Source organism: Apium graveolens, chromosome 3 (genome assembly GCF_009905375.1).
Source record: "Apium graveolens cultivar Ventura chromosome 3, ASM990537v1, whole genome shotgun sequence".
Lineage (NCBI taxonomy): Eukaryota > Viridiplantae > Streptophyta > Magnoliopsida > Apiales > Apiaceae > Apium > Apium graveolens.
The window spans coordinates 228277590-228349678 of NC_133649.1; the positions used below are offsets into that span (position 1 = coordinate 228277590).

Consider the following 72089-nt stretch of genomic DNA (forward strand, 5'->3'; position numbering starts at 1 on the left):
GACCCCTCTCCTTGATGATAACGAAAAGGGGGAGAATAAAGGGAAAGGGGAAGGGGAGCCATCTACAAACATCCAAATATCTAAAGTGCTAGTTCCTTCCATCACTACTTCTCCAACACTTCAAATCAAAGGAAAGCTTGATGGAATTGATCTAATCCAGCTAGCAGCAGCTGAGATGAAGGTGAAGGAGCAGAGGAGAAAAATTGATGAAAGGATGCAACAGGTGTTTGGCTCTACAACTTCAAAATTATTATCTGTGAAACATAGTACAAAGGTTGAGCCAATCATTATGGAGCACAAGCCAGTAAGGAGGAATAAGGTTGGAGAGACTTCCTTAAGGAATTTGAAACCCATGGTACTCAAGCCATCCACTAGACTCAACAGGGACTCTACAAAGAACCCTCTAAACTTTAGTCAGTCAAAAGAAGTAGATTTTCCTCTTCCAAAACCTGATGAAGACAAAGTTTTGGGTGGCAGCATCATAAAGCACAAAGAGACCAATGATGTAGTGGAAAGAATGAATATGGCTATCATTTATAGAGAGGGAAAGAGTATCTGTGTGATGCAAGGACATCCAAAATTCTCTAAAGCCAAGAGGGAAGAAACCATGAGGTTAAAGGAAGAAGCTAAAAAGCTGAAGGTTGACAAAAGAGCACAAGTAAAGCTTGAAAAACAGCTAGAGTCAAGTCAGACTGAAGAAAGGGAGAAGATTGAAGACAAGAGTGAATAAAACAAGATTGAAAGCAAAAATGTGGATATGGGGAATGTGGTAGGTGAGAGTGTAGAGGAAAGAAAGGAATGACAGAAAGAGAACAGAAAGAAGGCCAATACAAAAAGGAAGAGTGGAGATGACACTGAAGAAACCCAATCTAAATCCAAACCACTACCTTCTATTCCTGAACCCATTGTGCCTGATCCCTATTTAAATATCCATGGTGAAACAATCATTCCTAAGGAGGAACCATTGATTGGGACACCATCAAGTTGCCCACCTTCTTAAATACTTCTCCACCACCAAAGAAACAGAAAAGAAAAACCAAATCAACACCTCCCCTAACCTCATGAAAATTCACTCAGAAACCTAAGCCTAAGCCACAAGCCTCAAAGGATGACTATGTTCACATTTATGACATAAAGGAACAGACAGACATTGAACTCTTCCTGGATGAGCTGGAGGACGTAAGGGGAATAGATGCCTATAGACAGCTACCAGAAAGATTAGCGTTCAAGTATAAAAGAAATGGGGAAAGAACTTGGCCCCTTTACAGAATTCTGAATGAAGGCTATTCTACCTTGTTAGAGTCTACTCAGCTATAAAAAGGGATTCTGGCTTTACCAGGACTGCCAAAACTGAGATTTTCAACAAGATTTCCAGTATAAGGAAAACTTGATGGGAGCCCAATTCCTTGCCTAGAACATTACTCATCCCTGAGCATGGAATTACAATTCATAAATCACCTCATTGGCTGATGGAGTTCAGAGACAATAAAGGAGTCAGAAGATTTTTTAGACTTGAAGACCAACTTAAAATTGCCAGTAATGAAACTCTCAAGGACATGCAATCTAAGTTGGACATCAGTGAAGAAGATGAAGCTGAATTCTACAGACAACTCCAACTCCAAGTAGAGGAAAATGACAGAAGGCTAGGGAAGAAGACAAGAGATCAAAGGAAAAGAAAATAATCTGCTCAGCCTAAAGGAGCATCCTTGGAAACAATGTAATCCTTCAATTCTATCTCAGTATATACACTTTTGCAGCACTTTTGAATTTCTACTTGATTTCAATTCATATATTTGTCAAGTGTTTTGTTATCATCAAGTTAAACCCAAATTTATGCCTACAATTCTAGTAGACATAAATAGGGGAGATTGTTAGGAATATATGTATTAGTTTGATGATAAGTTAAATAAAACACTTAAGTAGGAATCCAGTGTCTGTAGCCTCAACGGATAAGACTATTCTGGCTATCCATTGATGGAGTAGCTTTACTTAGAAATAAGTTTAGTATTGTAGCACATTCCAGTTTCTGTATTCAAGTTACAATTCTTAGATGTTGTGGGAAATTATAAGTCATGTTGACTACTAGTGGATATGCAAATAGGAGGGCTCATTGTAAATATTTCATGCCTTGTAATTTTGTATAAGTGAAGTTGTATCAACTGATAAGTTAAAGACCTTCAACGGATAAGAAATAAAGCTTCAACGGATGTCTCTAAAGCTTCAACGGATAACATCCATCAACGAATGAGTGCATCAACGGATAAAGCTTCAACTGTTAATGCATCAACGGATAAAGCCATCAACGGATAAAAGCTTCAACGGATGCTAAGTTCAATAGCAGTTGACAGTGACAATTCATAAGCTGACAGAGGCACATGGCTTGACAGAGAAAATTGGAATGTGGCAGCCTCTTAGAGGAATCAAGAAAATGCAGAATTTCCATTCTGGTGCAAACAAGGAAGTATTCAAAGATTCACAGATTATCCTAGATTGCATTGGATAGAGAAATGAAGAAGAAACATGTGAAAAATCTTTTCAATTGTATTTTATCTTTTTGTCTTCACTTGTAAACTTGGTGATATATAAACCACGTTGTAGCTAGTAATTAGAGTGTGAATTTTCCAGAGCTGTTTAGAAAAATATTGAGAGAAAATCATCTAGTTTGTACTAGGAAGCAGATGTGATCAATTTCTTGAATCAAAGATTTTTTGAAATAACACATCTCTGGTGGAACAACAAATCCACCAGAAAAGATTTTAAGCCTTTTGTGTTCTTTACATTTGTGTTTGAATATATATCTGTCTGCACCAGCTCAAAGCAATTCACACACACTTGTTCATCAAAACACATAGCCTTTGAAACTGCTCAAAACTTGAAAAAGTTTTGAGATTTACATTCAACCCCCCTTCTGTAAATCTCATTGTTAGTTCCTTGGGAATAACACTTTCCTTTGTCTTCCTATGTTTTGCAAAGATCGGAAGATTAAGATCAGGAAGAGGCAAGTTATCCCATTCTATAGGTTCCTCCTTAGGAACAACAGGTTCACCATGAAAGGTAATGTTATGATCAACCTTGAATTCAGCCTCCTTCATAGTAGGTATGGCTGATTGACTTGCAATTATAGATTGGGTTGACATGTAGTCTTCCTTATCTTCATTGAAATCTATCTTTCTCTTTGCATGGATTTTGTATCTAAGCTTCCTCTTTGTCTGCTTTGGTTCTTCTTTCTTTCCTTCATCCAGATTTTCAGTTGTCACAGCAGTGGTTGCAGGCTTCTTGGCTAGGTTCTTGGCTTCTAAAGCAGCTTGCTTTTGTTGTTGTTTAAGCCTCAGCTTTTCTTCTTTTTTAGCCTCTGCAAACTGTGGATGTCCAGTCACTACACAGATTAGTTTACCATTCGTGTAGATCTTAGCAATTTTGTTCTTTGATACTGTGTCTCTGGGTCTTTGGATAAGGTAGTAGACCTTGCAAGCAGCTTCTTTTCATCTGGACTAGGAGTTTCATAAGATAGGTCTAGTGGATTTTTTTTTGAATTCTTTGGATAATTCCTTTTTGGTTGAAAGATCACACTAACCTTTGGAGACTTGATTGATGAGGGTTGACCCCTTTCCATGTTCCCAAGGCTCATGTCATTAGCTGAAATTTTTCTCAATTTACAGAAGTGAGAAAAGACCTTGTCCTGCTTCTCAATTGGACCAAATTTCTTCTTGATATTTTCATCAAGCTTCTTCCATTTTGCATCTAGCTCTTTCTCAACTGATGCTACATCAAGTTGTTTAAATTTGTCATTTGACTCCAACTTAGCTGCTGCTAGATTGATTAGATCAATGTTGTCCAAGACTGGTGGCTTAGTGAAAGCAATTTCTGGAACAATCACCTTGCTAACTTGTATGTTTAGAACTTTCTCCCCCTCACTTATTGACTCCCCTTGACTAACTCGAACAATTGAGTCTTTCTCCCCCTTTTTGTTAGCATCAAGTTGGGTGGAAGAAGAAGTTTGTGCATCTACCAGTTTCTGAAGTAGCTGAGTTTGTTGGGCTTGATGTAGATGGATTTGAGTAATTAAGGTTTCCAGAGTTTTAAATATTTTGTCCAAGGAGTCCACTTTGGTGTCTAGATGAGAGTTTTTCCTAAGTTGTCTATTGATGTCTAGCATGGTTGTGTTAGGAAACTTGGCCTCCAATCTTTCAGCAACATCGTTTTTGACCTAACCAATTTTTGTTTTCAGTGTAGTTACATCTGGATTGAGTTGGAGAGATTGCATTTGGTGTAGTTAAAGAGAGTTGAGATGTGTTTGAAGAAGTCTCTTGGTGTTGGCATTTGTAGTGGCTTGAAGAATTGTCCAAGTTTTGTTGAATTCTGTGAAAGAGAGTGGATTTGAAATGGTGCTCATCACATTATTTGGAAAATACCTAAGATGGAATGTTTGATCTTGAGCTAGGGCCTGCTTCTCCCCCTATATCCATGAATCTCCTTCATCATCATCTTCATCCCCAAAAATATCCTCAAAACTACCAGTTCCATAATCAACATTATCCCTAGCTGTGGGTGGCATGGCTGTGATAGCATCCTTAGCCCTCTGCATAGAAGCAGTAGTGTGCACCAAGTTCAGTAGCTTCTCAGCCTCCTCATTGCCCTGTCCAGCCAGAATTTGATATGCTGGAACATGATGAGTAAATGTCTCAGCATCTAAAGAGATAGAATCTATCACAACTTGATATTCTTGCCGAAACAGTTTCTCTTTTTCTGCATCACTGACATTCATTGACTAACTAGCAATGATTTCCATCCTTATCTCTCCTATAGCTACTTTTCTCTCATGTTCTTTCCATTTTTGCATCAAAGGCTCCCTTTGGATTCCCACCCTCATACCATCACCTTCACCTACTAAGGTGGGACTCCACTCACTCACTTTTGCAATGCTGAAAAAATAGCTTACATAGTTTCACTCATTTCCTCTTCTTTTGCCTAAGAGCAACTCAACCTCTCACTCTGTTCACTCCCTTTCCTCAATCCTAAGAGTGACTGTACAACCACTAGATCATCTGCACTTGTAACTGAAGTTGAAATTTGGAGTGGTACAGTGATATTCAACGGATTAGAGACATCCGTCGAAATAGTAGTTGAGAGTTTCAACAGATGACTGCTGTTAAGCATATCCGTTGAGATACAGTCACTAGTAGACAGATGAAAAATATCCATCGAGATAGTAGAAATGACAGAGTTTGGAGTAGAGACTACTGTAGAATCTGGGGTGATTGATTTTAGAATTTGCACAGCATTCTCAGTAGAATCAGAAAGAAATGGCAAGTGATCCAACAAATCATCTAAAAGATGATGCTCACTTGCTGTAGATTTTGGCTTCTCCATGAGAGTAAGAGATGGGAAATCTGGAATTCATGTATGAATCATATCAACATCCAGAGAATTTGTGGCTGAGTTTGGTGTGTTAGGTGCTTCTATTATTAAAGATTTTGGCCGTGACTTCATATTTGTTGAAGCCACATCAATCTGACTTTAAGAAGGTGCATGTACTGAGTCTTTGACTATAGTAGGCATAGTGTGTGCACCCTGTGTATCCCTAATGGTTTTTGATTTCTTCTTTCTGACATAAGTTTGTGGTGAGCTTGTATTTCTAACCCTTTTGGCATGTGCTCTTGGTTGTGAGCTTTGTTGAATAATTACATCCTTTTGGGAGGATACAACTAGCAATGAGCTAATATCCTTATTAAGCACTAAAGTTTGGTGGGAAACTGTAGTGTGGCTAGGCTGGGATGCACTCACCTCTCCATCCTTATCCTTAGGGCTTTTTTGATATTCACCCTGTCCCTCACCATCCTCACTTCCCTTCACACTCCCCTCTTGGCTTTGTGTGGATTTTACAACTAGTTTCTTTTGAGAGAAACTAGAGGGGGCTTTCTTTGATTTGGATTTAGAGATTTTTGGTTTTGTGGCTTGGGTAGGCATCTGTTTGGTCATAGTCACAGATGCCATTGCCACAGTTGTTTGCAAAGAAGTGATAGGTTGAGAAGTAGTAGGACAAAAGTGTTTACCTCACTTACCTGAGGTTGTTCCATGACTGGCATGTACACAAGGGGAACATCCTTATGGTGATTTGACCTGTTAAGATCAGCAATAACACTTCTCTCTTGGACCCAACAAGCTAACTTGTTTGTTGGGTTCTTAATTGAGAGATTCTCAAAAACAAAATTAGCTATCATCATGAAGAACCTAGCATAATAAATATACTTAGACCTCTTCTTTATATCCCCTAGTTTGTTCCCTAACTCATACATAACAGAAGTGCTGAAATTAAAGTACTTATCACTAAGAAGCATGTAAAGCATGTGAACAAGTGAGTAAGATACATCATCAAAATTTCTGAATCAAGAGTTGCATTTTGTTTTCCCTTACTTGCTCAGTTCCATTACATATAACTTAAATTGTTTCCCAGACATCCTTAGCAGTTTTACAGTTTATGATGTTGTCAAACATGTCATCATCAACACCATTAAACAAAATGTTCATGGCCTTTTTATCCTTACGAACTTGTTCAATTTCTGGATCAGACCATTCTGCTCTAGGCTTTGGGATAAATGCTTCATTTCCTGTATCAGCTCTGATAGGGACATGTGGACCTTTCTCAATGCACTCCACATATGCTTCATCTTGAGATATGAGATACAGGTGCATCTTCACCTTCCAATGGTCATAGTTGTCTTTTTCCAGAAATGGAATCTTTACTCCAACATCCTTTTTTCTCATCTTGTTAGTTGTTGTGATCTTTAAACTCTTTGTTCTGAAAGATCTTGCTCTGATACCAATTGTTATTCCCAAACAATCTAAACAAGAATTACAAAAGGGGGGGGGTTGAATGGAATTCTGGCTTCTTTATGAATTTGAAGAACAGTTCTTCTACAAATAAATAACTGTATTTACTTTTGCAATAGTGCGGAATGAAAGTAAAGTAGAAATCAAAACACAAAGTATTTAAATACAAGTATTTAAAAATTTTCTGGTGGATTGAACTTTTCCACTAGAGATATATATTAAGTAGAGAACTCTGGTTTACAAAATGTACACAGCTGCTTACAAGTTGAACAACAAGAATAGAGAAATTCTTTTCAGATTTTGGCTTATCTATTTCTTTAGTAAAATGCTTACGTACTTGGATGCTATTCAACTTGCTATCCTTGGTTTATATAACACCAAGTTACATGATAAAAAGACACGATAATAGGACAAACTATTTCTAGTCTAATTTCATGCTGCTACACTTCTCTTTCTAGCATCTTTGAATATCTTCAGTTAAGTATGGAATGAAAATGCTTCTTTGTTCTCTAAAACCTGAATTGGGCTGCCACATTCCATTTGTATACAACCAACGCATGTGACTGTCAAGTCACTATCAACTGCTCTTTTGAATCTGATCATCCGTTGAGACTTAGATTGATCATCCGTTGAAACTTTGGTTGATCATCCGTTGAGAATTATGTTGATCATCCGTTGAAATTTTGTGAATCATCCGTTGAGACTGTCTTCTTGCCATTTGACTCCATTTCAGTTATACAAGATTACAAGGCATCTAATATTTATAATTAACCATCCTATCTTGCATATCAATCTAGTAGTCAATCATGACTTAAACATTCTACAACATCTAGTTCACTAAGTTACTTAAGTATGCAGAAATGTGCTACTAGTCTTATTGTTATATAAGCTACTCTTTCAACAGATGTTGAATTGATCATCCATTGAAAGCTACAATTTCACTTAAATAAAATCCACTAAGTTTTTTGTTCAAGTTATCATCAAGTACACAACATATTCCTAACAGGTATCTTAAGGGGACTCCAAATCTCGGAATTTGGCACCCTATATATAGGTTTTGACCTTGTAGGCTATACAGATTCGGAGTTTGCAAGTTGTAAAATTGATCAAAATAACACTTCGGGAAATTGTCAGTTTCTTGGAAAAATACCGGTATCCTGACATAGTAAGAAGCAACACTCAGTATCCACTTCAACTGTTGAAGCTGAATATATAACTATTGGAAACTGTTGTGCTCAGATCTTATGGTTGAGGAACCAACTACGAGACTATGGACTGTTGATGTCAAAATTTTTAATATTATGCGATAACACCAGTGCCATAATAATCTCCAACAACCCGGTGCAACACTAGAGAACCAAACACATTGATATCATGTACCATTTTATCAGAGAGCATGTCACAAATAATAATGTGAAATTATATTTTGTACCCACAGAGGAACAAATTGCAAACATCTTCACTAAACCACTTGATGGTCCACTTTCTCTAAGCCAGTTAGTGAACTTGAGATGTTAAATCTTTCTAATTAATTTAATTAGAAATCAAGAAGTTATTTAGAATAAATTCACTTATTGATTAATGCCAATATTCTTAGGACTCGTGAATTTATTTGCCAAAATTTAATTCTCGTATCTTTAATATTTGTGTGTTTGTATCTAATTAATAAATATTTAAGCACATGAATATTTTTAATTTATTTGAAAGTGATTTAATCTAAAATAATGATCCTTGGTTTAATTTTTGATAATTAAATTATGAGTACAATAAACGGAGCATACTTTAAGTCTTAAAATTATGATATTATCAATCGAATGATAACTATTATAATCTATTTTGAGATCAAAATTGTGATTTACTTATATTAGTGAATATTAAAAGTCTTAATAATCAAAATAATTCACTAGAATTAATATAAAGTAGCATAAATCAGTATTAAAATTATTAACATATATCAATTATTGATAAATATGTTAATAATTCAAGAAGATTTATTTATGAGATTTTAACACATATTTCTAAATTATTTTAATTTTTATCAAAATTTATTTTATTTAAAATTCTCAATGATTCGAATGGATGTTAAAATAGTGAAGAGAATAAAAAAATTCAAGTTCATTGGCAGATGTCGACATCATCCGGTGTTGACAACCGACCTAAAACTTAGATTTTTGTCTAAGTTAAAAGTCAGTGATCAACATTAGCTGAGAGCCCAAGTCTCTATCAAGTTATGGACTTGTCTCTTGTCGACGAGTGCTGAAGAGCCAGATTCGTGTCGACGTCTTAGCCAAGACTCGTGTCGACGTATGGCTCGAGCGGTCCTTATCGACGTTTGACCACTATTAGAAAAAAAGACCTTAAACATCGGTTAAAAACCGATGTCTATGTCAAAATGGATTGATGTCTTCGCGACAGATGTTAAAGGTAATTTTACATGGACATCGATTTTTACCCGATGTCTAAAGCAGTCACACAACGCTTTAGGAAGTTTTTCGATGTGAAAAATATAACAAACAAGCAATTAATAGACATCAACATCGATTTTGAACCAAAAAATATTGTCTATCTATGATATTGACATCGGTACAAACCTAAGGCAATTTTGAAAGGTACATAAGACATCAGTTTTAATTTTTGGAAGCGTTGTGAAAGGTATTTCTAAAACATTTATTATATCATTATTTACCAAATTCACATAAACCAAGCTATTGTGTCATTAATAAACAAATAATACCAAACCAAATATATTATCATTAATTACCAAATTTCATACAAACCAAAACAAATAATCCCAAAAAACTAAACTACCCAAAACATGTATTATATCTTTAATCACCGAATTCAATACAAATTAATAATATAAACTTAGGTACAATCTAAGTTGCTTAGTAACATTTTTATTACTAACGGTGGATACAACATTAATAGCGTGGACATTTTTAGCTGATGACTAAGAACACCTTCAGCAACTTAGTAAGCCAGCGACATAGAGTTCTGCCATTTGTCTTGTTCTGAGACTGGTAGATCATAAAGAATAATTCGAAAATAACTCATTCCTTAAGATATCATTGTGTAAGTGGATAAACTATTCACCTGCAAGGAAATGGAGAACAGAATTTCAAAAGTCCTAAATAAATATAATTATATAAACTTAGATAAAGTGCAAATAAAAAATTACAACTTAAATGTTAGAGTTGTAGTATGAAAGATTTACCACTAACCATTATATATTGCTATTATGTCCGTCCATTTTTTAGCAATTTGAAACTGTTTGTTAACATGAGAACTAACAAGGATAAAAGATTAAGGATAATTGAGAAACAGACAGGTGTTAGCATTCGTTACTATCCACATAAATCATAAATCCACATATTACCTAATAATCAAGCAAAGTCACCATATATGACTTGGACTATTTGACATAATACAACGCAACATAAGATACAAACCAATATCACAATATAAAGTCTCTAAAGAATTTTACAATCAAAGATAAAATGATATTTTGATATATACATTTCATACAAACTAGAAATCATTGATGAGCTTTGTAAGAAGGACAATCAAAGCATATACACGGACTTATTTTTCCTAAATTTCTGAATAACTATATGTAAAGGCATGTGTATTTTATCATCAATTCTTACTCATCTACTCTCATTGATTGGGATCCATGAAAACTGAACAATAATTAGTCGTGCAATTTTTTTAGTAAAAAAGAATTAGCCCTACAATTTTAACAAGTCAGGATTGAGATTTTTTTACTTGTTATCTTAAATTAATACCCAAATCAAGTAAACATGAGTAATTATAGAGGCCATAAAAGGTAGAAAAAGCTCATTTGTTCAATATCATAAATTGTTTTTAATTTACCTAAGAAATAATTCCTTCAGCACAATGTCAACCATTTTCTGAATGTTATCAAACGTCCCAAATAACGAGTTGAAAATCTCACTATTAATTGATCCGACACACAAGACAAGAATTATAATACTCACAATAGGAATTATAAATTGTAAATAAAAGACACCTCTAATTCTCTTTTTGTGGGTTCATGAATCCACAATCTTCCACTTCCACCTGAATAAACAATACACCAAATCAGAGTGTTATATGAGCTTAGATTCTCATTTAAATTTAATACATATTTGTATATAATTAAATACATAGCTTAGGTGTCTAAAAACCGATACCTATTGACATAATTTTAGTAGTGGACATTGGACTTGAACAATGTTTTTCTGTCCCCTATTTATATATAAGCTGCATAGTTTATTTCTTTCTTTTTTAATCTACAATATATATAAATGCATACATACACACATATATATATGAATACACACAACCATTTGTCGAGTTTTGACATAAAATTTTATTTAATCACTATAGTAAGAAAACTCTGCCCAAATTTAAACTTGTTCATTGAATATTGTTACCTATTACATTACTTATCTTTTTCCATAAACACCAATTAATTTGATATTGTTTTTGACAGTATCAATTGGTAGATCTAGGAATTTGAACTCTGAGTTTTGATCGGGTATTTGACAGTGAAAATTTGATTAAAATAACAATTGTGTGTCAAATCCCTCTCGGAATAACATACTTTAATTTCATTATGATCCGAAAAATTTATTTTTTCATGTTTTGTTCTTCTTCTAATTTTGGGTATCCATTAAATAATTATTGTTTCTTTTATTAAAAAATTACCAATCATATTTTATAAATGTGTGATAATTTTAGAATGAGAACAACTAATTACTTGAGTGTTCGTAATAATACACTAGTACAGAAAAGACCTAAGGCGTCGGTCAAAAAAGGCCTAAGGCGTCGATTTTTTGGCGTAGTAAATGCAGGGGACGTTGTAGGTACATGCCTACAGCGTCGGTTAAATGGTCAACGCAAAAAGCTGTTTAGCGTCGGTTAGATAACACACACAGAAGGCAAGAAAACCGATGCTATAGGTTTACAAACAGCTTCGGTCAATTAAACAGCCGACGCTATAGGTTTACAAACAGCGTCGGTCAATTAAACAACCGATGCTAAATCTTAGACATGTTGTGTCGGTCTTCTTAAAATGCCGACGCCTTAGGTCTATAATTGTATTTTTTTTCCTGATCAATTTTTTTTTCCTGATCATTTTTAACCTGTTTACTACACATATTAAAAACAGAGGTACACCCAAAAATTAAAAAAGGTTCACAAATTATATTAAAATAAATTTGGAATTGTTCATAATTTTAGTTTACAACCCAATAATTATAAAAATTCATCCAAAACTAATGTTTTCATGACAAATCTCTCACATTAACTCGATTCTTGATGATATCTAGACTCCTTTTATTTGTTCTGCACTCTCTTCTTGTATCTCCAAGTACCATGCCCTCAAAAAGAAGTTTATATTAGTATATAAAATCATATATGATGTAGAAGTACAAATTCAACATAAACAAAAACCCATCCTTACACCTTGAAAAACTACTCCTATATTTGTAGGAGAACATCCATTTCTTTATTGGTTAATGCAGTGGGTTCAAAAGTTTGGCCTACAACATCTGTAGGAAAATACTTATCAATGAACCTTGCAAAAAGTCTAAGATCAACCGAGTAAAAGTTTGTCTACAAAATGATTAACCAAATACTACAAACTATGTTCTCAATAGGCACGTTTACTTACATTTTAACATCCACAACTAGATGCAAAACGGACAAAAATATCAGTGCTAGAAGGAGTTCAGGAGAGCACCTACACTACCATGACAAAAATTGCTTTCCATCTGTAAGCTACTGTATACATAATCCCCTTTCACGAAGGTGAAAGCAAGACGACTCATCTGTGAAGCACGGGTGCGAGTGCGGGTGCGGGGGTGCGCGGTGCGGGGATACAGGAATTCGGCAAATTTCAAAAAATGGGGATACGGGTGCGGGGGATACGACAAATATTAAAATATTTTAAATATATATTATATATATATAACAATTAGTTAGAAAATGTAAATAAAACACATCAAATATTTAAAAATTAGAAGTTGCAAAATATTAATAACACTGTCAATTCAAGGCTTCAAGCATTTTATTCCGACAAACATATATATATAACAATATTTAACAAACAAAATCACAAAAATAAACATTAAACAATAAAACTAAAAATGGACAGTGACTGTGAGTGTGAGACTTGTACCTACTAGCCCACAAAATAAAAACCCAGCCCAATTAACATATACACACGTTACACATAGAGAGAAGACACACCGTCGACATCGACGTCGACCGGATTAGCAGAGAAGAAAAGGCTGGAAAGGGCAGAGAAGAAAGGGAAGACGGGAACGAACAGAGAAAAAGAAGAGAAGACCCGTTACAAGAAGAGAAGAAGTTGGCCGGAGAACGTCGGTGCCGGAGAACGACAAGAAGAGGAGCAGTGTTCGTCGCCTCCCTTTCCAACTAGTTGATGTGAAATTACAAATGCTACCCCTCCCGCACTCCCCTCCCGCACCCCCCGTATCGAGTCTTTGCAATTCTCCGACACGCCACATGGCGCACCGGGTACGCACCCCGGCGCACCGTGGCGCACCCCCGCACGCGTCGCGTACCGCCTACGCGATTCTTCACCTTACCCGAGTATCCCTGCTTTCCAGCGACTCATTAAGATTAGTAAAAGTGGATCAAACTGCATCATATAAATCACGAAGTCGTGTAGTGATGATGTAGACAATACTTTACAACTTTATAAAATGAAATTACAATTCCAACAGATGGACCAGCCCGACCAACACGAGGACCAACACCGGTGAAAAGCCCCCTCATTCCTCCATCCCTAATTCAATGACCGCATAATTTAGAAAAAGAGGAACATAGTATGCGATATAACGAGTTCGTTAATATAAAAACTGACAACATAAATAAACATACTGCCACTGGCCCAACTTATAAAACAAAACAAAATTATGGGCTGAAAGAAGGGATTGCCTTGTGTACCATTGTGTCATTTAAGCTTCTAAATCATAATTAAGATATACACATAGTTAAATACTTATATTACCACAGTACGATAGTTTCAGGGTCAAAACACAAACCTAAATGAGTTCGCGGAAAGAACTGAGGTAATAGATGGGGGAACAGAGGAACAGATGATTAAATTCTACTTTTTGCTTCTCTAACAGAAGTTAGAAGGCTTAACTTAAATGAGCTAATAGTGCCTTTAGTGAGGTAGTATTGCAGTATGCCGCAACCTGAGAAACGACCATACAGTTTTCCCTATAAACTACCTTCATAGCAGATTAATTTGCTTTATACAACTGTTGACTTTGATTATTATGACTAATTGACTATATATACGTACCTCCAAATCTCCACAAGAGTTTGCCTTGTCGTCATTCTCAATGCTCTGGTAGGGTCCTTCTGTAACAATACATATTTCTAAAGTTAAACTTGCAGGTAGCATAACAATGACACAGATAGAAAGTGCAAATTAATATATCTTTTATTGGCTTACTAAGACCTTATTTAAATAATGTATTTTATTACTATTTTCATTTATATAATGAAGGTAAATAAGAAATATTTTGGTTATTCCAGTACCATCACTAACAATGAGTGAACCTAATATGTCATGCATACATGCTTCCATCTTCCTCGTTAATAAATACAAGAATCACATTGTTAGCCGAGACAAGTACCTATATTTATATATAAAGGGCAGGGGAGGTCTCAATAGTCATAGAGCTCATTTAATTATTTTTTGATACATTTATTGGGTGTTCCAGGCTTAGTCCATTAGACTTTTAAGGTTAATCCCTATAGGTGTCATAACTGCCATGTACTGAAACTATACTTGATTATAGTTCACTGGAACTTCACTTGTTACATAGACAGCGAAAAGAATATTAGATACTTTGTCTTGTATGTTTATAAACTGGAGGTGGGGGGTTTCTGCGGTTACAGAAGTTCACTTTAGTGGTATCTTTCAATGCTTCTGTTAATTTGTATATAATAATAGTTAAGTGTAGATCTTTCCATGGATCAGATTAACATCTAGTAGTCTTGCCTGTTGCAGAGAAAGGAGTAACTCTACGCAATATGCCTAACCATAGTCGTGTTCATACTTCACATACTTGGGTAAAATAGTAATGGTTAGTTTGTTGAACACTGTAGGTGTGAGCAGATTGTTACTTTTACAAGTTTAATATATTAGATAGAAATATAGCATTATATACAATAATACACCTTAAGTATATGCTAGGGTTTTATATATAAATTACTTCTCGACGATTAACCGGACCATGTTCGACTGTGACATACCATCGTAACAACAACGATGAATAGACATTACATGCATATTAACTGTAGTACGATCTATAAGCTACTTATCCAAACTTAAAGTCATATATGGATGATAAACCTCTATTTGTCTTCTCATTTTTGCGACATCAAGTGGGCAGGTAGCAGCTGCAGCAAGACTTCCTGCAACAAACCCGGCAGAGAAGTTTGCTCCAAGGATACCGATTGCACTGGAATCCTCTCCAACCAAGCTTAAGAGTCTCCTTCTGGTCTGCACAGTTTTTTTTAGATAACTACGTTGAAACAAATTTATTATATGCACAATTTCTTTAATAGAAATGTTAAAAAGCACTTACTGGTTCTAGGGTACCCCAGCAAATGGCAGAGAAAGGTACGTCACGAGCAAGTTGAGCCCCAAGACCTGTCCAGAGTGCACAATAGTTCTGCACTGCTTAAAAGAAAATAGACCAGTCTTTACAAGCAATAACATAAAAATTGCACAAATCAAATTTTAACAAAACATGCAAGAAAAACGATATTTAATCAACTATCTGACTGACAAAGATGGAATTGAAACATCAAAATTATCTTGGGCAGTATTTCAATATAGAAATATAACAGTCAAACATCATATAGATAATTCTTACAGCTTTGAAATGTACCTGCATTCGAGTTTTAGCAAGTTCAATAGGATAGCAACTTATGCATGCTAATGAGCGAGCCAATGAACCGGCCAATAGAGGAGTATACGGTGTCATTATTGGAGCATTTTTTGCTGTAAATTCTTCTAAGTAGTTACGGAAAATGTCATAGCAAGGCAGGTAGATTCCAACCTGCATCAAATTCAATTAAAATCACAGATGGTGAGCAAGTGAAAGATCGAAAACCAATGATAAGAAAACAATGACCTAGACAATAACTTACTGTAGGTACAGCTAATGCTAGACCTGCATTTGTTCCTCTCCATAGTCTTAAAATTCCTTCCTGCAAAATACACTCGGTTAGATAAAATTTAAAAGATAAAACAGTGAGATACAAGCATTCATGTGAGAATACTATTGAACATAACCAAAAATACCCCAAGGATTATCATTTTGCATCAAGTTCCAAATGACATAACAAAATAAACCATCAAAGATGAGAAATATCAAATAAACTGGATAGAAGAAAAGTTTTAAATAACAAATTGAAAACATTAGAAAATAAAGCATAGAACGCCAAAGCAAATTAACTTATAACAGTATGTAACCAGAAAGTACTGTCTAACATAAATTACCTTGGCCAAGTCAAGCGGGTTAACAATAATCGCAGAAAGAAAAGCAGCTCCGGCAGCAGAAAAAGCTCTCTCAGTCAACCCTAAATTCCCACCATAACTGCTTTTATCATTAACAACCTTATTCTGAGGCACACAAACTTCTTCACTTCCCTGTGTGCCCAACACCGAACCCGATATAAGTGAAACACAACTTCCATCAAATTTAACTCCTGAAGATTTATTCGACTCGGACTCAATACATAAATTTTGCAACCCCTTTGATTCCACTTCTTCTTTTACCATTCTCTTTATAATAATATGGAATAAATTATTCGACAAAACATGAATTAATGGCAATATTTATTGCGAACATGAATTAATTTAGCTTGCAATTGTATTTTGTTTTACTTTTAAATTAATTTACTAGATACTACACAATTATAAATCATATACTTATAAAATTTGAGCACACGAATATTTCCAGGTATCAACAACGACCACTGACACAAGCTGCGTAACAGTTGAATCATACGAATTATACTATTATACTTTCAAAATAACCTTTCAAAATTCCTGTACCAAGTCTCGCTAAAGGGTCCAAAGAGAAACAACACAAAATTCCCGTGAGTAAGAAAAATCCTTTCAAAAGAGTTGAAAGAAGAAAATCCCAGCCAAAACCACAGAGTAAAAGAGACAAGAGAAAGGGGAAGATTCAAAATACCAAACGTTAATGGTTAACATATCTTTTATGCCTGTAAGTATTATACTATTTCTGAAATCCCCTGGCAGTAGCTTTCCTGTAAACAAACGTATAACATTATAATTTAATTGCTTCAACTTGATAATTTAAATTATGAGTCCTCTTTATTCTAATATCAGCTCCTATAATGTCTTCACTGCTATCTTCTGAAGGTAGTTTGTTTGACCTATATTTCTATTCTGAGAGTCGATTTTATTTTTAATATTTTCCACACCCACCAGGTTACGTACCAAACTGGATATATAGAACGAACAGTTTTGGAAACTGTAGTTTGAAAATTTTTAGAAGCTGCAAGAACGAATAATTTCTAGAAACTTACAAAAAACGCGTCCTCCTAATTTCTATCTTCACAAACTTCTGTCAGAGTGTACTCAGGGAGGTTTAAGACGACAATATTAGAACACAGAGCATTGTGATTATGCATAAATTGCATATGCGTAAATTGCATATTCTACTAATTCAAATACAAGTGCATAATTAATTGGCTTTATGGCTAGTACTCAGAATGCACCACAATTCAGACAAACTAATATAACAGCAACTCTGATGCTGAACAACAGCACAGACCGGCAATTGAGACTGGAAAGAATCAATGAATTATAATTTGAAAGTCATTTTAATTAACTTGTCTAACAGCAACTCTGATGCTAATTAACTCTAAAGAGATTCAACTACTTCTAAAGCAAGGGCTAATAATCCACTAGATGGCATTGTGGGAAAAAAAGGAAGAAGTCTCAAACCTCAATTAGAAACAGATAACAGATAACAATAACCCAATCATAACAGCACATAACCCCAATTAGAAGGAAAAAAAAGGAAGAAGTCTCAAACCTCACAATAACCCAATCGATTCCCCTCTTTGAAGCAGCACCCTCTTCGATTCCCCTCTTTGAAAAAGCACCCTTTTCGATTCCCCTCTTTGAAGCAACACCCTCTTCGATTGTTTAAGCAGCAGCAGCCAAAACCCCACAATCGAATAAACCCAATCGATTGCCCTTTCTCAGAGCCAACAATCGAACCCTAGAAATCGATGGCCCTCTTTCTCAAAGCCATCGCAGAGTCACAATAGATTCACGCAATAGATTCAATTCACGCAGTAGAGCCAGTAGAGATGAAATCGCAAATTGCAGTTGAGATTGAAATTGCAGTTGTAATGAGAGCGTAATTGAGTAGAATAGTAGCAGAGACGAGTGAAATGAAAATTTTAGTCACCCGCGTATGTGTGTTAACCCCCGTATGTTCTTTTTTTAAATATCTCTTCTTACGTCGGTTAAAAAGAAAACCGATACTGTATATTATCTTAATAGCGTCGGCTAAAAAAAACCGACACAATAGCAACACCAACAGCGTCGGTCGTTTGACCAACCGACACAGAAGACCAAACTAGCGACGACATTCAACTTGACCGACGCGATGCTATTCTAACTCTACAGCGTCGGTTAATTGAAACGACCGACGCCTTTAGTTTTGAAAATTAGAAAAATGCGTCGGTTCTCTATTTAACCGATGCATTAGGCAGTAAAGAGTGTCGGTTCTCTGTTTAACCAACACTATAGGTACGACTCCTAAAGTATCTTCTGTACTAATGATAACCCAGAGAAAACGGGTCAATTTTGTAAATGGATTCGTTTTTTTAATGAAGACTCTAATGTTCGTTTTGCTCTGACTTCTAATATGAGATTGAACAGAGATATGTTTGACTATGTTCACAGAAACTCTACAATGTCAAATATAGGAGAGCATACGGGATTTCAGTTTCTAATAGAGGATAAAATGATCAGTATATTTGAAAATGATCTGAATGAATTTCTGCAATTTTCGAGAGAGGACTTTATCGAACAACCAGATACTCAAGACTTACTCCAATTCTTTGGAAGTATCCATGCAACTCCTGTCAGTGACGAAATCCCAAGGAACTTCTTTAAACTTGAGTTAGGAAACTTGAGTTAGGAAACACTTTCATGAAGTAAAGAAATACTTGAGTTATATAAAATCTAACAGTTTCTGAGAATATTGTTATTGTTTCGGGATGTTAGACAACATATCTCTCAAACACTTCCGTCATCTGTAAAGCATTATATATCACTTGGCGACCGTTGTCTGATACCAACATCATACGGCACCTCAATATACAATGGAAAAAATAGGTATCAGATCGATAACGGTAAAAAACAATTGTGTCAAAGCTGTTTTCTTGTAGTGTATGTTTTATATCTCTATACATCACCTAACCGAATCCTATACATATGGCTGAATCTGTATTTGTAACGAACTTCTCCTGTCAACATGCTTTCAACTTGTACACTGTTGACTTCATAAACATCTTATAATAAACTTGCTGTTTACACTAGTCTGCTCTCTCTATAGTCTCTAACAGCATGCCGTTTGTGCACCTTCCACATTAATCTAACACTTGAAAATTAGTAAAATCCAGTACCCGTCCAATATTATCAGAGCACAAAAATTGTTTTATTAAATGAATATGTGAATAAACATTGAAGATCAGCGTACGAAGATTGTTTTCATTGTCCTTGACCGTGTGGTAGGGTATTTTAACATGGCGTGCTTTTAGTTTCGTGAGATGGGTGTCTACTTTATTTTTGGTTTACTATACTAAAAGATTAGTCTAGTCGTCATTCCCAAAAAAAAATATTCTTATGATTTTACATGGTTGACGTTCAATGGAGTATATCTTGTTCATTCTCAAGATCGATCACCTTCAGATGCCTACTATTGTTTCAATATATTTCTTCTCCAGATTAACGATACTTCTTATATATCCAAACAAATTAAGTTGATATAATTAAGGTCTTAATTATTTCACTAGGATTTTGTGATATATAAATCAGCTGATGTGATCAAATTTTACCCCCAAAAAAATGAAATTTGTTACCTAGTGAAATCTTAGTCTGATCCAGATAAACGGATAATGTCACAGGCTTCCATTGTCCAATAACAAGGCTACCCCTATGCATTTCTGACAAGTGGGTTATGTTATTAACTCAGTTTTATCTTGTTCCCAAGTACTATCATTTCTGTTTTGGTTTATTCGTCTTCTCGTATCGCCTGTGGGACAAACTGCATTATTGCAAACACACAGCAACTGGCTCGTGAAGTTCATCCGAACCTTGTAGTACTACAGATGTAAGTAAAAGAAAACGGAAACTAAAAAGAGGAAAATAGACAGTGTTTTTTTGGAGCACATGGTTAAAGGGACATAGTCCAATTTGATCAGAGTACTGCATATATTGCTGATTGCATATCGGCAAATTAAGCTCTTCTTATCAAATGTATTTAGGGTTGTTCCTGAAATTTATGAACCCTAGTTTAAATCAATTTTGGGGATAGGTCGCATATTTTACATTGGGACCTTAAGCGCCAATGTTGTTTACATATAATTTGGGTCATTTCGGAATGTGTGATATTTAAAGATTTTTCTAAATAAGTACTTTCAGCTTTGTTTGTTGCATACTTATACATGCCTTCTGCGAACCAGTAACTTTCCCAAAGCACCTTGTCAATGAATTTAACTTGCAAGGTCTCGTGGACACCTTGTTTGTTGTTCAAATTCCTCTCATAACATTTTGATTCGTTGAAACACAACCACTGAATCAAGTGGCCAACACAAAATTAACTATTCCTTTGTTTCTCTCAATTTATTAATGTAATTGTCAATTACATAATGTTAATAATCATAGACAATGGATGAGTGAGTGTCTACTAGGCTAAAGTCTAGCACATAGTAAGTTGCAGGAATGCACCCGATAAGATTAACCAAAAAATGGAGTTGGTATATAAATGATATATCAGCAGGTACATTTTCCTAAGGATTGATTAAGCATGTCACAAGAAAGGAAGATTGTGAATTAGCTAGTTAGTTAAGTACTTAAGCTAGCTAACATCCCTTGTCTTTTCAGTTCCTACAAAGACATAACGTTATTGCTGACTCCGAGGGCATCGTTCTCATCACTCGCATCCACTGATGCATCAAGTGGTGCAAATTTTCAAGACAATCTCAAACAACCACAAGATTTCCTCATTAGATGAAACCATGAAAATTTGAATCTCACATAGACAGAGAGGGGAGAAAATGAAAGAGAATGATGGAAAGCAACAGTCTGGGACCAAACAATAGTGACTTGCTGAACTTTAAGCAGAAATTATTGGCTTCCTAGCGCAAAACACCAAGTGTGAATTCCTTAAGGTTCGACTATGACAGTGATGATTGTCCCATGATGGCCCCATTGATCCGTGCCCACAATTTCTTGGACCTACACAGAAATCCATTGTTTAGACTCTTAGCCAATAAGATTGCATTTTTATGGATTGAGTTCAGAAGATTAACCAATGAGCATTTAGATAAGACCTCACAATGGGTCCCATTGATTACAAAAGAGCTAATTCACTGTAGAAATTTACCAAAAACTGCAGACCTGATCAAGTCTTCTATATAAATTCTCCAGCAGTAGTATAGTAAGCTGGTGAAAGAGTAAAAGGGTTTATTTGCGGACCCCCACACATTTCTAGGAGTAAATTCAAGTGTTTGCCTCTTCGGTGCATAAATACACAACTCATCCACTATTCGATTTGGTACCGAGTTTTCTTCGATTTTCATTGTTCGATGAGTACTGCTAACTGTACTAATATTACTTCAATGGATGCTGATAGAAAGATTGCAAACGCCGTTGGAGGCAAGACGGCTAGAGCTTGTGACAGCTGTGTGCGTAAAAGGGCACGATGGTACTGTGCTGCAGATGATGCTTTTCTTTGTCAAGGTTGTGATTCGATGGTGCACTCTGCCAACCAGTTGGCTGGTAGGCATGAAAGGGTTAAACTCGGAACAGCTTCATCTAAGCTGTTTTCTGAGACAAAAACCCTAGAAGCTGATCCAGCTCCAGCATGGCAGTGTGGCTTCACTCGTAAGGCACGCACACCAAGACACCCTAAGCGATTGCAGAAGGACAAGCAGAGAAGCAGAAGTGCTTCTCCTCTAGTCCCCGAGATGGGGAATGACGATTATATGTTTGAGGAGACTGAGGCACAGCTTCTTTATCGTGTTCCGGTTTTTGATCCTTTCGCTGCTGAGTTCTGTAATGTATCGAATGAATCTGAGAATAAGATGACAGATTACGGAGATGATAATTTCTTTCCTGAAAAGGGAAGTCAAGAAGTATGTGACCTGAATAATCTTCCTGTTCTTCCATCTGACATGGAGCTTGCTGACTTTACTGTTGATGTTGAAACATTACTTGGCACAGGATTCAGTGAAGAATCGTGTGGAATAGAAGGGCTGGGGTTCATAGATTGTAAAGAAGAGAGTGAATTTGGCGATTGCTATCAACAAAATAGTGTAAAACTTGAAGATGAAGAAGTACGAGCTGCTATCATAGCTTGTCATTTTGATCCAGAGTTGGATATGTCAAAAGAAACATTGGATTGGAATTTTAGTTACGAGTCTCCAGTGACAGGAGAGGATGAATTAGAGGAGATGAAGGCGGTGGCTGTGCCTGATGTGGTGCAGATGACAAATGATAAGGAAAATTATCAGAAGAAGAACTTACTTTTAAGGCTCAACTATGATGGAGTCATTGTTGCTTGGGATAATCATGGCTGTCCATGGACTTCTGGAATTCGACCCGAGATCAACCCTAATGACTGCTGGATTGATTTCATGGTATTTATCTACATATATCAACTATACAATATTCGCAATAAACATAAGAAATATCTAACTAATTATCATATGTGTGCGCGCTGAACATCTTATATATTAATACTTTTATGAAAAATATTTCAGAGGACGTCTTCACTAGAAGCTCAACATGCCTATGGAGGTGCTGCAGAGGGGGTTACCGGAGGGAGCGATGGAGGAAGAGAAGCAAGAGTATCAAGATACAGAGAGAAGAGAAGAACAAGATTGTTCTCAAAGAAGATAAGATATGAAGTCAGAAAACTTAATGCGGAAAAAAGGCCAAGAATAAAAGGCCGTTTTGTTAAAAGGATTTCGTTCGCAGGAGAATCTACATACCATTCCTAACCACCGCATGTGCAGCTGTTATATATAAATATGGATGTAGTGTATTGTTAGTATTACTAGCTAGCTAGCTAGTGGTCATTTGACTATATATCAGCCAACCAGTTTACTCATATTTTCTTGCCGAAACTGGGAAGAGGCTACTTTAGGGTTTGTATTGCCTGGCCATTTAGAGAACTAGATGGTCTGAGGTCATGCATTATATAGTGCATATATAATAACTAGATGGTTTGTATAGTGCATATAGGCCTATTTGGGCAGTTAGGGTGACTATTAAGTCTTTGTAAGATATGGCAGTCACAGCTGTTGTAAATATTATCCAAGAAATAAAATAACTTTGAGGTCTGTTAGATTTGTTTATCGATCTCTACTTCACATACCTATGTGCTTAAGAAATGTATTGTATATATAATTGTCGGGCATTTAATTGAGGAATAAAATTGGAGTAGTGTGGAATTTGGTGTGTTTTTTTTTGGTGAATGGAGGGGGCACCCACTTAAAGAAACTCCTCGGATCAGGAAACACAGACTAAAACCGAACAGCTACATGCTTGCTACAAAGGTTATTAGCAATCTAATTACTGAATCCAATGAGATGTAAAACTGACTGCCAAGTTTGGGTTGCTTTTACATTTATAAGTGTTTCCTTACATCTAAGGCAACGGAAGCAGATAGATGTTTGAGCTTCTAAGATATCCATGGATGCTACCCCAACACTTCGATATTTTATGTACAACACTTGTATCCATTTCGTTTAACTCAACTGATATCCTTGGTACTTCTTTTCTCCATTCAATTGACTATATTTCTGGTCCCTTCATCTCTAAAATTTTCAGTATTACGTCCAGGTATTCAAGATTCTAAAATTTATGCTCCTTTATGGATTAAAATCTGCTGTAGGCTGACTAATACTTTTAGTTCTTTGCTCTGTATTTTCAGTGATTTCTATTGATGCATGGTAGAACTTGGTACTTATAGATAGTTCTTCCTTGTTTGAAATTGCAAGCTTGACATAATCTGAAACCTGTGAAATCATGCATGATAAGGAGCTCTCTTGTAGTAATGCACAACACAAATTGCTTCCAAAACACATAGATACTATACGGAAATATAGATTGGAACAAGCTCAAAATAACTCCGCAAACTTAGAATCACTGCACACCCAACAATTTATTGAACAGTCCTGGACACAAAGAACCCAAAGAGGCGAAGCGCCTTTTGTACAGAGAAGAATAGATAGGAGTATTTATGAAATGAATTTGACAGTTTAAACTATTCCCTGAAAAACAACCTATGGTTCTAACTAATCCCTAATCCACGATATATACAAGATAGAGCTTTTCACAACCCTTAGCTTTAATTGAATGTTTTAACAAGCTTTTCAAAATTCCTGAGGATATATTTACATACATTTCCTGGATTGACTAGGCTGAAATTCTGACATATATTCATGAATAAAGTAAGTACCCATTCTTGCTCTTAGTTTTTACACTGTTTTGACTTATCTTAACGGGTTTTCAAATTTGTTAAATGCATTACACTGCAGAAGAGATGCTGCAGTTACTGCGAATGTTAAACCCTTCGATTCTAACTGCAGCTGGCTTTTGCTTGCGACGTGCTAGAGAACGTTTACTATTCTTGTGTTTTGACGATGTAGAATATTCAACAGTTGGTGATAACAAGTTCAACTTTTGGTTTCCGAATTGAACATCTTGGGTCACTGGATTTGAAGCTCGACATGGGGGAGATCCCATAAGGAATGGTGGTGAACAAGGCACCTGGTAACTGTTCTCAGGATTATTATTTTCCTGTACAAGACAGAGTACAATTTAAGCATGATACTATATCCAATTATATTTATAAGATTTATATTGCATCTGTCAAAAAAAAATTATGTCCAAAATTCGGAACTTAATTAAATTTCAAGTCGAAGGAATTTAAATAGTAGTACTTGAGCAACAAGGAACAACAGATACCTTGATAAAAATCATGTCTAGAATCCCAAGTCTAAAATCATTCAGCTCTGATTGACATCTGGAAAAAAAACAAAAGGCAAAAGCACTATATATCAGACACAAGAATGAAAATCAAGCACATCAAGCAAATCATTACAATTCCCTCAAGAAGTATGGTTTGGATGATATATGCTACATACTTTGAATCTGAACCGAAACATGGAACGCGACGAGGCCTCGGACAGAGGACGGAGCCATCAGAAATCGGATAAAAAGACGGCATTATCCCCAAATCTATAGAAAATGCTATAAATTTGAAGGATATTTGGTGTAGTTTGTTAAGGCATGTGTATGAACTATATAAATGTTAAAAAAATGCGAAGTTTTCTGTGACTAACGTTTGTTGAGCTCAAATAAAGAAGCCGGGCTTATAATCAAAGGAAGGAAGAGTATAAAATAGTTGTGTATGATTCTAGTAGTATATATATAGTAGCAAGAGCCAAGATTCAAAAGATATCATCGTCCATCCATTTTGTCATTCCAAAAAGACACTAGAAAATATTATTCGAATTTCGTATGCTTCTTCCAACTGATCACAATGTCTTCTTCACTGTAATAATTTAGTGTTAATACATAGAACTGATCAAATTAGTCACTAATAAAGTCAAAAAATTCTTAAAATTTTGTCAATACATATACGTTTCTGGATGACATGACCGATTAATATGTCTAGTAGTCTAGTTTTTGTATTGTCTGAGATTACAAAGTAGCAATACTGAACACGAATTTGGACGGGCCATAAACCAGCATTTGGTTACTTGTGAAGTGTGCTAAGCATGTTGGTGACATTTAAATTAGATAATTGTTTGTGTCCCTCATCGTAGTCTGGGTCAGCTAGTTTTTTACCCCATACGACGGACGTCCCTAAGTTTTAAATCTCATCCGGCCCGTGCCTTCTTCCAGAGTTTGGCATTAAAGATTGCATTAATAGAGGTCCGGTTCGGAGAGATCTGAAAAAAAACACCCGCAATCAATTATAGGGGCTGATTTATTAGCATAGTATAGTCAATCCAGCTCAAAGGTTTAGGGGGTTCGTGCAAAATATTTTGAAATCGGCCATTAATTAATTGATAGGAGTATTAATTTATGGGCTCAATTAATTCTTGAATCTCTCAAATTTTTATGTTCAATTAATCTGTTTCGAACATCTGTATCCCTTATCAATAAACAAGCAATATCCAGCTCCTCAAAGATCAAATGATTTAATGTTAAACTATACACCCAACACAAATATTTCATGTCTAAAAACTTCAATTCTGGCATCATGTACAATATTAATATTTTGAAAATTTTGTCCAAGATTTAAATTAAAAAGACTCTTTTTTATCATAAAAGTAATGCATCACTTATCATTTCTGTCCCAAATTATTATATTTGTGCCCATGTTTGAAATTTATTACTACAAAAATAGATTTTAAGAGGGTCGTTTCAAAGGAAAGGTATATACATCCGGTGAATAAATACAAAACTCAAGAAATAAAATTGAAGGTGAGTTGCCTCACCACTGTTGCACCTATCAGGATCTGCATCTGAGTATAGTATATAAACATATCAAAAGTAAAGTCCCGGCGTTCTTGTGATGGATAGCTCTATTTTTTTCTTCATAAATTTACTTCTGTCCAGCATCATCTGATTTTTATGTTTGCATATTATTTTTTCTCACAATACAGTACATGTTTATTTTGTATTCATTTTATTTCCGTTTTTTTTAAGTAGATTTTAGCATTCATTTGGCAGAGATCAGCTTTGCGATTCATAGTAATAAGAACAATGACATTTCATAAAATTTCGACAATTTCCCTTTTTTTTTCTTCGAGCTCTATACTATTTATTTTGATAATAAATTTGAGAGATATCAGCTTTGGGATTACAGTAAAATATGAATACTACATACAATTGTGCTATAGGGCTGTGGTATCAGCTTTGGGATTACAGTAAAATGTGAATAATATTACCTCGGTATCAGTTTATACTATGCAGTTTCTGTTTTAAATAGAAGGAACTGAAGAGATACAGAGTTATGCAGAAGACAAAAGGAGGGACAAAGTATAAAGAATCTAAAAAGTATAAAGAAGATAAACTACAATGCATTAATTAAGTTTATTCATCTGATTAATATTACACCTCCGTTTCAAAATAACTATCCTTGATTGATCCTCTAATCATAAATATTGATGGACCCCCTGCATTTACAACAACTCCACCAATAAAAATGCACCAAACTCATAAAATTTAGTGATATTGTGTGCCCTTACAATTTGGTGCGTTTGAAGAAAAAATTTGTTTCAAAATAGTTGTCCACTTACATTTTCAATGTCACTATTCAAATTAAAATTTAATTTATATTTTCAAGATAATTCTACACCACACACAATTATTATATTTCTAATTTCTATTTTCAAGACCAACTATCTACCATACACAATGGTGTAGTTAATGTAGTTAATGCAATAAATATGATAATTATTATAACTTTTTTAATAATATTAGATTTTTTTAATATACGTAATTTATATTAAAATAGAGGGAGTAGTATAATAGAAGATTCAATTGCTATATATCTATCCCTTAATTACTTAACCTCTAAAAACAAGTAGGTCCATGTATATCTACCAAATTCTATCCTTAGTGTGTCACATGAGTTAACTTTTTATTCCACCATGCATAAATCTTGCAGCTTTGCTTTGTAAAGTTTGGTTATTGAAATCTTTATTAAGAGCCCTCATTTGTGTAGATAAACCTAATCAATAAATTAAAGGGGAAAAAGAGAAATAAAGCTACCACTGTCCCCTCCTCCTTCATGTTCTTTGCTTTTGTCTATGCTCTTTCACTTTCCACCTTGAAGAAAAATGAGAGATAAAATCCTTAGATCTCAAATCTTCAAAATCTATGTCATCCCACATGTTTCACTTTGATTTCTTGGAACACACCTTATTCACTAACTCTTCATCCTCTTTTTCAACTTAAGGAATTAAGTGGCCAGGTCTAGCTAGGATATTCACACTTCATGCATGCACATTCATAATCTAGTCACCAAAGCAACAATTATATGAATGCGTGTATATATTCATGTGGGACATGGATCAATTTTAGTGTGCAGGAAAGAAAAGTGGAGAGGAATCTCTTTGAAGTTTCCCATCACCAACTCTCACTTTGGTCATCTTGTCTTCACACCAATGTAACTGTTCTTCACTCAAATCATTCATCCGCAAAACCCTAGAAACAACTTTTAGGTCAATCAGAGCCATCACAATCTCCATCTCTTCCACTTCCTTTAACTTTCTTTTCCTAATGCATTTGTGAGACCGCCTTAGATCTTTCACTTTTGATGTTTTCTGCACAAACAAAAAACTCATTTTAGCATATAAAACATAACGTGTCATATAGATCACGAGATTTCATAATGAAACCTAAATTTCAAACGCAAAATGTATTTTTATCTCATTATCATGTTTAAATTTTATTGTGTAAATTAATTAAATAGATCACATTGTGCTGTAATAATTGAACCATAAATAGTTAAACTAATGTTATGGATGACTCAAACACAAACACATGCACAAGAGACCTATACGTACCTTTTTATTTACTTTCTTTTGTAAAAGGATAAGGGTGGGATCAACAGGGCCTCTTCTTCGATTTCTCTTGAAGAATGCTGACATTATAATTTGACATGGACTTGCTTTGTCTGCCTTGAGAAAATCCATAAATGTTGTGATTGCCTCCTCCATTATTTGTAGAAATGCACTTGACGAGATTCTTGAGCCTAGGTAATCTTCTCTTTTATCCTCGTCCGAGTCTGCAGATGAATTGGACATATATAAATGAACACATAAGTTATTATGTTATTATAAGTCTTAATCAATTACTATTGAGCAATTATATATGAATGTACCTCTGTATTCTGGTACTTGAAGTAACTTTGGTGCCAAGCTCCTCATCCTAGCATAAATCTCGGGTCTTCGTCCATGCTCATACGGTTCATTTTCCACATACCTTTGCAAAAGAACTTGAAATTGTTGAAATTGCTGAGCAATATAGGCAGGACATCCAGTGTCAGATTCCCGACGTGAAGCTCTTAATCTTTGAAAATACACATAGTTCCAGTTCAGAGCTTCCCATGTTAAACAAATCTGAGCAACATAAGCTCCCTCAAGTTCTTGATACGGATTCTGTCGGTTTTCAGATGGTCTTCTGTTGTTCTTTGTAGACAACTTATGAATAATCCTTTCAGAAATGGATCTTGGACATACCTGAATTGACCTTAGCGATTCTGTCGAATCAATGGAAGTTAATTATTAATCATGGTCTATACACATTGTAGCACAATTTTTTTTTTAGAAATAAAGAAAATAAAAGTAAAAGCACATGCATGACTTCAGTATATGGGTTTCTTGAGAAAGATTATTATACATGTATTTCTTTAATTAATTTGTACAATTTAATAAAATAAAGAGGGGGGGGGGGGATCATTCTTTTTTCCCTTTTGAGATTCCTGTTTCATATATAGTTTTCCCAAAAACTTGATGGCAGAGTAATTTACGTGACATATTTCCCTTGTATGTTTATGTTCATCAACTTTAAGGAATAAAAATAGAAAATAAGGTACCTGTTTCTTGGAGTTTTTGAGCACTAACTCTATCTAAAAACAGCATTTCCTCATCATACTTTTGGAACACGGTGTAAGACTCCCACTTAGGGCAGCTTCTTCTTGAAGACGACGAAAATGGATCCTCAGTTCCACAGTTAATGGAGCTTCTCCACTCCGAGGAGTTCTTTGAAGTTGATCCCACAGTACAAGTATCCCCATAAGTTTCTTCATTAACAATATCCTTTCCTTGAACTTCAATCTTCTTGGTATCAAGCTTTGATGGTTCAAATACAAAATAATTCTCTTCATTGAAACTATTTTCTGACTTCCTATTTCGAGCTTCTCTAGTCTCCAGCTTTTCTGAAATAACACATTCAAAATATCTGAAAAACTGATGATAAAACATAAAATACGTAATGTACATGCATGAGTGTATTCATAACTTAGCGACTCTATTAAATATTCAACTCACCATTTTGATTTTCAGTAGGGTAAACGATGGTATGATCATTTGCGCGAAAATTAAAATCAGAATCTGTATCTGTTTCGCCAAGATCTTCCACAATAACCTGATCATAATCAAAACTGCTTCCCAAATCAGAAGCCGGTGAGCTATAAACTAATAGACGATCATTCGTGTCAAAAGCCACATCTTGTTGGTCTTCGAGTATGTGATCATCGTCTTGATACTCTATTGTTTCTTCAACAATAGTTTGGTCCTTTCGGGGCCTCCTTGTGTGTAAAAACGAATGTGCCTTGTCTTCATGGACTACTTGCTCTACTAAGTGATCCTTCTCCCTGTATTCATTGTTGTAATAGGAGAAATCTTCAACTTCTTCTTCTTCTTCTTCATCGGAGTATATATAATCGTATTCCTCCTCATTTCTGCAAAGAACAAAAGAACAGTTAATTATAAGTAACATAAACATAAACATGAAGATTAATTAACATATATAAAGACGAAGAAAGATATCTGTTATATTTTGATATACCTTCGGTAAAATGGATTACCAAAAACGAAAGCTAGGAACTTGGCTAAGGAGATTGAAGAGAGGTAGAAGAAGAGGAATAGAAGTTGGAAAGAGATAGAGAAATTGTAGAACAATCTAACTAATGTTTCTTTGGAACATTGCATTTTTTTTCTTGTGATTGTTTAAGTTGTAACATAGAGTCTAATGACTCTATTTTCTCTTTCTCCCTTTTATTACATAAAGTAAAGTAGCTCAAAATAAAGAGTGATGATTGGTTGCTTTCATTGTTTCCCATCCTTGCTTGATCGTATTGTCCTCTTTTAAGATCCATGTACAATCCATATACTCTCTTCCTCCCAATTTATCTGTGTTATTTAATTTTTATGGTCAAATTTACTCAACTTTGACCGTAAAAAAAAATTCATTCTTTCATTATTTTGAAAAATTAAAATATAAATATAAAAGTAGATTAAACATATTTCTAATTGTATAAATTTGTTAAGTATTTTCGACATTATATGATATTGAATTTTCGGTTAAAATTGGGTCAATTTGACCGTAAAAAGTTAAACAAGACAGATAAATTGAGATGGAGGGAGTATTAAATTTAGGATTTTTAATAATAATTAAACTAAAGCAAAACATGAGGAATCATCTTTGATCCAACTTTGCATCAAAAGTACATAAATCTTGTATTGTAGTGTCGGTATATATTGTATATAAAAAAAATCAAATTCCCCGCATACAGGATTTAAGATGTGTGCACGATCAATATCGAAAATGCTTCGTATATATGACTGGGGTATAAATTCTTTTAATTTTTATATAAAAAATATGTTTTGTGTGAATCTAATTCGAGATATTTCACTCACCTGTATAAGCTCATACCACTACAGCATAATGTCAAATGTGTTTTTTATCAAACACATAATACATAAGTGTGTTAAATAAATATTTTATTTAATTTTAAAGATAGTACTTGAATTCCACAAAAAAAAATAGTTACTTTAATATTTGTACATTTAATTTTAAAGAATTAATACAAAATTAGACATATTACATGAATGAATTATTATCTTATCAATTAATCTTTTTTTAATTTTAAAATGTATCTCATATATTTTTAACATATTTTATTATTATAAAAATTAATTAAAATGTACATATATAATTTTCAAAGAAAATATTGAAAATAGATTCGCTTATATATAAATAATCTATAATGGTATTACATATTTAAATGAGCTCTCATTATAATGAGTCAAGGCATTTTATTTTATTCCAAATTGAAATTAGAAATTGACTCATTTTTCAAAAAATACTCGAAATTTGACTACATGACCCGATCGAAAAACATCGTCACATTCTATATTTAATAAATTTAAATTACTAGTTCGGCGAGAATATCTTACCAATAATGTGAATTTTTTTAATATCTTATGTTGATATAAATTAATGTGTTTGAGGTGTTTATAAAAACAAGTCAACTGATTATTTATATTAAAATTACTAACTTCACTGTTAGCGCATTATTATTTTTGGGACTTGTCCCGATTTTTAAAATATTCGAAATTTGATATGAGATCTTCCGAGATTTTTTAAAACTACGATGATATATTAAATCGATTTATTTTTATTTTTCACTTTAAAAAATCAGCTTTTAAAAAAAATCTTCTAGATAAATAATATTCATTATTCAAGATAATATTTACAAATATTTTGAATTATTCAAATAAAATTTATATCTATATTATATTGTAATATTTGATTCAATGTATTTTATACTATTTAAAGAAAAAATATATATTATTCAATAATCTGAATGAATTAACCAGTTCAACTGATATTTGTAAAACTTGATCAAATTAAAAAATATTTAATTTTAGGAGAATAATATACAATATTATCAAATTATTATATGAAGAAATATTAGAGTAATAATGAAAGGAACTTAAAAATGGTTTAAATAACGATATAATTATAATTTTTTCATTAAAATTCTTGAAAAAAATCATGAATATCAATCATAAGTCTTTATAATATATAATTTATTTTTATATTACAACAATGATTAATATTCAGTTGCGTAAAAACTAGATATAGATTGTTTATCAGTGATAATATGAATACCATATATAAATTATTATAATTTATTTATTACATAATATTAATTTTTTAATAATTATAAATGCATGTTATTTAAGTAATCATTTGTCTCACTAAATGTTAATAGTGATTAAAAATGTACATAAATCCAATATTTAGCATATAAATAATTGAAATCATCGTACTTTACTGAAATGTAACATACGATAATTTACATGATGACACACAGATATATAACTTAATGTTACTTTGCTAACCGTAGTGTAAATAAAAAACTAACATTTTTTCATATATACATACGTTAAATTTTAAAAACTATCATTTTTCCTTAAAATCAACTTTTATATTAACAATAGTGTAAATTTTATATTATTGTATATTATGATTGCAAGTCATCCTGACTTCAATTATACATTTTTTATCTTTTTAAATTGAGTAAGTTAATTGTAAATTAGTAGTGAACTCAGTAATAATATACTAACGACATTCTACAAATTAAGTATAATCGTTTCGTTTTAAACGTATACTGACTACCTATTTATATTCATTCATTAAATACAAATTATACAACACAAGCAAGAATATTTATTTATTTATTTATTTATTTATTTATTTTGCTTAATGAGTTATATTTAAAACGTTGTGTAATTTGATATTGTCTTTTATGAAAATAATACACATTGATAAACAATCAACTTGCATTTGATATACGTTAGATATTGTACAACATTTACAAATAAGAAATAAGAAAACAATTAAGAACATTATAATTGCATGATGTATAAAAAAAAATTAAAAATCATTTGTGCTTCGCACGGGATATTATGCTAGTTCACATAATACATCTACTTTACTACCCACTATCACTTTTATGTGGCTAGGATTAAAGTCAAATCTGAATTTCTTTTAAAATATCTCACCTAATTAATTATATCATTTTACATAAAATTTTGTATCCAAAATATTGAGCACTCCCTATATTTTTTTTATTTCTCACTTTGATTTTTGTACGTATTTCAATGAAATTTGAACTGCTGATTAGAAATATGATTATAATTTTTTTTGTGAATTAAAATATAAGTTGTCTACTTTTATTTACAAAAAAAAAATTTTACAAATGATAATTTTAACTAAACGATCAAATCATATTGATATGTGTACAAAAATGAGAGCGTTAAATAAAAAAAAATAGAGGGGTATATAACAATACTCCACTAATGTATACCACAAACAAAAACCTAAAACAGAAAACACCAAAACCTAGCAACACGCCTACATACATAAAATACTCGCATATAGTCAGATTAAATACCCATATATATGTATTGCATCTTTAAAAAATAATCAATAAACTAATAGTTCATGAGCTATAGATAAAACTATAAAAGGAACTTAATTGAGAAATGTTGTAAACTCATGGTATTGCGCGGTAGGTATACTTGAGAATAATGTTTGCCTCGTACCGGAAGAAAGGGACTTCACGTAAGGCGAGGGGATATATTTGATCATTAAACAAGAAAGATTTTTGCGGCTTCATTCTGCCTTTCGTAACTTGGCCATTAAGGTTTCTGAAGATATCTGAGGCCACTTTCTTAATCCATGTTTAGTGGACAATTGCTCTACTTCACTATAATTGTATCACATTAGTTTGTGTGTTACCCAAGTCAAACTAAAGAATCGTATTGTGTCTTCTTTTAAATTCAAATCTAAAACGAATTATAAATTTAGGACAATTTTTACTATAAAGTTGCTTTTAGATTGTTTTTACGAGTTCAGTGCAAGTGTTCTCAAAATCAGTTAACTCGGACTAGTACTCGAGTGAGTATTCAAAAATCTTAAATAAATTAATTTGGATTTAAGTGAGTACTCGATTGATTACTCAAATGTTAAAAATGAGTATTCGTTAAATTAGCCGATTACTTAAATTTTCGGAGTCGTAATTGAATAGATGTGATTTTCGAGTTTTATAACCCTATTTACATGTTTATTGTTCGTATACTTTCTACGTCCCATATTATATGTGTCCATATTAAAAAAAATTACGCATATATATTGGGACACTCCTAATACACTTCTAATATATAACCTCAATATTATTACAGAAAAGTGAACCTAAGGATAACTTTAGAAAAATTCACATGACAATTAAAAGAATAACTGCTACACTGTATTTTATTAACTAACAACTAAAGCCCTATTTTTTCTGTTTATATTAAAACACGTATATATCTCATTGTACTAGGGTTTTGTATACATAAAACATGTTCTTCTTCAATTTGTGAACCATGGCTACCACTTCAGAGGAGGATAATACTCGATTTGAATTCCAATCTATACAAGACATTGATTTGAATGATAATTTAGAAGGTCTTGAGAAAATTCAGGAAGAACTGAATTATGAAGATCAGTCCTATAATTCTACAAATCAAGTACAATGTTAAAGTTTTGATCCAACAATCGTGCCACATATAGGTATGGAATTCCTAATGAAGAGGTTGCATATTGTTGGGAAATCACAGATATATATATATGCGTTTTGTTAACAAAATGTAATGTAGCTGAGAAGACAAAACAGTATTTGTCCAACTGACGTATTTTATTTATGAAGCAACACTTACATATATAGAATTCATAAGCAAAGAAAAAACTAACTGAAAAATAGAGAACTAAACTGACTCCTACAAACTCTCCATGACTAGAACGTTATTCCACCATTTGTCCTACTAACTAGCAACTACTTGACACCTGATCCTTTCAGCTGAAGACTCGGTCTAACCAGAGTGAATAAAACAAATAAATATAAATAAAACATAATTCAAACGTTTAGATTAAAAACCAACAAATTTCCCCCGTAATCTAAACTTATTCCAGCAGCTCCTTGATGCCCAGAAGTTTACGCATCCTCTCGAATTTCACCACTGCAAGAGCCTTAGTTAGAGAATCTGCTCGCTGCATGTCCGTATTCACATGCTTGACAATGATTTCTCCCTTTTCAACGCATTCCCGGATGAAATGATATCGTATATCTATGTGCTTGCTGCGTCCGTGAAACATAGGATTCTTAGCTAAATCGATAGCGGACTTGTTGTCCAAGTAGATTACTACAGGACTGATAAACTCACCTGTAATCTGAGCCAACAATTTTCGTAGCCAAATGGCTTGGCAGGCTGCTGCAGTAGCAGCCATAAACTCCGTTTCGCAAGATGACAGAGCCACACACTTCTGTTTTTGTGAAACCCAGGTTATCAAGCTTTCATCCAAATAAAACACCATCCCAGTGGTACTCTTCCTATCTTCGACTTGTCCTGCCAAATCACTGTCACTATAGCCTGTCAACACATTGTTGCCACTGTTTCTTGTGTACACGAGACCATAATTCAAGGTACCCTTGATATAACGCAGGACCCTTTTTGCAGCATTAAGATGCATTACCGTAGGTGTTTCCATGTACCTGCTGATTATACCGACAGAAAACGCGATATCTGGTCGTGTATGGACCAAGTATCGTAAACCTCCAACCAAGCTTTTAAACTGTGTTGTATCGACCAATTTCCCACCTTCATCTTTGCCAATGTTTTCTTTTGGATCCATTGGGAATTTGGTTGCGTTGCATTCACTCATGCCAGCTTTCTCCAAAATCTTTTTGGCATAATTAGTTTGCCTTAACTCAATACATCCCTTGCTTTGTCTGACTTATATACCCAAATAATAAGAAAGCTTTCCCAGATTGCTCATCTCAAACCTCTCATTCATTCTTTTCTTGAACTCGTTTATCATTCCAACACTAGAACCGGTCACAAGTAAATCATCTACATATACTCCGACGATTAGAGTTTCCCCATTGCTTTTATTCGTGTAAACTGCATGCTCGTATGGACATCTCTCGAAACCCAGCTCTTCCAGGCAGCTATTTAGCTTTGCGTACCATGCTCGAGGCGCCTGCCTCAAACCATATAGGGCCTTCACAAGTCTGTACACTAAGTTCTCCTTTCCTGCCTTGACAAAACCTTCGGGTTGTGAAACGTAGACCTCTTCTCGAAGCTCTCCATTCAAAAATGCAGTTTTTACATCGAGGTGATGAACCTCCCATCTGTTCTTCGCAGCAAGAGCAAGTAGTAGTCTCACAGTTTCTAGCCGAGTCACCGGGGCGAAGATTTCTTCAAAATCAACTCCCTGCTTCTGAACGTACCCTTTAGCCACGATCCTCGCCTTATATTTTTGAATTTTCCCGTCTGCATTTCTTTTAACCTTGTACACCCACTTCAAACCAATGACCTTGTGCCCAGATGGCAATGTGGTAAGTTTCCAGGTTCCATTGCGATTGACAGCCTCTATTTCCCTTGCCATTGCCTCTCTCCAGTTCTGCTCCTTTTCAGCTTCTTTGTAATTTACAGGTTCGTCCACCCCCATGAGAAACAGCTCTTCGTCTTCAAGAACAACTTCTTCCGTATTAGCATAAATGTCATCAAGTGATCTGAGATTCCTTGGTTCGCTGCTCGTGTCAGAGTCTGTCATTGATGCTATGGAGCTTGAGTGTTGAGTCGATTCTCGAGAGTCCATTGAGTCTGCATTTGTGGATTCTGAATGAGATTCATTTTCACTCTCAGACTCGAACACCATATCTGAACCAGCTCCAGAAGTGTTTTCCTCCACTGTAGGTGCACTTCCTCCAAATACCGTGAATGTTCTAGTCTCAACTGTTTCTGGATATGCATCGGACTCCCATGACCAACGTTTCTTTTCATCGAATGTTACATTTCTACTAACATGTACCACTTTGTTTACAGGGTCGTACAACCTGTAAGCTTTGGTACCAGATTCCTTTCCAAGATAAATTACTGGCTTGCTGCGATCTCCTAGTTTCTTCACCTGAACACTTGGTAACTTCATGTAACCCAGGCAGCCAAAAACACGCAAATGCTCAATATTGGGCTTCACTTTTGACCAAGCTTCGTACGGAGTTACATCAGACACTGCTCTCGTAGGCAATCGATTCAAAATGTAAATTGAATGCCGAATGGCTTCACCCCAAAAGTGATTTGGCAGTTGTGCTTCCTTCAATAAGCTACGGGCCATCTCCACCATTGTTCTGTTTCTTCTTTCCACGATGCCATTTTGTTGCGGCGAGTATGGGGCGGTGTATTGTCTCTCGATGCCTTCCTCTTCACAATAATTCACAAATTCTTTTGAACAGAACTCACCTCCTCTATCTGTTCTAAATGCTCTGATCTTTCTCTCCGGACAATTTTCAACTTTTGCTCTGAATTTCTTGAAGACTGAAAAGGCTTCATCTTTTGATTTCAGAAAGTAAGCCCACATGACTCTGCTAAAATCATCAACCAACAAAAATATATATTTGTTACCTGCAGTCGTAGTTGGCGAGATGGGACCACATAAATCTCCATAAATCAACTCCAGCTCCTTCTTTGTGTTGTAATTTGACTGTGACGGAAAGCTTTTCCTGGCCTGTTTTGACATAAGACACCCTGCACACACATCCTTGAGGAAACATAGCTTTGGCAACCCATGCACCATCTTCATGTTCTCCATCAGCTTTAAGGCCTTGAAGTTTACATGTCCCAATCGAGAATGCCACAGCCAGGTGTCTTCTTCCGCTTTTGACAACATACAATGTGATTCATCGTCTTCTAGAATGATTTTGTACAACCTGTTTTGAGTTCTTTTCACTTTCATAAGTAGAGTTCTACATGCGTCACGTACCCACAAGTAATCCCCACTAATTGTCACCTTGTTCCCTTCCTCTGCTAACTGCCCAATGCTGATTATGTTACTGCAGAGGGATGGGATGTAGTACACGTGATGTAGGGTTCGTTCCTCTCCAGTTTTTCCTCTGACCACCACTGATCCTCTTCCCTTGATGTGGACAACCGATCCGTCTCCGAACTTGACTTGTCCAGTTACCTTCTCGTCCAGTACCCTGAATTTCGAACGTTGACCCGTCATGTGATTACTAGCTCCGTTGTCCAGGTACCATAGGTTGGACTTCATCTTATTTCTTTCGGCTTCTTGACTCAATTTTGGAGACACTCTTTCCTCGGTTATGAGAACCACCTTCTCATTTTCATCCTCAAGTTTATTCAATAACAGTGCAGGTTCATCATCGGGAAGTTGTGCTATGTTAACCTCTTCCTTGTTGTCCCTGTCTCGTTTTGGTCTCCTGCAATCTGCTGCAAAATGCCCGAGTAGGTTGCAGTTAAAACATCTTGCACGACTCCTGTCCCTTATACCTCGATTATTATCTCTTGCTCGCACCTTTTGATCGAGTCCACCCCGATTCGAGCGTTTGTTCCATTCATCACGAGTGAGCAACAATTTGCTCTCCTCCTTTTCTTTCTTCATCCATTCCTCTTCCGTAAGAAGCAACTGACTTCCATTTCCTTCACTTGGTCCTCGCATCCTCTCCTCATGAGCCTTCAAAGAACCAACAGTTTCTTCGAAAGTCATTATTTCCAGATTTCCGAACTGCTCAATTGTGGAAGCAATCTGCAAGAATTTCGGAGGTACAGCTCTTAATAATTTCTTTACCACGTATGACTCAGCAACAACTTCTCCCAATGCACGAATGTTTGTCACCAAGGCTGTGATTTTCAAACAAAAATCGTCTAAAGAATCTGTATCTTTCATGTTAATTGATTCGAATTCCGCCTTGAGGGTCTGAACTTTTGCACTTTTGACACGTTCAGCACCTTGGCTCATTACTTTAATTGCTTCCCACGCTGCTTTGGCAGTTTCCTTATCTGCAAGCGATAAAAGAATGTCTTCTGGAATGCTTTGATAGATAGCAGCCAAGGCGAGCTTGTCTATCTTTTCTTCTACCACCCCATTGGGATCCTTGGGTTCCACTGCATCCCAGACGCCATGGGCCTACATGTACACCTTCATCTTCATCGCCCATGCTGTATAATTCGTTCTCGTCAACATGGGATAATTCAAACTCACTGTACCGTCTTTGTTTCTTCCTGGCTCCATTGTTGTTGTTGTCTTTGGCATATATTTGGGCATCAGCCACTCAATCAATTTACTAATGCTCTGATACCAGATTGTTGGGAAATCACAGATATATATATATATATATATGCGTTTTGTTAACAAAATGTAATGTAGCTGAGAAGACAAAACAGTATTTGTCCAACTGACGTATTTTATTTATGAAGCAACACTTACATATATAGAATTCATAAGCAAAGAAAAAACTAACTGAAAAATAGAGAACTAAACTGACTCCTACAAACTCTCCATGACTAGAACGTTATTCCACCATTTGTCCTACTAACTAGCAACTACTTGACACCTGATCCTTTCAGCTGAAGACTCGGTCTAACCAGAGTGAATAAAACAAATAAATATAAATAAAACATAATTCAAACGTTTAGATTAAAAACCAACACATATGTTTTTTTAGGAATTTCACATACGAAAAGGATTTGCTACCTGTAATCTTATAAGTCTAGGAGCCGTGGTGATTTAAGCAAAACAAATATTTGTCTGCAATAAAGAAGGTTTTAGAACACCTGATTAGTGAGATGATGGTAAAGAAGTTAAACATCGTCGTAATATAAGAGAAGAGTGTAAGGCACACATGATGGTTCATCGAACTCTAAAATGACACTGGTATATTTCTCATTTTTCAGACACACACTCATGCAATGATATGTTCTCCAAAGAAAAAGTCACGCTTGCGATCTAACAAAAGACCAATAAAGAGAAATACACTAAAACTGCTATATATGAATATCATAGTTGTAGTATTTGACCATCAAAAATTGCACGTTTGGTAAATGTTAGTAGTCTTAGTTCTTTTATAATTACTCCGCAACAAATTTCTGATAATTTGAAGATAAGTAGAAGGAGTTACATGGGTAAAGAGTGCATGTGTTAGAAAAACTTATGTAAAGGCAAGTTCGGGATCCTCAGTTCTATTATGCAACTGAATTCATAAAAATCAGGTTTGTAGAAGAATCTTTTGGGCAGAAGGAATAGCTAGAAATTGATATATGTTATGTAACCATATTGTAGTAGTTCTGTTTGATGTTACATATAGGAAGATTGTGATTTTAAATAAAAAAAAACTTAAATTTGATAGATAATCTATATTTCATAATCGAGTAGTAAAATTAAAAAAAAAACTTTTCCTTTAAAATAAAATTTAAATATTTTAAGAATTTGAAAAAAATGTTATTTGATGTGATACTAGTTTACAATTTGAGGCATCACTGTTTAGTGCCGAGGGAGGGAGCTATGTTTGTAGTTGACAGTGTCATGTGCATTATAAATGTAACACGTAAGCTGCCATGTGGGAGTCAAAGAGTTAGTCAATATGTCTCCTTAATCTTAACGGTGCTGTCATTATTTACTATTTATGTATAAATCGAGTCCCTGATAATTAAAGTAATTTTTTGATATATGTCTATCACTCTAATGATCATTTTGAGATAAATTCAAAAGATATGATCATAGTTTTGAAAAATCATCCTAAAATTTAAGAGATGGATAAAAAAATATGAGACAATTTCTTTTTCTAGAAGGGATATGTATATTGGGATCAAGGTAGTATTAATTTATTTGAACATAGTTTTCAGCCTAAAAAAGTTGAAGAGCCAGCTGTACTCGTTAATAATGTATGCTTCGACGCAAATTAAATCATTTTTAACCAGAAATTGTTTTTTACATAATTCATTTTTCTTAATATTTATGTTTTATAAATATAATATATGACTAGTGCTCTGAATACTTATTATGATTATTACTACTACTTTTTTAAATACTCATTTTCCCAAAATAAAACGAGTTGAATTGATTGTCGATTTCTTAAACTCTAAATTTTATTATTTTTCCTAACACATCAAAAATTGGCATTCCATAAAATAGTGTTCCAACTTCATTTGTGATCCCAATGTTGTATAAAAAATTGTTTATTTAATAAACTTCTATTATGCATTTTTTATTGAATTAATGCAGTTGGCATTTTAGGGTATTAAACATTGGAGTATTTTTTAAAAGAAGGATACTAAAAATAATATGGAAGAGAGAGAATATAAAATATAATATTTTTGATTATGTGACAAAGTTGGCACCCCTTAAAGGGTGCTAACCATTGGAGATGCTCTTAAAATCCGATTGTTTTGAACTTCTTTGCTTGTTTTGAACTTCTCTGCTTGTAAAATCCGATTGTACAAATTGTCTACTTTTGGTCTATACAGTTTTATATACTGAATAGAGAGAGGGGGAGAGAGAGAAATTGATAAAAATGATATATTGAAAACTTAACCTGTAAGATACAACTGTCTATCTTCTATACTACAAAGTCTACCTCTAATATTATGACATGTTTACATGTTGACTCAGTTGACTGTAACTACCTCAATTAACTAAAAGCCAAAAATAGCTTACTTTGTATAGATGATGTATTTTGATAAAATATGTCTTTAGCCTCCCCTTGAACATACATTTTGCTGCAAAAATTGGTTGTGCTTTATTATCCTCCCCATAAATTGAATACTCATCTGGGAAAGACAGACCCAATTTGTGAGCAAACTTCTAGTGTAGAACCTTGCCTAATCCTTTGGTCAAGATTTCAGCCAAATTGTCTTTAGTAAGGATTTGAGTAACACTAATCCGGCCTGAAGCAACCTTCTCTCTGATAGAATAAACATCAAGTTCAATATGTTTGGTTTTTGCATGATAAACAGGATTAGCAGTTAGATCAATAGCTGCCTTACTGTCAAAAAATATATCAATAGGAATAGAAATGGGAACTTGCAATTCTTTTAGAAGATTGATAATTCACAAAACCTCACAGGATACATCTGTAAGAGCCCTGTATTCTGCTTTAACAAAACTTCAGGATATCACATGTTGCTTCTTAGATCTCCAAGAAACTGCAGCTGGTCCTAAATTAAGGCAATAAGCACCAATAGATCTTATGTCATTAGGTTTACCAGCCCAATTACTATAAGTATAAACCTTTATATGCAAGTCATTGTTTGATGGAAAAAACAATCTGTGACCCATTGTATATTTTAAGTATCTGTAACGCCCCAAATTTCGGGATCAGGGATTTGGGTCGTCACGCATTCTTTCAATCATGTATAACATGTATTAACTTAATAATCCAATAATTCCATATCATAGACCCCCAATATCATACATACACAAGTTATAGCCTTAGAAACGATGTACAACAAGTATCATCGATTATTTACAACTCAAATGTACTTTGCAGGATCTCAAACAATTATTCGTAACCTCTACATGAAGTTACAATAATTACTACTAATATTTTATACCTATTTGAATGATATAGCCCACCTTAAACTCAACTTCCAGTAGTTACGGAAAATTTTTACGTCTTCCATGCTTCCTCACCAACATACTGATTATCTGTTGTATTGTGACATTTAAAAGAAAGTAAGAGTGAGCAATGATGCTCAGCAATGATATAAAACCATTTGAAAAATGACTATTAAAGTAAAATAATGCTTCCATACTTTATTGTATAATAGGAAGATTGAAATCTCGGTGGTATACACCTTTTTCTCTTTGAATCAAATCAGATATTTATGTATATCAAAATATCTTGACAATGCTCTCGATATTATTATATGCTCAGGAGAACAGCTTTCGTGGTGATCTACACCTTCTCATTTTAATTCACATCGAAATTTATTTATTTCAAAATATCATGCTAATAGTCTCGGTAACTCAGCACCTTGACTTTAGCTATAGTATTGCATAACAATTCCAAAGTGGAAGAATAGGACATTCACCAGAGCCCCTATTATACGATGACCAGTCGTATAGCAGAATGTTATTATACGGTTCTCTACATGTAGAATGTCGATTCCCTTTGTTATCGGTTATCACCCTGACTGCATTCGGGCTTTTTCTATGCCCATCCCTCTCAGGTACACACTTTGTGTCCATCCCTCTCAGGACAAGATTTTGCGTCCATCCCACTCAGGTACGTATACTCTATATGTCCATCGGCATTTATGGTACCTTCTCATGCGGTGGTAAATATTAGTCTCCTCAGTCCACAAAGTACTAAGTCCACCCCTCCCTTGTCCTTGAAGAATCCTATTATATATCTGAAACTTGAACTATATTGAAGTTCCCCAAGCGTTTTACTTATTGATAAGCAAACCTCATCTCATATATGTATATATGTACTTCCGAGAATTTTTTGAGGAAGTACTAAGATAATGTGAGTTAACCGTTGTAAACAGATAAATAATTAAGGGGGAGTTTCTTTTGACACTATAGTCAAAATATTTAAATAATATCGAAATAATATTTTTTGAATTTCGGATAATATTAACATAACTTTCTGAGATGCGGAAAATATTTAAAATAAGAATTATGATTTTTAAATCATCTAAAATCATTAAATAAATATGTAATAATTAAATAATAATTATTAAATAATTAAACCTCAAATAATCTATTTTTAAATGAATATTTAAAATAGTAATCCTCAACTGATTTATCTTTAAGTAATTAAATTAAATCTTAGATAATTATTAAATATTTGAAATTAATAATTAAGTAATCGCCAAAGTATACTTCTTCTTTTAAATGAATATTTGAAATAATATTCATTGCTTAATTAAATAATATAAGTTAAGGGAATAAGATCATTGAAAATCATTTTAATAAAAATTTGAGCTATTTAATAATTCGTAAGATGACATCGAGTCTCTTGGAATAAAATAGATACAGACTTTATTCATCCCAAACATCTCCAGAATACTTTCAGGTTTTTAAATGATACATACCAACTGACTCTTGTTCTACAATATTGTAAGGATATGTTGTAGACTTGATGATAACTTACCAAAACACTATATGTAAATAAGTTAAATGATTTTGTAGCTTTGAACGGATGACCACATTATTTATCCGTTGAAAGAGTAGCTTATATGAATAAGTTTGTAGCACATTCTGTATACTAGAATAGTTGTGGGAATTTGGAGTTTTAGTTATTTCTAAGTCATGTTAACTGCTAGTAAGATATACAAAATAGGAGGGTTAATTATAAATATAAAATTCTTTGTAATTTTTTATAAATGAAAGAGTATCAACTCCTATGGAAACAACTTCAACTGCTAATCTACAAAGCTTTAACGGATGAGATAGTCAAGTTTCAACGGATGAGCCAGTCAATTTTCAACGGATAACAGATGAAGCTTCAACGGATAACTCTTATGAAGCCTCAATGGCTTATGAACCAAAATAGTAGTTGAAAGGGACTTGACAGTGACTTAATAGTCACATGGGTTGATTGTATACAAAAGAAATGTGGCAGCCTGAAGTCAGGATTTAGAAGAAAATGAAGCATTTCCATTTTCATGTAAATGAGGGATGTTCAAAGATGTTGTATCTAACTGGATTGTATTGGATAGAGAAATGAAGAAACATGTTATTGGACCTAGTTGTTAGGTTGTAAGTTTTTTCTTATTTTACATGTATTTTGATTTAGAACAAAAAAGCAAGCAAGTTGTATTTATAGACTCTTAAGTTCCATGTTCTTAAACACTTGTGAGCAGTTGTATGTATTCTTGTAAGCAGCTGTGTGTAATCTTGCAGTTATGGTATAGAATGAAAGTATTAATGAAATCAAAACACAAAGTAATCAAATACAAGTATTTAAAAATTTTCTGCTAGATGGAACTTTTCCACCAGAGATATATATTAAGTAGAGAACTCTGTGTTATAATGTTGTACACAGCTGCTTACAAGTTGAACTATAAGAACAGAGAAATTCTTTACAGATTTTGCTTTTTCTATTCTCTGGTAATTGCTTACTGACTTGGGATTAAATTCTACTTTCTACTCTTAGTTTATATATCACCAAGTTACATGATAAAAAGACAAATAAATAAGATAAAATATTTCTAGTCTAATTTCATGCTGCTTCATTTCTCAATCCATCAACTTTGAATATCTTCAATTTAGCATGGAAATGGCAATGCTTCTTTGTTTTCTAAAACCTGATAATAGGCTGCCACATTCCTTTTGCTTACAATCAACGCATGTGACTGTCAAGTCACTATCAACTGCTCTTTTGAATTTGTTCATCCGTTGAGACTTCATTGGATCATCCGTTGTAACTATGGTTGATCATCCGTTGAAACTTTGGCTGATCATCCGTTGAAACTTTGTGAAGCATCCGTTGAAGCTTTAGCTGATCATCCGTTGAAGCCTAGTGAAATATCCATTGAGACTGTTTTCATGGCAGTTAACTCCATTTCATTTATACAGGATTACAAAACATATAATCCTTTTACAATTAACCAACCTATCTTGCATATCAATCTAGTAGTCAACATGACTTAAACATTCTACATCATCTAGTTCACTAAGGCATTACAATATGCAGAAATGTGCTACTTAACTTAGTATTACATAAGTTACTCTTTTAACGGATGTTGAAGTGATCATCCTTTGAAAGCTACAAAAATATTAAATAATATCTACTAAGTGTTTTTTTAACTTATCATCAAGTTCACAACATATTCTTAACAATCTATGTTAGATATATTTGTGATGTCATGTCTAATCTGAGTTGTTTAGTTTTAGAACTTACTATCAGAACTTAACTGGAAATAAGAACTTACCGAAGACAGAAAGTTATCAGAATTTAAGCCATCAGGACTTACATCAGAACTTAAGTGCGGATACACTTCAGGGATGAAAAGCGGCTGATTTAGAGGAGAGGATCTGGATTAAACAAAAGAAGTTATGCTTGGAGAGTTGTACAGCTAAAGGACTACAGTAGATAATCTCTGATTGATGTATTTTAGGAAACAAAACATATCATATCAATTAGGAGATATCTTGTAAACACAGATTAGGGTTTACACTTTAGGTGTTATCATTCACGAGAATATTATTCATTTTAACCCTAGCAGCTCTTAGTGATATCATACATCACTAAGAGAGTAGATTAAACCTACTGTAACAGAGTTTGATATATTGAATAAACTTTTTTTCTGTTATATACTTGTGTTTATAATCGAATTGATTGTAGATACTATATTCAACCCCCTTCTATACTATCATTGAGGCCTAAGAATCTCCCCCAATTTATGTATACTGGAATTGTAGCCATAAATTAAGAGAAACTTGATGATAACAAACACTCTTTGAATACAACCTTAATTATAGTAGATGAAATTTATAAATACTGCAATTTATTGACACACATATAAAGGAAGGTTTGTAGAGAATCTCACAAGCTATTTTCAAGGTGCTCCTCTAGACTGAGCAAATTTGGATTACTTCCTTGACTGTCTGAACTTCTTTCTTAGCTTCACATTATTTTCCTCAATTTAATTTTGGAGTTGCCTGCAGAACTCATATTCATCTTCATTTGTCTGATCCAGCTTTTCTTGCATCTCCTTGAGAGTTTTATTTCTTGAAATCTTTAGCTGATTTTCCAATCTAAAGAATCTTCTGATGCATTTTTTTATCTTTGAACTCCATTATCCAGTATGGCCTCAAATGCACCCTATCTCCAGTAAATGGAATTGTTAAAACTCTTGGGAGTGCATTTGGTCCTCTCCAGCTATTCCTTATCTCCTCAATCTTGTTAAGTACCATTTTCTTGGCAACTATGTTGAATCCAAAGTTTTTCTTGATTAAGGAGAAGATAATCACCAAAGTAGAGTAATCTTCATTGAGAATTCTGTGAAGGGGCCAAGTCATCTCTCTTCCACCCTTGTACCCGAAGACTAATCTTTCTGGAAGATGTCTGTAAGCATCAATGGCTCTAACTTCATCTATCTCTTCCAAATAAAGATTTATGTCTGAGAATTATTTAATGTGATAAATGAAGAGTTGATCTCCCTTGTTGACGGTTGGTTTGGGTGTGGTCAGTGATTTGGATTGAAGTTTGACAGGATTGGTCTTCTTGATAGCTCTTTTCTTTGTCTTTCTTGGCTTGACTTGGATTGGAATGTTAAGATCAGGAAGACCCGGGTTGTCCCAATCTATAGGTTCATCCTTAGGAATTACAAGTTCACCATGGAAAGTTATGTTAGGATCAACCTTAAATTCATCCTCCTTCAATGTAGGTATGGCTGACTGACTTAAAGTAGTAGATGGGATTGACATATATTCTTCCTTATCATCATTGAAATCCAGCTTCCTCTTGGATGGGAGCTTGTATCTAAATTTCCTCATATTTTGCTTTGGTTTTTCTTGTTTTTCTTCAATCAGATTCTCAGTTGTCACAGTAGGCAAAATAACTTCTGTGGTTGCAGGCTTCTTAGCTAGGTTCTTGGCATCTAAAGCAGCTTTCTTTTATTGTTGTTTTAGCCTCACCTTTTCTTCTTTCTTAGCATCTGCAAACTATGGATGTCCAACCACCACATAGATCATTTTTCCATTCCTTTAGATTTTGGCTATTCTTTTCTTTCAGACTAAGTCTCTAGGATCTTTGAAGAAAGCAATAGATCTTCCCAGCATCTTATTCTCATCTGGCTTAGGGGTTTCATACATTAGGTCCAATGGATTTTTATCTGAATTCTTTGGATAATTTCTCCCGGGTTTAAAAATCACATTGGCCTTTGGAGATTTAATTGATGAGGGCTGACCTCTTTTCATGTTCCCTAAGCTCATTTCATTTGCTGAAATTGGTCTCAATTGAGAAAAATAAAGGAAGACTTTGTCTTGCTTCTCAATTGGACCAAACTTCTTCTTGATATTTTCATCAATCTGCTTCCAATTTTCATTTAATTTTAATGCAGCTACTGCTACATCAAGCTTCTTCAATTTGTTATTTGACTCCAGCTTAGCTGCTGCTATCTTGATCAGATCAATACTGTCAAGAGCTGGTGGCTTAGAGAAAGCAATTGCTGGAACAATCACCTTTCTAACTTGTATGTCGAGCACTTTATTCCCCTCACTGGTTGACTATCCTTGACTGACTTGAATGATAGAGTGTTTCTTTTTGTTAGCATCAAGTTGAGTGGAGGTTGAGGTATTTGTAACCACCAACTGTTGTAGCAGACTTGTCTGAGTTTCCTTATTTTCAAGTATCTTGGCCATTGATGTCTCCATACAATCTTGTGTTCATGGTCTCAACTTTTCTGTTCAAATCAACTTCCTTCCTCAGCTTTTGAATTATCTCTGTCATTGTTGTGCCTGGAAGCCTAGCATCCAACCTTGCAACAAAGTCCTTTTTAATTTCACCAATTTCATGCTTTATTGTATCCACATCCTGACTTTGTTGGAGAGCTTGAATTTTATGCCGTTGGAGATATTCCAGGTGAGCTTTAAGTAAATGTTTGGTGCTGGCACTAATAGATGCTTGAATTGCTGTTTGAGTGTCATGGATAAGCTTGAATAATGTGGATTGAAGATGTGGGTAACAGCATTCCTTGTGCATCATCCATGATGGAGTTTCTACATCTCCCCATATGCTCATGCCTTCTATTTTATCATCCTCACCATCATCCCCAAATGATTCTTCAGCATATTCAAAATCATCACCAGCTGTGGAGGGAATGGCAGTGATTGCATCATTGGCCCTTTGTATGGAGGCAGTTGTCTGCACCAAATTGAGAATTCTCTCATAAGCCACATTGTCATATTCAGCTAAAACTTGATAACCTAGAATATGGTGAGTAAATGCATCAGCTTCATAAGAAACAAAATCTAAGACAACTTGATAATCTTGCTGAATTAGCTGTTTCTTTTCAGCCTTATTGACATCCCTTAACTCACTAACAAAGGGATCTTCCCATTCTTCTGTACCTAGTTTTCTTTCATTTGCTCTCTATTTTTGCATCAAGGGCTCCCCTTGGCTTCCCACCCTCACATCCCCACCTTCACCTACTAAGGTGGGACTCCATTCACTCACTTTTGCCAAGCTTGAAGAAATAGCTTGCATATTTTCACTCTTTTCTTCTCCTTTTTCCTGAGAGCAACTCAACCTCTCACTCTGTTCACTTCTTTCCCTCAATCCTAGAAGTGATTGTAAAACAACTAAATCGTCTACACTTGTGACAACAGTAGAGATTTCAAGTTGTGCAGTAATAATCAACGGATAAGAAACATCCGTCAAAGCAGTAGTTGAAAGTGTCAACGGATGATTTCTGTAAAGCACATCCGTCAAGATACAATCATTAGTCAATGAATGAATAATATCCGTCAAGATAGTAGAAATGACAGAGTTTGGACTAAAAACTATTGTAGAACCTGTGGTGATTGATTTGAGATTTTGCATAGATTTCTCAGTAGAATCAGAAAGAAATGGCAAGTGAGCCAATAAATTATCTAAAAGATGATGCTCACTTGCTGTAGATTTTGGCTTCTCCATGAGTGTTAAAGATGCAGAATCGGGAATTGATGTGTGAATCATGTCCGCATCCAAAGAATTTATGGGTGAGTATGGTGTGTGAGTTGCTTCTATTATTAAAAATTTTGGCTGTGACTCCACATTTACAGGAATCACATCAACCTGACTTTGAGAAGGTGCTGTAACTGAGTCTTTGACTGCAGTTTGCAAAGTGTGTGCATCCTGTGTATCCCCGAGTATTTTAGATTTATTCTTTCTAGTATAAGTTTGGGGTGAGCTTGTGTCCCTAACCCTCTTGGCATGTTCTCTTAGTTGAGAGCTTGTTCCAATAGTAACATCCTTTTGGGAGGATGAAACTAGTAATGAGCTTGAGTTCTTGTTAAGCACTACAGTCTGTTTAGAGACTGTAGTGTGGCTAGGTTGGATTACACACACCTTTCCCTCCTTATTCTTAGGGCTTCTTTTATGTTAACCCTGTCCCTCACTAGACTTACTTCCCTTCACACTCCCCTCTTGGTTCTTAGTGGATGTTACAACTAGCTTCTTTTGAGAGAAACTAGAGGCGGCTTTCTTTGACTTGGATTTTGAAATTCTTGGTTTTGTAGCTTGGGTAGGCACCTTTTTTTATCACTGCTACAGGTTCTATGGCCACAGTTGATTGCAAATAAATAGGTGGTTAAGAAGTAGTAGGGACAGAGATATTTACCTCATTTACCTGAGGTTGTTCCATGATTGGCATGTAAATAAGGGGTACATCCTTGTCGTGATTTTCCCTGTTCAAGTCAGCAGTAATTCTTCTCTCTTGGACCTAACAATCTAACTTGTTTGTTGGGTTCTCAATTGAGATATCCTCAGAAACAAAATTAGCTAACATCATAACAAATCTAGCATAATATATATTTTTGGACCTCTTCTTAATATCTCCTAGTTTACTCCCTAATTCATACATAACTGATGTGCTGAAATTGAAATACTTATCACTAAGAAGCATATAAACCATTAACAAGTGAATAAGTAACAGCATCAAAATTATTGACTTTTCCATAAAACACCTTGATAAAAGAATCACACAAAAAGCTCCATTCTTTTCTAAGACCCATTCTCCTAACATCGCCTAACTTAGTGGTCGTAAGAGCATAGCCCATAGAAATTAGCATGTTACTCACATCAGTGTCTGTGTGTGGAGCAAGTGTGAAATTATTTGCAGAAAGGGAGTATTAGTTTTTGGAGAAGAAGAGAGTTAGAGAAATTGCTTGAGAAAGATAAAAGTAAAAATAGGAATGAAATAATCTTTTATACTTACTCAGAAATAAACTGTCAGAAATTAAAAAGTAAAATAAAGTAACCAATCAAATTAGCCCAAAATAGCCATTTAAAAAAATAAGGAAAACTGTCAAAATTCTAAAATTTTGCGTTGAAATATACATACAGGCGGTAAGTAAATTCGATGGATAATGCTTACAATTAACGGATGAGATTAAGAGCAATTCGACTGATAAGGTTAGAAGTACCCAGAGTAATGTTTGATACCTCAACGGATAATGAGATTCAACGGATATTCGTTTTCAACGGATACTGAACATCCGTCGAGATGTAAATTCTGACTTAGCCAAAATTTCATCTTTAATAGTAAGCATCAAATTTTACACTGGCTGCATTTCAATTTGCTTAGACATCAAAATAAATTAAGAGTAATTAAGCATATCTAACTCACTTACCAACCTAGTAAAGGTGGATTCATAAGTGGCTTGGTAAAGATATTTTCAAGTTGCTTCTCACTTGGAACAAAATGAAGTTCCACAGTACCATTCATGACGTGTTCCCTAATAAAGTGGTACTTGATGTCAATGTGCTTGGTCCTTGAATGTTGTACAGGATTTTCAGTAATTGTAATGGCACTTGTGTTATCACAGAAAATAGGAATCTTATTCACCTGTAGACCATAGTCCAACAGTTTATTTTTCATCCATAAAATTTGTGCACAACAACTACCAGCAACAATATATTCAGCCTCACCTGTAGAAGTAGAGACTGAATTTTGCTTTTTACTGAACCAGAATACTAGCTTATTTCCTAAAAATTGACAGGTTCATGTTGTACTTTTTCTATCAATTTTACAACCTGCATAATCTACATCTGAATAACCAGTTAAATCAAAACCAGAATCTCTAGGATACCAAATGCCAAGTTTTGGAGTTCCTTTGAGATATCTAAAAATTCTCTTAATAGCTACTAAATGAGATTCTCTAGGATCAGCTTGAAATCTAGCATAAAGACAAGTAGCAAACATTATATCTAGCCTACTGGCTGTTAAATATAAAAGTGAGTCAACGATGCCTCTATAACTTGAAATATCCACAGACTTTTTTCAGTAGTGTTTAATTCAAGTTTAGTTGCAGTGGCCATGGGAGTTTTTGCAGATGTGCAATGCATTAAGTCAAACTTCTTCAAAAGATCATAAATATATTTGGTTTGACTAATGAATATTCCATCACTAACTTGCTTTACTTGTAAACCAAGAAAGTAAGTTAGTTCTCCCATCATGCTTATTTCATATTTAATTTGCATCAATTTGGCAAATTTTTGGCAAAGTTTTTCATCTGTAGAGCCAAATATAATATCATCTACATAAATTTGAACAAGTATACTAGAGTCATTATCATTTCTATAAAATAAGGTTTTATCAACAGTACCTCTTGTGAAATGCTTTTCTAAGAGGAACTTCGACAAAGTGTCGTACCAGACTCTAGGTGCTTGCTTTAGTCCATAAAGTGCCTTCAAAAGGTAGTAGACATATTATGAAAAATTTGAATCTTCAAAACCAGAAGGTTGACTGATACAGACTTCCTCCTCAAATCTCCATTCAAAAAGGCACTCTTGACATCCATCTGATAGACCTTGAAATTTGTATGGGATGCATAGGCTAAAAAAATTTTGATGGCTTCAAGTCCTACAATAGGAGCAAATGTTTCATCAAAATATATTCATTCTTGCTGACAATAGCCCTTAACAAGTAATCTAGCTTTGTTCCTGAGTACTATGCCATTTTCATCCATCTTGTTTCTGAATATCCACTTGGTGTCAATAGGATTCTTTCCTTTAGGCTTGGGTACTAGCTTCCAAACTTTATCCCTTTCAATTTGGTTTAGCTCCTCTTATATGCTAAAACCTAATAAGAATCCAATAGAGCTTCTTCTACCTTTTTAGGTTCTTCCTGAGATAGAAAGCTGCTATACAGACATTCTTCTTGAGTTGCTTTCCTTGTTTGCACTTTTGAAGATGCATCACCAATAATTAGTTCAAAATGGTGATATCTAGTCCATTTTCTCTGTTGTAGTAGATTAGATCTAGATGAAGAGACCTCATAGTTGTATTGATGTATGACTGAGTGTTGATTAGAAGAAACCCCCCTTGAGTTTGTGGATCTTTGACTTGAAGATGGGGTTATTTATGCTTGTGATCTGTATTGGCTTTCAACTCCTATTGATGGATCGACGGATGTTGATCTTTGTCTTTCAACGAATGATGCAGATTGTCTTTCGACGGATGATGCACTTGGTCTTTCAACGGATGATGAGTTATGTGTTTCATTAGTTGTAGATTTTTCTGCATTATCTTTAGACATAATTTCTTGATCACTTTCATTATCACTATCATCACAAATCATCTCAATATTATCAAATTTGAAGCTTTCATGGAAATCTCCATCTTGCAGTCCTTCAATCTTCTTATCATCAAACACAACATGTGCATATTCCATAACAATGTTGGTTCTGATGTTGTAGACTCTGTATGCTTTTCCAACTACATATCCAACAAAAATTCCCTAATCAGCTTTGGCATCAAACTTTCCATGTTGATCAGTATGATTCCTTAAGATATAACATTTACAGCCAAAGACATTAAGAAAGTTTAATGTTGGCTTCCTATTCTTGAACTATTGGTAGGGTGTCATGCATTTTGCTTGATTAATCAAAGAGATATTCTGAGTGTAGCATGCAGTATTTACAACTTCTACCTAGAAGTATGTTGGCAACTTTGATTTCTTCTAGCATTGTTCTTGCAGCTTCAATAAGAGATCTGTTCTTCCTTTCCACCACTCCATTTTGTTGTGGAGTCCTTGCTGCTGAGAACTCATGCATGATCCCATTCTCTTCACAAAACAATCTCATCACTGAATTTTTAAACTCAGTTCCATTGTCACTCCTGATTCTTCTTACTTGGAGATCAGGATGATTTTTGACTTTCCTTATGTGATTGATGATGATTTCACTAGCTTCATCTTCGAATTTGAGAAAATATGTCCAAGAAAACTTTGAGAAATCATCCATAATTACTATATAGTATCTTTTCCTTGAGATGGACAATATATTGACTGGTCCAAATAAATCCATGTGCAGTAGTTATAAAGGTTCTTCAATTTTTGAATAAAGCTTCTTTCTGAATGATGCCTTGATCTATTTTCCTATTTGACAGGCATCATACAATCCGTCCTTTAAAAATTCCACTTGTAGAATGCCTCTTACCAAATCTTTCCTGACTAGCTCATTCATAGTCTTGAAGTTAAGGTGGGACAACTTCTTGTTCCATAGCTAACTTTCATATTGACTTGCTTTGCTAAAAACACAAGTAACAGATTCTGCATTTGATGAGTTGAAGTCAGCTAGATACACATTTCTTTTTCTCACTCCAGTGAGAACCACTTTGTTAATTTTCTTGTTGGTCACAACACAGGCTTCAGAATTGAATGTTACTGAGTTGCCCTTATCAAAATGCTGGCTAATACTCAACAAATTGTGCTTTAGTCCATCCATTAGGGCAACTTCCTCAATGATGACATTATCCTTTGAAATCAAGCCATATCCCATAGTATAACCCTTGCTGTCATCTCCAAAAGTGATATTTGGGTTAGCTTTCTCCTTGAACTCAGTGAGCAGGGTAGAATCTCCAGTCATATGCCTTGAGCACCCACTATCCAAATACTAAAGATTCTTTCTGTTTTCATGCACACAACAAAATCAAATCAAGTTAATTTTGGTACCCAAGTTTCCTCGGGTCTTGTTTTGTTAGCCCTTTTTAGGTTTCTTAGACTTTTCCTCATTTGACTTAGGTATCTGAGTTTCATCCTTAGTCATTTGAGTAGGACCTTTGAAGCCATTCATCATTACAGAATTATCATACACAGGCTGATTAACATGGAAAGGCATATTTTGTGCAAACATGTTATTCCAGTAAGGCATGCTAAATGGCATTTGTGGCATACTAAATGCAGCACAGTAAGAATTCTGTGGAAATGGTATATTAGCATACGGTGCATTCAAATTATGTGTAGGCATAACATTTAAAGGCATTGTAGGCATATTAGGAAATGAATGAGGTGCAAATATGGGAGCAAGCATAGCAAGTTTGCAATTAACAGACAAATGATTAACACTACCACACTTCACACGGATTTTTCTAGGAGCATATTTATCAGGTGTGTAGTTGTTATGCTTGTTAATTCCTACTTTCCCATTCCTATTATTTTTTCCTTTTAGATTCTGTTTTAACCTCAATTTTCTTCAATCTATCATTCAATTGCTTGATTGATAGATGTCCTACATTGACTCTCTTGTTCTGTTTCACTTGACTTGTTTCTCCTGGAACAAAGTTCTTAGAAACTGATCCATATTTCTTATTTAATTTAGCTAGCTTGGCTTTGCTAACTGGCTTACTTTCGCTCAACGGATGTGGTTCCTTGTCTTTCGACGAATAATTCTCTTGATTATTCGACGGATAACAATCATCATCCATCGAATCCACATCCGTTGAAAGTCCTTCAACCAAATTGGAATCAAGTTTCTCCTTGCTCTTTTTCTAGGATTCATCACAGAAGGATTTTATACCTTGAACTTTAGTAATTTGAGCATGGACATCTCTAGATGATTTCTATGCCTTAATTACCTCATGTTCTCATTCAAGTTGCTTTCTTAAAATCTCATATTTCTTTAAGGATTCAGTTAGTTCATCTTTGGCAATCTTGCACTCTATCTTCAAATTTTCAAACTCAACAAATTGAGTCTCTAGCACATTGTTTCTTTCACTTAAAAGCAAATTGTTCTCTTTAGTTTTAGTATTTTCTTTAGTGAGAGATTTAAGTGTAACACGCAGATGATATAACTCAGTAGACATGTCATTTATAGCATCATTACACTCATCTTTAGATAAATGTGCTAGATTAGTGGCGATTACCTGATTACTGGATAAACTGACTTTTGTTTCATCTAATTTGGCCATAAGTGCTAGATTGACATAGCTTATATCATCATCCTCTTCTAGTCCATCTGCAGCCCAGTCATTTTCTTATGTGATGAAAGCCCTTTCCTTTTGTTTGAGCAACTCAAAATATTTATGCTTGTAATCCACAGACTCAAACTTCTTTTTGCCAGAATCAGACTTTCTGCATTCACTAGAAAAATGACCTGCCAAGCCACACTTGAAACACTTGAATTTATACTTGTCAACCATGTTTCTGTTTGACTTGGATGCTCCAAAATTCTTCTTGAATTTGAGCTTGGCAATCCTCCTGGATAGAAAAGCCAGATGCCCATCTATGTCATCCGTATCATTTTGACTAATATGTTCTTCATGTTCAGCTACCAGCCCTTTTCCCTTGCCTTCACAAACTCTATGGTTTGGTGCAAATTCAATAGCTTCAAACTTTGTCTCCTTCTCCTTTTCTTTCTCAGCAACTAATGCAATGGATCCTCCCTTCTTTCTTCATTTCTACATCTTCTCATCTTGCTTTATTTCAAGCTCATAGGTCTTTAGAACCCATACAGTTTGTCCAAGGTAAATTCCTTGTAATCTTGAAAGTTTCTTAGTGAGACTGTCATAGGCTTCCATTCCTTTGGTAGAGATCTAAGGAATTTGAGGTTTGAGTCCTTTGTTTGATAGACTCTTCCATGCAACTTTAGAGCATACAGCAGTTTTTGAAATCTACTGAAAACGACAATGAGTGTCTCACTTTCTTCAGTAAGAAAATGCTCATATTTCTGAGTTAAAAGTTATATTTTGTTTTCCCTTACCTGCTCTGTTCCATCATATATAACTTGAATTGTATCCCAAACATCTTTAGAAGTTTTACAGTTTATGATGTTGTCAAACATGTCACCATCATCACCATTAAACAGAATATTCATGGCCTTTATATCCCTGTGGACTTGCTCAATATCTGGATCAGACCATTCTGCTCTAGGCTTTGGGATGGATGGCTCATTTCTTGTAACAACTCTCATGAGAACATGTGGACCTTTCTCAATACAGTCCACATATCCTTCATCCTGAGATAGGAGATGCAGGTGCATCTTCACCTTCCAATGGTGATAGTTGTCTTTTTCCAGGAAAGGAATCTTTACTCCAACATCTTTTCTCCTCATCTTGTTAGTTGTTGTGATCTTTAAACACTTTGTTCTTCAAGAGCTTGCTCTGATACCAATTATTATTCCCAAACAATCTAACAAAGAATTACAGAAGGGGGGTTGAATGTAATTCTGGCTACTTTTTCAATTTTAAGAACAGTTCTACTATAAATATATAACTCTGTTTGATTTGGCTATGGTGTGGAATGAAAGTATTAATGAAATCAAAACACAAAGTAATCAAATACAAGTATTTAAAAACTTTCTGGTGGATTGAACTTTTCCACCAGAGATATATTTTAAGTAGGGAACTCTGTGTTACAGTGTTGTACACAGCTGCTTACAAGTTGAACTACAAGAACAGAGAAATTATTTACAAATTTTGCTTTTTCTATTTCCTTGGTAATTGCTTACTGACTTGGATTAAGTTCTACTTTCTACCCTTGGTTTATATATCACCAAGTTACATGTTAAAAAGACAAACAAATAAGACAAAATATTTCTAGTCTAATTTCATGCTGCTTCATTTCTCAATCCAATATTCTTCAGTTTAGCATGGAAATGGAAATGCTTCTTTGTTCTCTAAAACCTGATAATAGGCTGCCACATTCCTTTTGCATACAATCAAAGCATATGACTGTCAAGTCACTATCAACTGCTCTTTTGAATTTGTTCATTGATTGAGACTTCATTGGATCATCCGTTAAAACTATGGTTGATCATCCGTTGAAACTTTGGCTAATCATCCGTTGAAACTTTATGAAGCATCTGTTGAAGCTTTAGCTGATCATCCGTTGAAGCCTAGTGAAACATCCGTTGAGACTGTCTTCATGGTAGTTAACTCCATTTCATTTATACAAGATTACAAGGCATCTAATATTTATAATTAACCAACCTATCTTGCATATCAATCTAGTAGTCAACATGTTTTAAACATTCTACAACATCTATTTCACTAAGGCATAACAATATGCAGAAATGTGCTACTAAACTTATTATTACAAAAGGTACTCTTTCAACGGATGTTGAAGTGATCGTCCGTTGAAAGCTACAAAAATACTAATTAATATCTACTAAGTGTTTTGTTTAAGTTATCATCAAGTTCACAACATATTCTTAAAAGGTTGGTTGCTCAAGATGAGTACTGCACAAGCCAGGATGAAATGGATGATATTGATGAGCATTTGGCATTTCTGTCAAAAAGGTTTGCAAAACTCAAATTCAAGAGAAATTTTGGAGCTAAAAAATCCAAAAGAAACATGGTTGATAAAGCTAAATTCAAATGTTTCTAAAGTGGGATGAATGGTCACTTTGCCAATGAGTGTAGAAAGTGAAGTTTAGAAAAGAGGAAGTTTGAGCCTGTGGACTAGAAAAAGTAATATTTTGAATTGCTCAAATAAAAGGAAAAGGCTTTTATTACTTAAAAAGTGACTGGGCAGCTTATGGTGAGGATGCAGATGAAGACATGAATTATGTCAACCTAGCTCTAATGGCCATGTCAGATAAAACAGAAGTTAGTTCATCAAGCAATCAGGTAATCACTACAAATCTAGAACACATTTCTAAAGATGAATGCAATGATGCTATGAATGACATGTCTACTGAATTGTATCATTTTCATGTCACACTAAAATCCCTCACTAAAGAAAATAATAGAATTAAAGAGAACAATTTAATTTTGAGTGATAGAAATACTGTGTTAGAAACTCAATTTATTGAGTTTGAGAAATTGAAAATAGATTGTAAGATTGTCAATGATGAATTAACTGAATCTTTAAAGAAATAAGAGATTTTGAGAAAGCAGTTTAAACGTGAGCAAGAAGTGATCAAGGCCTAGAAATTATCAAGAGATTTAAGTGCCCAAATTTCCAAAGTTCATGGAATTGAATCTTTTTGTGAAGAAGCCTAGAAAAAGAACAAAAAAACTGGACCAAGAGTTGGTTGATGGTCTTTCAACGGATGTTGAATCAACGGATGATGAAGCTTATTCGTCGAAAGATAAATCCCATTCGTTGAAAGTTGACTCTCATCCGTTGAATGAAAAAAAGACCATTAGCAAAGGAAAGCTAGCAAAGCTGAATGCGAAATATGGTTCAGTTATAAACAACTTTGTTCGAGGGGAATCAAGCAAAGCTAAAGATGCAAGCAGCGTGAATGTGGGGCATCTTTCAATGAAGCAGTTAAGTGACAGATTGGAGAAGATTGAGGTCAAGGAAGATTCAAAAAGGAAAAATAATCGGAATGGGAAAGTAGGGATCAACAAACACAATAACTACACACCTACTAAGTTTGCACCTAGAAAGATATGTGTTAAGTGCGGTAGTGTTAAACATTTATATACTAATTGCAGGTCTTTGACACATGCACCCATGTTTGCACCTCCATCTTTGCCCAAATGCCCATATCACCCATGCATGCTTTTCCTGTTATGCCTGCACAAAATTTATATGCACATTATGCTAATATGCCATTTACATACAATCCTTATTATGCTACATTTAATATTCCCCAAATGTCATTTAGCATGCCTTACTAGAATAACATGTTTGCACAATCTTTTCCATACTATGTTAATCCCAAGGTGCCCGATAATTGTATAACTGATCAAGGGTTTCAAAGTCCTACTCCTAAGACAAAGGTTGATTTACAGTCACCTAAGTCTAATTATGGAAAGACTAAGAAGCCTAAGAAAAAGGCTAACAAGTCTGGACCCAAGGAAACTTGGGTACCAAAATCAACTTGATTTGGTTTTGATGTATGCAGGGAAAGAGAAAGAATCTTTGGTATCTAGACAGTAGTTGCTCAAGGAACATGACTGGAGATTCTACGCTACTAACTGAGCTCAAGGAAAGAGCTGGCCCAAGCATTACCTTTGGAGATGACAACAAAGGGTATACTATGGGATATGACTTGATTTCAAGAGAGAATTCATCATTGGAGAAGTTGCCCTAGGTGATGGACTCAAACATAATCTGTTAAGTGTCAGTCAGCTATGTGACAAAGGCAACTCTGTTACTTTCACAACTGAAGCCTTTGTTGTTACCTGCATGAAAAATAACAAAGTGTTCCTTACTGGAGTGAGAAAAGGTAATGTGTACCTCGCTGATTTTAACTCAATAAATGCAGATTCTATTACTTATCTTTTCAGCAAAGAAAGTTAAGATGAAAGTTGGCTATGGCATAAGAAGCTGTCTCCTTTGAACTTCAAGACCATGAATGAATTGGTCAGAAATGACCTTGTCAGAGGCATTCCTCAAGTTGAGTTCTCAAAAGATGGACTGTGTGGTGCTTGTCAAAAAGGAAAACAAGTGAAAGCATCACTCAAAAGGAAGCTTGAATCAACAATTGATGAACCTCTACAACTATTGCACATGGATTTGTTTGGACCAGTCAATGTATTGTCAATCTCAAAGAAGAAGTACTTCCTAGTGATTGTGGATGATTTTTTAAAGTTCTCACTGACATATTTTCTTGGATCTAAGGATGAAGCTAGTGAAATCATTATCAATCATGTAAGGCAAGTCAACAACCATCCTAATCTCAAAGTAAGAAAAATTAGGTGTGATAATGGAACTGAATTCAAGAATTCTACTATGAGGTTATTCTGTGAAGAAAATGGAATGATGCATGAGTTCTCAGCTGCAAGGACACCACAACAAAATGGAGTGGTTGTGAGAAATAATGGATCATTGATTGAAGCAGCTACAACAATGCTAAAAGAATCAAAGTTACTAACTTATTTTTGGGCTGAGGCTGTCAACACTGCATGTTATACTCAGAATATTTCTTTGATTAATCAAGCCAACTGCATGACTCCTTATCAACTGTTCAAGAATAAGAAGCCAACACCGAACTTTCTTCATATTTTTGGATGCAAGTATTATATTTTATGGAATCAAACTGATCAACATGGAAAGTTTGATGTAAAAACTGATGAAGGTATCTTTGTTGGATATGCTATTGGGAAAGCATATAAAGTCTGCAATCTAAGAACCAACATTGTTATGGAATCTGTACATATTGTATATTATGATAAAAAGATTGAAGGACTAATAGATTAAGGTTTTCATGAAAGCCTCAAATTTGATAATGTTGTGATATATTGTGATGAAAGTGATGATTAAAGTGATCTAGAAATAATGACAAAAGAATATTCAAAGTTATCTTCAAATGAAGGAACAACAGTTGATGCAAAAATTTCTGCATATGTTGAAAGACAAATTGCAGCATCCTTTGAAATAAAAGATACTGCATCCGTTGAAATAAAAGATACTGCATCCGTTGAAAGTCCAAGTGCAACATCCATTGAGAGACACAGTGCATCATCGGTTGAAAGGCAGAATTCAACATCAGTTGATAATCATTCTAGATCATTGATTGATAGAGCCCCATCTTCAAATCAAAGATCCACAAACTTAGGGGGGTATCATCTAGTCAACACTTAGTTTCACATCAAGACACTAATGAGGCCACTTCATCTAGAGCTAATCTACCACCTCAAAAAAATGGACAAGAGATCACCCATTTAAATTGATCATTGGTGATTCAACATCTAGAGTGCAAATAAAGAAAAATATATAATTTGACTTTCAACTGATATGATTGATATATAAATCAACGGATGTCAAAGATACCATTATCCGTTGAGACACAATGTATCCAGATATATATTTGACTTTCAATGGATAATCCTTATCCGTTGAAAGAGTAATTTTGACTTAGCCAAAATTTCACTTTTTCATGACTTGATCAAGAAGATCAAATTTATTTCTGGTTGCATTTCAAATTGTATAGACATCAATAATAGTTAATTAGAGTAGCTTAGCATACCTAACTCACTTATCAACCTAGTAAAAGTTGATTCATCAAGTGGCTTGGTAAAGATATCTATAATTTGCTGCTCACTTAGAATAAAATGAAATTCCAAAGTACCATTCATAACATGTTCCATTATGAAGTGATACTTGATGTCAATGTATGTTGTCCTTGAATGTTGTACAAGTTTTTCAACGGATGAATGTCTAGCAGCTTTCTGTCACAGGAAGAGCCAAAGAAGGTAGAAGAAGCTAAACCAATTTGAAAGAAATAAAGTTTAGAAGCTGGTACCCAAACATAAAGGCAGGAATTCTATTAACACCAAATGGGTATTCAAAAATAAGATGGATGAGAATGACACAGTCATAAGGAAAAAAGCTAGATTGGTTGCTAAGAACTACTATCAACAAGAAGTAATAGATTTTGATGAAACATTTTCTCCAGTTGCAAGACTTGAAGCAATTACAATCTTTCTAGCCTATGCAGCCCATGCCAATTTCAAAGTATATCAAATGGATGTCAAATGTGCATTTCTGAATGGAGATTTGAGGGAGAAATTCTATGTTAGTCAACCTCCAGGTTTTAAAGACCCCAACTTTCCAGGTTATATTTATTATCTTTTGAAAGAACTTTGTGGATTGAAGCAAGCATTTATAGCCTGGTATGATAATTTGTCAAAGTTCCTTTTAGAAAATCATTTCATAAGAGGTACTGTTGACAAAACTCTCTTCTTTAGAGATGTTAATTGTTCTAGTATACTTGTTCAAATTTATGTAGATGATATTATATTTGGCTCTAAAGATGAGAAACTTTGTAAACAGTTTGCCAAATTGATGTAAAGTAAATATGAAATGAGCATGATGGGAGAACTAACTTACTTTCTTGGTTTACAACTTAAGCAAGTTAATGATGGAATATTCATTAGGCAAACTAAATATATTCATGATCTTTTAAAGAAGTTTGACTTACTGGATTGCATATCTGCAAAAACTCCCATGGCCACTGCCACTAAGTTTGAATTGAACACTACTGAAAAGTCTGTGGACATTTCAAACTATAGAGGCGCGGTCGGCTCAGTTTTATATTTAACAGCTAGTAGGCCAGATATAATGTTTGCTACTTGTATTTGTGCTAGATTTCAGGTTGATCCTAGAGAATCTCATTTAGTAGCTATTAAAAGAATTTTCAGAGATCTCAAGGGCACACCAAAATTTGACATTTGGTACCCTAGAGATTCTGGCTTTGATCTAATTGGTTATTCGGATGCAGATTATACAGGGTGAAAAATAGACAGGAAAAGCACAACTGGAACATGTCAATTTCTAGGAAACAAGCTTGTGTCTTGGTTTAGTAGAAACAAAATTCAGTTTCAATTTCCACAGCTGAGGCTGAATATATTGTTGCTGGTAGCTGTTGTGCTCAGATTTTATGGATGAGAAATCAACTATTTGATTATGGTCTATATGTGGACAAGATTCCAATTTTTTGTGACAACATAAGTGCCATTGCCATCACCGAAAATCCTGTGTAGCATTCAAGGACAAAGCACATTGACATCAAATACCACTTCATAAGAGAGCATGTTATAGATGGTACAGTGAAACTTCATTTTATTCCAAGTGAACAGAAACTTGCAGACATCTTTACCAAGCCACTTGATGAGTCAACTTTTACTAGGTTGGTAAGGGAGTTAGGTATGCTAAACTTTTCTTAAATTTTAATTATTGATGTATATGCAATTTGTAATACAGCTATAAATTAATTTAATTTTCTTGAAAGAGTTAAATTTTGGATAAGTCAAAATTATTCTCTCAAGGATAATCTTTATCAGTTTAAAGTCAAATATATTTCTGGACACATTATCCTTCAACGAATGATGATGTATTGAATATCTGTAGAATAATCATAACCGTTGAATCTAGATCTTTATCCATCAAAATATACTTACAGGTTTGTAAGTATACGTTGATAGATTATTTTTAGAATTTCTATAGTTCACTTTACTTTTAAACGTTTATTTTTGGCAATTATTAATGGGTATTTATCTTTATTTTTAATCATTTGTTTATCTTTTTCTGGGAAAGTATAAAAGCCTATTTCAATCACAGATCTCACTTTTATCTTTCTCTAAATTCACAAGGAAAATTTACTCTCTTCGCCTCCAAAACCCCCTTTCTCTCTATAACTTCAAAAGCTAGCAAAACTGGAACCTGTTATGAAAATCATGTCTCAGTTTGGGTATGTCTATGAGAAGAACAACTTCACAGCACTGGTGGACAAAAGTGTTGTGCATGAGTACTATCACAAAATGATGGAATTTATTAGCAACTACAAAATAAAGTAAGCCATGCTCGAATCACTAATTATTTACTGTGAAGTTATGGAGGAAGTCTGGACATCTGTCTGTGTTTGACCCCAAGAACATGACTATTACCTTTACTCTCAAAGGTACAAATTATTGTGTTAAATATGATGTTATTCAGTGATGCTTAAAATTACCTGAAAATAACACAACTATCCCACACACTAACACTGACGTGGTTAACTTGCTTAATTCTATGGGCTACTCTCTTGATACTACTAGTTTAGGTAATATTAAGAGGAGGGGTCTTACAAAAGAGTGGATTTTTATGTGTGATGCTTTTCATCAAGGTATTTTCAGGAAAAATTAGTAATTTTGATGCCATTACTTCTTGTTTGGTTAACATGCTCTATATGCTCTTATCTGATAAATATTTCAATTTTAGCAACTATGTCATGCTAGAAATAGGGTATAAGCGAGGAGACATTCTGAAAAGACATAGAAATATGTATTATGCTATATTTCTAATGATGATAGCTAACCATGTTTTTGAGGTTCTTGTGATTGAAAACCCAAATAACAAGTTTGTTTGTTGGTTTCAAGAAAAGAGAGTTCTTGCAGATTTAAATGTAAACAACCTAAACAACGAGGTGCCCCTCAACTATCTTCCAACAATTAAGGCACCTTAGGTAGTTGAGGTAAATGTTTCTCTTCCTATCTCTTTCCAACTTCCAGTTTCTTTGACTTCAACTGTGGCTATGACGTCTGTGACAATGACCAAACAGATGCCTACCCATGTCACCAAACCAAAATCTTCAAAATCCAAGTCTAAGAAACCAACCTCTAGTGTCTCTCAAAAGACACCAGTTGTAAAACTACCACAACCCTTGAGGGGAGTGTACAAGATAGTGAGCATGGTGAGGGTAGGGGTAAAAATCAAAGAAGCCCCAAGGATAAGGTGTGTGAGGAAAGTGTTACCCAAACCATACACACTGCAGTCTCCCAAAAGACTGTAGTTATTCAAAAGAAAATTACCACATATCTAGTTGCATTCTCCCAAAAGGATGTAATTATTGAAACAAGCTCTCCACCAAGAGCACAGAATAAGAGGGGTACGGACACTAACCAAATATAAACTTAGATAAGAAAGAAGAAGGTTAAACCTATGGGGGAGTCACAGGATGTACACATTATAACACCCTTAAATTTGGGGTCGGGGATCCGGGTTGTCACGAGTTCCATTTCCCTTAATAATACTTAATCTTAATAAACAACCAACTACTGTGTACTGTGACCCCATAATATATACACACACACCACAAGTTATAGTCTCAGAGATGAATACCAAAAATAACACAAGTCATTTTATTCCATAATTATAAGTCATTACACCTTAAAAGGGTTTCTGAATAAATTTACATATTCTTTGCCATTATTACAATTCATAAATATACATAAGTCTGATACATCAAAATTTGAAAGCCTAGCCTATTGGTAGTTCCTACCTCAGCTACAGCGGCATCAACGCCTACAGGAAACTGCGGAACATTTCCTATCTGCTCGCGAATTGGGAGCTTGGTCCTGTTCATTTTGTCTAGTTGTTGTTGAGTGATGAAAGAAGAAAGCAAGGGTGAGCAACAAACCCACCAAAATAACATGTATAGTAATTAACAATATAGGAGCATTCTCATAGTACTCATAAAAGTCTTGGATAAGTAAACATGAACCAAGTTTCACTACTAGAAATAGTGCCTACGACATCACCCCTTTAACATCGGTTAGAAATGTCACCGATGTTAAAAGCAATTTTAACATCGGTTACTTCAAAACTGATGTTAAAGGTGTTGTAAGACATCGGTATCTTAACCAACCGATGTCTATAATCATTTAAAAAAAAAATAAAAAAGGCCGCCTTCTTTCTTTTCCCCGTTAATACACCAAAAAATTCCCCCCTTAGACAAAATTTTTATTCTCAATTTTCCCCCCTTTGACCAAAAACGTTTTCCCCCTCTTTCTCAGTTCTCTCTTTTATTCTCTCTTCTCTCTCACTCTCTCTTCTCTGGTCTCTCTCTCATTATCTCCATCTCTTGTTGCTCTGTCGTTATCTCCATCTCTTATCTTTCTCTCACCATCTCCTTCTCTCTTGTCACTCTCAACCCTAATTGATTTCTAATATCTCTCACAAATTAGTATTCATCTCACAAATTCAGAGCACAAACCCTAATTAAGCATGAACACACCTTAAAATTAGTTTGATTCGTGCTAAGTAACCTTCAAAGCAGGTTGTTTTGTTTGATTGGTGTGAAGTAAGTCTGTAAATTTCAATTTATTTTCAAATTTTACTTTTTGTTCACAGGATTGAGTTTGAAAATCGGCTTTGAATTAGTAACATATTCCTATTTTCTTGAGACATCTTTACATTTTGTCTTTGTTGAAATTTCTTGATTTTAACTTTTGAGTTTTTTAACTTTTCTTTGTGTATGTATGTATGTTCAGGGAGATACAAGGGACACAAAATGGTTATATGTGAATTTCAAGCCATAGTAATTTATACGAGGACTTTAATTGGTTTGTGTGTATTTTTCAGACTTTAATTGGCTCTCTGTTTTATATCTTACTTGGTCTGCTTATTATCTATAAATATCAAATTTTAACTTTGGTGTTTATCTATCTGTCCATGGACAAACAGCAAGAACAATTATCTTTTGTTAAGTGCTCACAGCAGCAGAGATGCACTGAATAGTTTGTTTCTTTATCATGATATTTAATTGTATACTAACTTCACTATTGAAAATTTTGATTTTCTTGCTTAACTCAGTCTTGGCACATTTTATGTGTTAAGGGAGATTTCTTTTTATTATCTTAAATGTTAGTACATGTTTATGAACTTAATGATGATAAGAACTCTTGATTCAAACTAGTAAACAAGGTTGCTCAATTGATATTATAAAACTCAGTACAAGTACTCATATAGGTAGGTAGCAATGGTTTAGGCATTTCCTGAATTAACAATCGTATCAAAGTGTTTATGTTGAAGAATTTTTCGCTCATCTATAGCGTTCATACAAATTCAATATTTCAGTTGATTGTCCAGCTTTGGTTTAATTATCATGTTTTGCAGGATGTTTCATAACGTTACTAGTGACATAACAATTGAAGTAAATGGTGGAGCATTTCCTCTACACAAGGTAACTTGTTTGATCGAGAAGTATAAATGATCTATCGACTATTAGAAATAACTAAGATTGGTTTTTTAGGGATTAATTTCGACATTAGTATTAGATATAGAGTACCTAAAGATTACTACATTAACCATATTTTTCTTTTCATACAAAAATAACTTTTTACAAATTGTTAGTGTAGTTTCCTCTTGTATCGCGTTGTGGGAGGATGCGGAAGTTGGTAGCAGAAAATAGGGGCTTAGATATCTGTAGGATAGTTTTGCTCCTTGAGATTTAGTTTCTGAACGGTTCAATGTTATTTGTATATCTCCACTTCAACAAAAAAATTGGACTTTGATATGTGATTTGTTTATTTTTTGCACTTTGCTAAGAGTTGTCCCATGACATTGATTCCCTTTATATTTCCGGAGATATCAATTATAGCACATTCATCAAGTGAACATGTACAGTATATACACACACACACTCATATCAATTTGCAGAAGGATTACGAGGAATTGGTTTCGTCAGTAATGATAACAATATCACTTATTCCTTATCATAAACATGAAAACTTTACTATGTGCAGCTAGCAAAGATGCTGAAGAGTTATTTAAAAATACATTTGAAGTGGATTACCTTATCGATCTGCTACGGGATGCGGATGAAAAAGAAGTAAGTTTGTGGAGACTTGAAGTGTGTGTTGTTGCTATACCACTAATACTAATCTAAATTAAGTTGTCCAATGACTCTGCGAAGTTTATTTTTTTATGATAGTCTATGGGCAGGTTTAGCCAACATAGCTTTTGGCAAATTACCATATAACTTGTTTTTGACATTATAGCTTCAAAGGTTATTAGTGTTGTCCGAAAATGTTATCTGAAAATGTTGTCTGAAAATGTTGTCTGAAAGTATTGTCTGAAAATGTCGTTTGAAGTGTCGACTAAAGTGTTGTTTAAAAATATTGTGTGCGCAGTTGATGTGATGAAGCCTGGTACGAGTATTATAGCGAGAAATGCGAAGATTGACATGTTCAAAGGAACCATGAGGCTTGCAGTTGATAAATGGGGTCGCATTGGTTTAATACCACTTTTCCTGCAATCTGATTAACTGTGAGCTATTCATTTTACACCATGTCCTTTACTTTTAAACTTTAATACAGTATGCCTTGACATTTTTGTATTGATGAACAAGGTCATATATATAGTGATGTTCAACTTCATGAGTTTTGCATCTAAGGTGATATTTTAAAATTTTCAATGGACAACAAACATGGAAGAAGTCTACAAGAATTACTAACCTACTTTTTATCGACCCTACTAATTCCTCAAGGTATAATGTTTGTACATTCAGATGATAGGTAGAGACGGCAGATTCTATAAAGCTCCCATGATAAGTGAAGCTATGCACTTTTTATTTGTATCAGATCCATTTTTAAAATATAGGTTGGTCTAAACCCTTATCTTGCACATGATTTCAGGCAGGCTTGTCTTCAATTGATTTGATAGTTGAAACTGAAACATATCGAGCAACCCCTGGTGGTACTGGATGTGTGAAAACCATAGGAAACTATGTTGTAGCAAGCTTACGTATTATTTCTTGCTGGTTAATGCATTATGGTATTGTTGCCTTCTTCACTTCTTCCTATATCTTTAGTTCTTCCTTCTTCTGTTAAATAACTAGACCTGAGGAATATAATGGGTGTAGGATGATACTTCTAGGGTGGTTTTGACAGTACAACTCTTCTGCATACATCCTTTGTTTCAAGGTTTCCCATACAGGGTCCATCTTTTATATTTCGTGCTCTAGTACTTGCAATATTTAACTCTCCCGATTTTGTGGGACTGAATGGAAATGTATGCTTTTTAACCTTACTTGTTTTTTTATAATTTGAATATTTAGAAGTCAAATGTAAGTCTGTGATTGTTACTATATTGAGGACATGGTATTGAGAAATCTGAATAACTCAATATATAAATTTATGCTTCTAAGATTGATTCTTATGTATCAGGACCATATCTTATCACTGTTATCTACTTAGAAGTTACTTGATTTACAAATTTATATTATAAATTCTGTTATACTCATTAGATCATTTTGTTTTAAAACTGATGTAAATCAACTAAAAACACATCACCTACTTAAACTAAAAATGATGTCAAAACTAACAAAACAAATCAAATTATAAGAAACAAAACGATGTCTAAAATGGTAAAACACATCATTTTATAAAAGAAAATCTGAACAAAACTGATGTCTTACAACATAATGTACATCGGTTTACCTTAGCACAACTGATGTTAAAGTTAAAGTTTCACATCGCTTTTGAAACTAAAACTGATGTTAAAGTAGTAGTTTAATATCGGTTCAAGGAGGACACCGATGTCTATAAGCTAAAACTTCTTGCATGTAATATGTTTGAAGTGCTATTTAACCTCAGATATACCATTTTTCACAATCTAATTGTAACCTTTTATTAAAAAAAAGGGCTATAAACCGATGTCAAATATACAGTTATACATCAGTTTTCAAAAACACCGATGTCTGGGGTGATCTTTAACATCAGTTAGAAACCGATGTCTAAGTCCCCCCCTTTCTCTACACATGCGAAGACATCGGTTCTGAAACAAAAAGACATCGGTTTATAACCGATTTCTAAGGCCATTTTTCTAGTAGTGTTTGATATCATAACGCGACAAAGTCTAAAAAAAATCAGTATATATATACTTTTCAAAATCTTTGAAACCCTCTGCCATGCATAATATACACAGAGTTCCAGTTTATAACTGTATAAAAATATCGTTGCAAGGTGATCTCATATATCTAACCTTGTCTCAACGTTTTTTTCTAAAAATCTTTGTCATGCATAAGATAATCATTTACTAGATATAAGTTGAAAAGGTGAAATTACAAGATACTCCAATATACTTATATCTTTTTCGAATACTACTTGAACTACCATCGTTTAAGGTATAAATAGTTCATCCCATAGATGAAGCTACAAGACAAAACTTGTATAGAATCAATCTTTGAAATATCATCAAAATAAAATGAAGTTATGAGATACTTCATTTGATGAAAACATCATTTTTAAAACTCGACCCTGCCAACACTCAACAATCACCCAGCCATAGCCTTTCTATCGAAGTGCTCTGGGTAGTGTTACAGAAATATCCAACTAGATGATGAACTCATGATGGGAGTTTGCCGCTCCAGGAAGACCACTCACGATGATCAGTCGCAGTAGTGCAACCCCACAATTTTCTACATATAGAGGAGAACAGTCGGATTTACTTATCGACAGAACACTGGACTCCCAAGGAATGGACCGTCTTAGCGGAACTTCCGGGCCATTTGGGCCAATAAATAAGGTTGGGCCGGCGTCACTCGACCACTTACACCACTCCTAGTTCAGATGAAATCCATGACTCTCAAACGTAAAGCTCGTCTCCCCTTTCCCCAAGTAGAAACTTGGCGATACGACTCTACCAAGAAGTCGAATCTAGTTGGAAAGAAAAACTCACCAATTTTTCCCCGGCGATGCCTGTTAATGGATCAAACTCATGCCAAGAATTTTACTTCCCGAGTGTTGGGTAAGTAATTAAAAAAAACTCTTTTATCAAAATAGCAACTTCATTGCGAATATAAAGATACATCACGGAGCCGGATCCCTCAGATTTTTGAGCGAGTATTTAAATCCCCTTCGAAAGGAAGATCTTAAATTTGAAAAAGAGTTTTGAGATCCGCTCTAACTTTCAAAAATATTTTTGATAAACTTTGAAATTTAAAGTAAGAATGATTTGATAGTATCAATCATTTCCCTAATACTTGGCGAATATTGAAACATTATTCTTTAAGAAAATAAAGAATTTTTTTTTATAAAATAAGCGGATTCATAAATATTCAACTAATATTCAACTAATATTCATTTATAAAAAATAGAATAAGTTTCATAAGTAGAAACTCTATTTAAATAATTAAAATAGTCTTTGATCGTGATAGGAATCTTAAATGAATATTCAAACAATTATATTCACTTATAATATAAAACTATCGAATAAACATTATTCGATTAATAGTTTTGAAAACTATATAAATATAATATACTCAGGAACATCGTCCCCCGGTTTAGAAAAATGTTCAACTCTGGTTCCCCTATACTAAGGTTATACGTAAGTACTTCTTATCTCTAGCATAGGTATTATGCAGTTTATAATCAATTGAATCGACAATGAGATATTAAGAT

The 72089-nt window shown here is 34.4% G+C and overlaps 4 protein-coding genes across 4 annotated transcripts; 1 reads left to right on the forward strand and 3 right to left on the reverse strand.

Annotated features, from left to right (window-relative positions):
- Window positions 1-14151: 14151 nt before the first annotated feature.
- Window positions 14152-18522, reverse strand: LOC141714866 (mitochondrial carrier protein MTM1-like). The gene is made up of 9 exons (XM_074518362.1): window positions 18451-18522; window positions 17958-18146; window positions 16388-16537; window positions 16036-16095; window positions 15774-15944; window positions 15660-15666; window positions 15468-15559; window positions 15233-15382; window positions 14152-14232 (listed from the first exon to the last, which is right to left on the reverse strand). Exons 1-9 carry the CDS (start codon window positions 18520-18522, stop codon window positions 14152-14154), a joined length of 972 nt encoding a protein of 323 aa, XP_074374463.1.
- A 3081-nt stretch (window positions 18523-21603) lies between these two features.
- On the forward strand, window positions 21604-23505 carry LOC141713161 (zinc finger protein CONSTANS-LIKE 16-like). Its single transcript, XM_074516448.1, has 2 exons — window positions 21604-22800; window positions 22924-23505. The coding sequence occupies exons 1-2, from the start codon at window positions 21748-21750 to the stop codon at window positions 23161-23163; spliced, it is 1293 nt and encodes a 430-aa protein (XP_074372549.1). The 5' UTR covers window positions 21604-21747; the 3' UTR covers window positions 23164-23505.
- Window positions 23506-24694: 1189 nt separating this feature from the next.
- On the reverse strand, window positions 24695-25397 carry LOC141714867 (uncharacterized). The gene is made up of 3 exons (XM_074518363.1): window positions 25315-25397; window positions 25136-25193; window positions 24695-24967 (listed from the first exon to the last, which is right to left on the reverse strand). The coding sequence occupies exons 1-3, from the start codon at window positions 25395-25397 to the stop codon at window positions 24695-24697; spliced, it is 414 nt and encodes a 137-aa protein (XP_074374464.1).
- A 1844-nt stretch (window positions 25398-27241) lies between these two features.
- LOC141713160 (uncharacterized) lies at window positions 27242-30990 on the reverse strand. The gene is made up of 6 exons (XM_074516447.1): window positions 30758-30990; window positions 30238-30650; window positions 29784-30125; window positions 29070-29447; window positions 28753-28973; window positions 27242-28509 (listed from the first exon to the last, which is right to left on the reverse strand). Exons 1-6 carry the CDS (start codon window positions 30898-30900, stop codon window positions 28264-28266), a joined length of 1743 nt encoding a protein of 580 aa, XP_074372548.1. The 5' UTR covers window positions 30901-30990; the 3' UTR covers window positions 27242-28263.
- Between the last annotated feature and the right edge of the window lie 41099 nt (window positions 30991-72089).

Coding starts and splice junctions, on each gene's coding strand:
- LOC141714867 (XM_074518363.1), bottom strand. CDS start 25,397: ATGCCGTCTTTTTATCCGATTTCTGATGGCTCCGTCCTCTGTCCGAGG. Junction 25,194..25,314: donor TGTTTCGGTTCAGATTCAAA/GTATGTAGCATA, acceptor TTTTTTTTCCAG/ATGTCAATCAGAGCTGAATG. Junction 24,968..25,135: donor TAGACATGATTTTTATCAAG/GTATCTGTTGTT, acceptor TGTCTTGTACAG/GAAAATAATAATCCTGAGAA.
- LOC141713160 (XM_074516447.1), bottom strand. CDS start 30,900: ATGCAATGTTCCAAAGAAACATTAGTTAGATTGTTCTACAATTTCTCT. Junction 30,651..30,757: donor GGTAATCCATTTTACCGAAG/GTATATCAAAAT, acceptor TGTTCTTTGCAG/AAATGAGGAGGAATACGATT. Junction 29,448..29,783: donor TCAAAAACTCCAAGAAACAG/GTACCTTATTTT, acceptor TTGATTCGACAG/AATCGCTAAGGTCAATTCAG.
- LOC141713161 (XM_074516448.1), top strand. CDS start 21,748: ATGAGTACTGCTAACTGTACTAATATTACTTCAATGGATGCTGATAGA. Junction 22,801..22,923: donor ACTGCTGGATTGATTTCATG/GTATTTATCTAC, acceptor AAAATATTTCAG/AGGACGTCTTCACTAGAAGC.
- LOC141714866 (XM_074518362.1), bottom strand. CDS start 18,522: ATGTCGTCGCTAGTTTGGTCTTCTGTGTCGGTTGGTCAAACGACCGAC. Junction 18,147..18,450: donor TTGGTGTTGCTATTGTGTCG/GTTTTTTTTAGC, acceptor ATCGATTTCTAG/GGTTCGATTGTTGGCTCTGA. Junction 14,233..15,232: donor AAATGAGAAGACAAATAGAG/GTTTATCATCCA, acceptor GTATTGTTACAG/AAGGACCCTACCAGAGCATT.